Source organism: Rhyacophila brunnea, unplaced genomic scaffold (assembly GCF_057557595.1).
Source record: "Rhyacophila brunnea isolate RB1 unplaced genomic scaffold, BYU_Rbru_1.0 scaffold_9, whole genome shotgun sequence".
NCBI classification, from domain to species: Eukaryota; Metazoa; Arthropoda; class Insecta; order Trichoptera; family Rhyacophilidae; genus Rhyacophila; species Rhyacophila brunnea.
In genome coordinates, this window is record NW_028233361.1 from 29,512,611 (window position 1) to 29,584,699 (window position 72,089).

The following is a 72,089-nucleotide window of genomic DNA, read 5'->3' on the forward strand; positions in this document are numbered from 1 at the left end:
AAACAAGCGAGTTTATTATAAATATGAAACGGCGACATTTATGCATGTTGGCTATAACAATGCGGTATATCTAATGTTATGTAGGTATGCATTCAATTGTCAGATTTCTAGATGCATAGTTACTCGTCTTACCAACCATTATTTACTAATAATTGTCTACCTAAGTGATATTTCATAATGTAAATAAGCAAAAGTATGCGTAAGTAAAGCTAATTATATGACTCCCTACCATTTAATACCTTAAGCTAAGCATGACAGCTAGTCTGTGCTAAGCTTTTATCCAATCCCAACATCACCAAGTGCATTTACATTAGATGATTTACATAATGGCAGTGCTGACTGCGGACGCATCGGAGTTTGTCGAATTGTTTTACGCTCAACTTACTGCCATATTAATGCAAATAAACACTGTAGGTATTTAATTATATTGTACCTAGGTACCTGCAGTGTCCAGTTATTAAAAGTAAGTAATTATATAAGCAGTTAGTTATTCATAATGAATAAAAAATATTTTTTCTTCATTGAGCGCTGCCTTCTAAAGAAAGCTTTAATGATTATTTAATTTAGTATCTACCACGTAACTTAAATAATTATAATACTGTAGTAATAGGTAGAAATAAGAGACCACAAAACAGTGTGAAGTGCGTTTCCTTCTGGATATCATGTACCCCACACGGGAGGGTTGACAAGGGCTCGGTAGCAGCAGGTGGCGTGGCGGGTCGACCAGATAAATGATCACAACACAAATTTGCTCTAATAGTAATAATGTCTTCTGCGGTGCTATTTTACTTTAAGTATATTAACATTTTTTGATTATTGTTTGTCAAAAAATACAAAAACTTGTAAAAAAAAAACACTGAATTTATTGTAACCCTTAATTTTACCTTAAATGCTACTGTAGAGCGTCACACTGCCTTTAACTTTAGTGATGTGTAGTAGGGCCCGCTTTTATAATATGTGGGGGCCATTCTGGGTATGGTTATAAGGAAGCATAACTCTCGAGTGTGGATAAATAGGTATGGGATAAACTTAAAAATGTATGAAATAATAATATTATATTATTTTCAATAGTTTACGTTTGCATGAAGTTTGTCACATAAACGAAACACATTTTTAATATTGGAAATAGTTGAAGACATTTCGGAAGCTTTGTATTTCTTGCGTTTTATAGCTTGTCAGTCAGAAGTCATAAACCAAATTCGGCTCCAAAGTATTAGTTAATGGTAGTGATATACAACCCGCGGCCCAAAATGATAAGTGAGTACCTACTTCATCACCAAATGTTTCATTGAATATGATTTGATTGGAGTATCTGATAATATGGTACAATTAGGGGAGCAAGGGGGAATTGGAGCCTACTAAGGAAATTGTTGAAAAAAAGTAACAAAATGTTCTAATCGCTTATTATTAAGACTTGAAATGAGTCCTTTGGTTACATAGTAATAATATTACTGCAATTTCCACTCAAAAATTCTATAACTAAGGTACCAAAAAAACGTTTTCCCAAAAAACACATTTGGCTCCAATTACCCCACATGTATGGTAATGAGAGCCAAAATTTTACCAAATATGTAATGGGAGCTTCATATTTTAATATGCTTACAAACACTTATACACATTATAACAGACATAGGTACAATAAAATGTTAAATATTTACTAATGTAATTCAACAAAAATATGCTCTAGTACTAAAAATATCAAAAGAATCAACACGCCATGTTATGAAACTAAGCAAAAAACACAAATATAATCTTTCTGGTTTCGGAGAGCATTTTCCAACGAAGTCACCGTCCAACCAGCCTTGAAAGTCGTCAGCTTTCTATTTCTGGGCATCTGAAACAATTAAAATATTTTCTACTAGTAAAAGAGGTGTGAAATTTATATAGGGGTAATGGGAGCCACCTAGGCTCCAATTATCCGAATGTCAACCACTTTTAAGGTTGATAAATAACGCAACCAAACCATTTTAAACCTTGATTCTGAAACTACTAAACAAAAATACATGTATCTGGCTATACAATGGACACAAAATATGATAAAATAAGTAAAATTTTAAGTACTTACGTTGATGTTTATGTATTGTAAATTGATATAAGCACCTAGCCCAAAACACACTTCCACTCGCCACGCGCGTGCACGTGCCACTAAGCAGCCGACAGTGATCGACGGGCTTAGCCTGACGATTGACGAAGATGTTTTTGTTATTTCCGAGTCATTTTAGTGTTAGATGGTACCTGTTTGCAGTCGCTCCCATTACCCGCAAGCTCCCATTACCCCACGCTCCCCTATATTAAAAAAAATAAAATTTATTTCTACTGCCACTGGTTTATGGCGGGTGGCTTTGCTTTTCTATCTCAGTAATGTATTCTGTGGTAGAAACCATTGGTGAATAATTTTTCTTGGACGAAAGTAAACGGTGTATAGGTACCTATACAATTATCATAATCTCAGCCACTCTGTATACACTACCACATGAGGAACTCTCATTGCTCTCTCCATTCTTATAGTTTTAGTTTGAATGAAATCTTCAAAACAAATCGGTGATAAATTTATTTCGTATACTTTCTACGCCACTGGTATTTGGGCTGCTGTCCTCGCATTTAGACCTACTAAATCTTTTGATTAGTCAGTCAGTCAGAATTAGCGACACGCTGTGCACGATTTATTCGTCTGCTCAATTTAAAATCGCTTGGATCTAATCGTTTTGATTTTCTTAAAAAAAGTGCATACATAATAAGTAGTAGATAAATACTTCTTGTGATACACATGACTAATATGGATAGTGCAAATCTGAATTAACCAAACCTAATAGGTATCTATGTTTTATTTTGTTGCCAATCGGCTATACTTACCACTTTCTGTAAAACAACAATTATGTAAATACATAGGTATATCAATAAAATAAATTAGTAAGTAGGTAGGTACTTATATAAAATTACCTACCTACCTCAGTGTTAAAATATCATTAATACATATTAAAAGACGTTACAAAATTAATTTCCTGTGATTATTTTATTTATTACAATTTTTTTTTTATTAGTCACAGTAATTATTTTTTTTTAATATTTTTTATAGCTGCTCTAGCGACAGTTTTATAAAACAATATTTATTCCCAAGTCGCAAACCAATATAAAAATATCAAAGTATTTAGTGTCGCTATTGGCCGCATGGATCGTTAAATATTATTCAGACAATATCACCCTCGATCTCAGACACAAACCATACATCGGTCGCATCGTGCAACATCTTCTTCTACAGTTCGCCACCACGGGCGAAAAAAGGAAAAAACACAAAGGCGTGGTTTGAAATGGATAATATGACTTTTTAAAAGGGGGGAAGAAGGGCGTAGTCGTCGAACAGAGATGGCGATAGAGAAATTGACGTCGGCACGGGAGGGGGGCGAGTGAAATGGGGATACTCGGCGAAAGAGTGTGTGCCAAAAAAAATCCGTTGGCAAGTCGCGCTCAGTAGAAGAGTAGATGCCATCGGGGCGCGGTTACACGAGGAAAGGTGCGCGCATGAGTATAGCGCGAAACGGACAGAGCGAGATGCATAATACCAAATCGTAGCATGTTCGAATGAAACATTTTTTTATAGGGGAAACGCGTGAGGACCGCGGGGTAAAATGCACCGTACAACGTCAATCACATACAGCGATTCGCAATAGCGTCATTGTATATCTCGCGACACGCACACATGCACATCCCAGCGTCACACACATATCACACTTTCTTTCCTACTCTTCTCGCTAGCTTCCAAACGAAACGCGGCGAGTTCCGAGAAACGAAAATAATAATATAACATCGCGAAGATAAGAGAATCTTTTCCCGCGAATATGGAAAGAACGCGCGTTTGAAAAAGTACCAGTGTTACCACATGACAACGATTTGAAAAAAATAATAACAGTCACGATCTTGTGACAGCGAGTGATAATTAAATTTGATGTGTGTTTTTATCAATATTTTCTAACCACATTTTATATTTTATTTAACAAATCATAACTCTAACCACTTATTATTGAATATAAAATGTATCTGCCTTCGTATAATATATAAATAAAACATGAGACAATAATTTATTAATATTAAATACGATTGCAGTGAGAAGTGTTCTATGAAAAAAATAAGTATATTGAAAAAAAGGCGGGAACATCTTGGTGACAGAACATTATTTTTTTTCAAATTCAAGCATTCGCGCATAAAAGATCGAATGATCGCTAATAAAATGTCAAATCTTCAAGGCCGAAAAAGTATTTTTATTTCTATTAAAAATTATTTCAAATCAACTATTGCAAATAATCTTGATTTATTACTTTTTCGTACCAACAAAAAACATGCATGTCATGTGCAGTAAATCTAAAAATATTAATTGTACCTAACAATTCTAATTTATGTAAGTTTTCTACTAAGTAGAATTATTTTTCCACCCTTTTGGCATCTTTTTTCAGTTTTCTCCATTGTTATTTTTATTTAGTAAATTAAATATTATGTAGGAACCTACCTACGTGAATATACTTAATAATTAGTGCCTTTCAAATAAATAACTCAAGTTTTGCTTATATTAATCAACAAAAAAAATTGATATAAATTAGAAATTAGAAAATTGTGTTAAATTTTCAATATTCAAAGATTTTTTCCGTAAATTAATCGCGTGTGCATCGTTGAACCTAATTACAATTTGAAACCGTTCCCTTCCCAATTAAATCATTGATTATCTTTTTTGATTTTTAAAAAATCTATAATAATCGATACAATATTTAAATCTTGCAATAAACAGGAGTTTAATAATAGGTATCTAACGTATACTACAGTATGTAATTCCAATTGCAAGTGTTGCAAAGCTCGTTAGCCGTCGGGTACTAATGCATACAAAAGCCTTGCGAACAACTTCTTAAGAAGGCTTTAAAGACGACTGTAGGTATGTATTTTACCTGCATATTTTTAAAATTCCAATTTTATACATAAGTATAATATGTAATAAAAAACAGTTAACCCCGAAAATTAAAAAAAAAACATTTAGGTAGGTAGGTACCTATTCAACATTCCACCACCATTATACCTAATTTTATAATTAATATATGGATATGCTATCTACCTGCTTATGAGGAGCTAAGTATTATGATACCTACTTGACTAGCATAAAAAAAACTTAGGAAAACGAACACCTAACTAAGTATAATTAAAGCAAGTGGGTATGTAGGTGCCTACTTAGGTAGTCATATCTTTTAACCCCGATAACATAAATATTTGTTTCGTGTACGTATAATTATACCTCACACATAAAATATAGGTAAAGTGCCTACAAAAATTTATTCTAAACATATGTCTAGATAGTTAGATACCTACCTAATGTTTTTTCCACTAAAGACCAACGCAAAGATGTTTACTGTGTGCAGGAATCGTTAGTTTAATTTAAATACCTACCCAACTGAACATGTCGACATATAATAATAGTGATAGAGTTAGAACGTTATATCTCTTATATACTCAAGCGAAATCTGAGCTAATGAGTCACCTTTTGGAGTCCTAGTAAATTTGAGAACAATAATAAGTAATACTATTATAAAATAAAAATTTATAACTACAAAAAAAGTTATATTTACGACCCTACCCAAGTAAGAGGTCCAGAGATTTTACAAAATGTTTCAAGGACTTGCTTTAGGTGGCTATTAATTTGTTACTCTAGTTTCTTAAGATTCCTTTAAATCCGTAATGGATATTACGTTCAATGATAAAAATACCTACTTATCTGAATCAAATGTAAGTAGGTAGCAATATTTGAAATATAATATACTTAGTACCTAGTTACTTAGGTACATAATTAGTTAATTATCTATACTACCTGTCTTTTTTATCAATATATTTTTAATTCATTCCGAAAACTATTGAATATTTAACACGTCAGGTGCATATCTAACGTAGATAGATATAAGTATACAACTTTGATAATAGAATTTTATAAAATAAGTCGGGTCAAAAGTTTTATAATGATTTTTGCTTCGGTGAACTTAATAGATAGAGCACGATCGCCGGTTCATAAAATTCTACTTAACCCGTTTTAGATCAAAATAATATTCTCTCATCATGAAAGTCTATGGCACGATGGTTAATTACTATTAACGATATGATATTTTAATTGAAAACCCACGCTCTGGAAATTGAAGTTAAGCGATGTATTAAAAAACGTTTAAAAGAAATTGCTATAGCAGTGTGGCCATGTTCTAAAAATTCTAAAGCAACTCTTGCGATGCTTCTAGATTCAAGAATGACGGACAATCGTATAAATAAGAGTATAAGTCAATTCCATATTGAGTTTATAAGTAAAACTCACGTTAAATTTTATTATAATTGGATTTATGAATGAATATAAGTAATATTTCATCCTTTTTACTACTCGAAGGTGATTATGTGAAGAAAAATTTCTATAAGAATACTGAAAGATATTAGCAATTAACTAGATAAGTAGCTAGTTTTAAAATGATTTAATCTAAGATATTCCAAACAATTTGATTAATTCAAATGTATTTAATTGCTTTTTACCCCCATAAGTACTTACTATTTTTTTCTTAGTATTTTTAATCAGGTTTTATTTATTTCTGTCAACAATGACAACTTATAATTAATACTAATACACGATAAATTTAATCAAGAAACATGCTATTATTTTCTTGTTAAATTTGATCTGTGTACCAAATAGATACCAAATATCAAACATACCTACTTATTTCATTACATTTTACCTCGGTATGCAAATGCACTTAGTTACCCAGTTGCATAAAAGGGGTGCATTTGCATCTCCCATTGTTACTATCAGGCACCATTGACTACCCTTGCTACTCACTACCCTCAGATGGTATTTTATAATCATGGGACTATGTGAGCAAGATCCTATTCAACGCAACTAAGCACGGTTAGAATAAATTAATTTACTTCCGTTTTATGCAAGTCGATAGCCTCTTTTCTGTTTATTGGTACAGTTTTATTTCTTGCCAATTTAAACATGTTGTATTTATTGTGGGACATGTCGAGATATCTACTTATTTTCCTAAAATATTGAAAATTATCTAATACACATATATACCTAACCTATGTCTATGTCTACTTTTTTTTATGTACATAGATTGTTTGCTCGTGTAGGGATAAAACAATACCTATAATATTTTATATTTGATACAATTTAGTTCATTTAGTGTATCTAACTATCACCTAGTTAGTAAGTAGCTGATATTGATTGAATAATGACATTCGTTAGTCATGGTTACATCCCTACATAAACGATCGAATGAATTATTTAAGTCAAATCCAAAGTGACATAATATTACGTCTCCCCGTAAACAAATAAATACTGTAAAAAACTTTTTTTTGTACAAATTGTCATTTTCTTTATTCCACCAAAGATGGTAAGCATGTGAAAATTCACTTCGAAAAAAAGCTAATGTGATCACGTGACTTAAGATTTCGTCTAGTGTTGTTTTTATTGAAGCGCGCAAAATTGTACAACATTTAATTTGTTAGCAATATTTGCAGATATTGACGTGCTTTGAGTTTAAAACAAAGGTTTCTGCACATGCCTGTAATGACAAACGTTTGCAAACAATAATATTTTTTATACAATAATACAATAATATTTGATTACACTGGACTAAGCGTTAGATACCTATGTACCGTTCTTTATAAACTATAATAAAAATGCCACAGGTAATTATATTCTTAGGCTTTTTGACTTATTTTTAACTTTCCGTGGCAAACTTATATAAAATTAATAGATTGTTCTATATTATGCAGTACATAATTCGACAGTGTGCCTAATTTGACCAATATAATTTCATATCCAGCTCCAAATTGAGATTATACTTAGAATATAAGTTGAACTTTAATTGAGTAATTACGATCCACTTATTTTTGTTTTGTTTGAAAAGCCCATTTAGTAATGGGGATAAATTACACTTGGATCTTTTTTATTCCAGCTTTTAATTTTAATAAGTGACCGTAGTTAAGTTTTCATGATAGCCACATGGAGACAATAATATTCATAAACTATGTCAAAAGCCTATACATAGATACGGTACATACTTACGTATGAGCATGTTTAAAATAACTTCCCGTATATCCTCAATAATTGCGTTCTAATAATATAGTTCGATAAAAATAACTTGACCTGAGAGTGTAGCCAATTTAAAATAAAAATACTTATATGCTATCAACCAATACTTACGTATATACCTACCTACATACTCACCTTCTGAAATTAGATGCAGGTAATGTAGATAGTGGTACCTCGGCTGCTCACTAGAAACAGCGCTCAATTTTTTTGAACGTCATGCACAGCTGTTTGGAACAAAACGCTCCCCATAAAAAACAACACCATATTATCATCCATAAAAAGAGTTCAATACAAAAATTTGTTCCACACAATAAAGGCTAAGAAATTGTTCATCTTTATACCTTTTGGACGTCATTGGTAAAATAAATATTTAATCATCATGAAATTAGTCTCATATATTTAGTTAAGTAGTTTATTTATTGTACAGAACAATAAGTTGATAAGTCTCCTTATGTGTTTACCTATATTTATATTTCGAGATTAATTATTAAAAATATCGAATGTACATACCTACCTACCTCAATTTTAAATTTGTCTATAATGGAAGGTTCAAAATCGGATGTTTGATCAAATTTTAGGTTTGTAAAACGAATATCTTGTAAGCCATCATTAAATTTTATAGGATTTATGCAGATCTATATATGATTCGCAAACACAAGGTCGCGCCACTTCTCTCGTTCCATCACCACGTTTCGTGCCTCTCCCCATATGAGACCTGTAGTGTAGATCTCATTTATTTGTACTACAGACTATTTTAATGGCTTTATAAATTTATTATACACTTCCTAAAAACAAACGCCAAGAATGACGTTTAAAAATAAACTCTAATCTTTTATAAAATGTGTTGGTACTTAATTTGGATTGTTTTTGTGGTTATATTTAATATTTTCTGTACAATAAAAATAAATTATAGGTATCTAATAAATGTTCAAAGGAAAATGGTCGGTAGATAATAGATAAATAGGTACTTAGATATTTTGCAAACTTTACGGTTCTGAATAATACTCCTAACTCCGCCCAAAATAAGTGGATAATAAACCTGCCCACCACATTCTCTGGATACAAAAATTGTGCTGGATTTTTTTCTATTGTATAATACCTACTTGCCTATTTTGGGTTTTACGAGTGTCCAAGTTTAGGGCGAAGGGGGCGAACCATTGTCCTCGCCGTCCCCCCTCTCGTATTTGTTTCGTACACGCTGAACCCCATAAATCATTAAGGGGATGCTACGTAATAAAATAATCAGCTGGTGGCATAGTTGTCGCCATTGATTCTAATTTCAAACTTTGACATAGAACACTATATTACGTTTTACAGTCGGGGTCAACATTATATAAATACGTAGGTACTTCAATAGTGATGATCATTTTGTTTTGCTTTACTAAAAATTATGAATTTTCTACCTCTTGATATCTACTAATTAAAAACGCGTTTAGGTTATTATTTTCATTGTGCATATTTGAGCATATGGTAATTATTTGAAATTTCTTACAAGTCTCTGTTGCTTTTATACTCGTAATATCTAATATTCACGTTGTAATATTTTAATTTAACTCTTTTAGTGACGTTGTAATAAGAAAATATAATGATATAATATTGAAACGATTGAATAATAATTCATAAGTAACTTATTAAGTAATTATGTATTACTTAGTTTTTTCATAACCAAGTATGTAGCAGTGGCGAAGGGTGGATGTAGGCTGATATGAACCGAAAAAAATATAACACGAACTAAACATTATCAGTCAAACGTATTTGTTTTCATTGAACTAAGAATGCAATGTGTAGATAATGTGTGTTAATTTTTAAAATTCAATTAAACCCTAACTAATCCAAGCCAGAATAGATAATAGTCAAAAAATATTCGTTTATCTATAAAATATCTTAAATTGTGCCAATAGGCATTTAGACCATACAATATAATATTAGATAATTTATAGAAATAATAATTCTTTTTATCGATTATAGTTCGGCTTAGACATGGCTTAATGAATTATTAAAAACCTAACCAACGTCATATTAAATGATTACATTGAGCACATACAAATATTTAATTCAAGAAGTTCACAACATGACATTTAGAATAAAAAAGCACAGATAAATCAAATATGACTGAAAAAATGTGCACTATTTTTTAATTGAATTTAAAAAAACTGACCAGCAATATCTGCAAATTGTATTCTTAGTTCAATGAAAACAAATCAGTATGACTGACAAAGTTTAGTGTGCTATTTATGTCGAATCTTAACAGCCTACCTCCACCCCTCACCACTGATATAATATGTATGTAATTAAACATGTAAAAATAATATTTCATTATTCACATATTCTTTTTTACCTACATCGGGCATATTGTGTGGTCCCTTTGGTTATATTTTTGATTAATGATCTTTAAGGATTCGTATTAAATGAATGAAATCTACACGCGCAAAACAATAATTACATTTAATTCCATACCTTCAGAGACCACAAGGGAGAATAATTCATTACAATTTCCACATACTTAATTGTTTTTTTCCCTGCATATAGCATACGTTTTAATTGTAGGTAATTTCACAAGAACTGTCTTAAAAATGACAAATTATTGTCGACTTCTTGGGATCCAACAAGAATCTAACTACTTACCAAGGTTTAAACCTCGAGTGTGGAAAAATATGGAATAAACTTTATGTTATTTTCAATAGTTACATCTGTTATCTGTGTATTAATATGTAGTTATTAAAATTTGTCACATAAACGCATTGATTATCGGTAATATTTGAGGATGCTCTGAAGGGAATGGGACGACTGGACTCCGGACAATTGGACGCCGCACTGTCGTAGACACCTATACAGAACGTAGACGAGGTATTTTAATCAGTTTCTATATACTACTTAGTAGTTATAATTCATTTTACTCTTAACATAATGTAGGTATTCTTTATTGCGGATTGAGAACTACCATGCCTAAGGCTTTATATAAAATAAAAAACTCATTTTTCGTTAGAACTTAAACATATGTACGAATAAATCATTATTTACGTCTGCGTATTTACATTCTCACCAACTAATACATCATAATAATATAATCATTTAAATATAAATAGTAATATTAAATATATTTTTTTAAAGTTCCTATAAGTACCTAACGTCTATTTAATTTCGAATTCCGTGGCGGCCAGTTGTCCCGGTGCCAAATCGTCCTAGACCCTGCTCTGAACGCTTTTTGTTTACCGTCATAAATTAATAAACTTAATCCTGACTTTCATAATGTACCTATTCTTGTGTCCAATATACTCTAATAAGTTGCTACGGAATGCATTTAAAAAAATGACATTTTGTGGATTTAATAAAATGTATTCGCTGTCTCACACCGCGTGAATAAAACATGAATATCTCAATAATCCATAAATGACATTTTCCGACATTTAAAATAATGACAGCTGGTTAGTATTGATAGTAAAAAATAAGATTAACGGCAGTACAAAAACAGTATAATTTCCATAATATTAATATATTTTTATTCTTATTTGAGTTTTTGTGGGCGTAAGCTGCTTTATGCACATAGTGTTAAAATTAAAAATATATTTTCGATACAATAACAAAATTGTATGAAGAACTCTATCTGTTGGGTGGATACCTGAATATAATACCTACATAGTTACCGTACGAAAGATAGGCGTAGGTGATTTCTTATTATAAAGAGTAATAAAAATACATACGGTTGCGTACATCAAACTACGTATTCTGCTTCTTAAAAAATAATATTACAAAACCGACAAAAAAGTAAAGCTAACTTCACATAAAGAGAATATTTTAATTTTAGCTTAATAGTTCGACCTATCGCGTATGTACTTTAATTTTACACCTACACACCCCTAACGAAAATCGTACGATACACAAACACGTCAAAACGGCACGTAAATGATGAATATTTTACGAAATGTGAGTGCTGAATAATCTGTCAATTAAATATTATACGGAAATTATTTTTACCTCTTAAAGTTTGCAGATGGAACGTATTTTATTTTTTGAAATTTTATAAGATGTCGATTGATAAACGCGATGACGAATATTATAGAATAAAATTTACCTATTTATAAAATAGTGTATTGTGTAATTAATATTATAAGTAACGAATTTCATCTTTGACATCTAATATTGCATTGTAGTAAAGTAAATTACTTATATACCTAAATCTATGTATTGTTGAGAGAGGAGAGAGGAGAAATCGGAAAATGGAAAAACGAAACAAAAGTTAAGTCAGTGTAGCGTTCAATTAAAAAGAAACGATCTACAAAATAACACATACGTTTTTTTTTGTTGGTGTTCGTATTCGGTGGATTCGAAATTTGAAATTTGAACACATACGACAGCGAATGTAGTATGCAGGGATATGCGACGGAGTTATAAACCGTTGTGCTGTATCTTTTTCAGTCGCTTGAACATAGAGCGAGAGAGAGGATCCCCTCTCTAGTTCTGTAGTTTCCCGTTCGCGGTGCGCAAGGCAGCCCACGAAGGCCCGAAGCCGAGCGAGGCGTTCGGGCGCGATCGGCCCCCTGCCCGCTCGGCTTCCAAGACGATTCTTTTTACAAGTCCATGCGTTGAGCGCCGTTCTTTCGTCTTCGGGCCTCGTTCAAGGAGGCAGCGCAGTCGGCGTGTTTGTACTTCGAGTATCGCGGACGACTACTTGCGACTCGCACAGGGACGGCTTGAGAAATTTTCTTCCGTGCTGTTCGCCTCGGACTTCCGATGCGGTCCGACGTTGCCGACAGAGACCGCCACAAGACAATAATATCTCTCCCGATGTGAAACTTAATAACAGTGCGCGTAGTGCTTTTTTATCCTGGCTGTCGTGTCCGGACACCTGTTTTAATTTCATACTGTTTTACTTAGGTCATCCAAATAATAGACTGTGGCAACACTTAATTTTCACACAGGGTAAAAAAAATCGGTTGAAGATTATTTCTTGTGAACCCACATGTTTTCGTTTTGAACACATGTTTTCTTATGAATATTTTTGACCAAACATTTCACAATAAAGATTTATAAAAAAAATCTACAAGTGCGCTATATTGTTCGCTGCAGAGAAGAGTACTTGTCCTTTTTATGGTGAGTTAATTTCTAAATAATTAATTATTCAATACTCAAATAAAAAAATAATCAATAATAATTTATTTAATAAATCACAATGTAGGTATAAGAGCTTAGAAATATATTTTATTTGCATCTTACCATACGCGTAAATAATATTTTAATGTGCCTACCCACCTATCATCTAAATCCTTGTCTATTCCACGAGTGCGTGTAAAAAAATGATCCATGAATACTTGCGATAAATTCCGCAGTGTAAAAAAACTGAACAAAAACATTTTTGGTTTTATAAAAAAAAAATCTAAAGAATACCGCTAACCATTGATCTTTTGGCACTTGTAAAAAATCGTATAAAAACCCAAACCGAAAAGGTGTTTTCTTTATTTGTAGAATGTTGAGGTGCCATTTATATTGTAAAAAAAGAGTGTGCCCTTTTTATTCCGCAAAAAACTCTATAGCCATATTATTACTTTCAACGAACAGGTGTTTTTTTTACCTCTCTATTATTAATACTTCGAATAAACGCTATTATGTTATTACAAATGAAACTACAATAAAAAGTTTATTTATAAATCGTGACCAAGTTTATACATTCATTAGTGATTAGATCATATTGTTTACTAGTGTTTTAACAATCTTTAGTTAAAATTAACAAATAAAATTACCTAGTATTTAATCTAACTTGAAAAATAATAAAAGTGGAAGGAAATTAACTGAAAACTATAAATTCCAATAAGAAACTGTGCGTTAAAAAAATGACATAAACTTAGGCAAATTTCCTGACACGCCCTGAAGATATCGTTGGACCACGTGATTAAAACCGTTTTTTGTTTGCCAAGTTTAAACATTTTAATTGCAAGATAATGTGTAGTCTAGTTCAACTAAGTACTTGTATAAATCTATGGAAATAATTTAACCAATAAAATGGGCATTTTGTGAAATGCATTCAGATTTGGTAGGTATGTGCATGAACACCTTTATTATAATCTTAGTAAAGTATTTTTTCATACCTAATAAAAACAAGGTACACGGACTGGTGAATTTCCTACCTAAATAATTTGAGAACTATCCTTCGAACACACCTGCATCTTTCAAATACATGTAAGAAGGAATATTATTTATTTTTATCATTTGAAAATATATCATTTTATTTGGGATCGAAAAAATATCACTGAACATATTAACGGAAATATATTTTAGCAGATATCTTAAATCCTAATTACATGTGCCTATCCCAAACCAAGAACAATGTTTTCCATCCCCTGCATAGTAAAAAAAAGATGGGAGAGTTCTCAAAAAAAATAAATGTTTTCAAGTATTCAAATTTAATGTTCGTCAACAGTTTTTATGACTTTCGGACAGTTTTTATACAATCTGCGTTTGTGCAACATGTAGGTACCTATGTACCTAGCTTGGCCTGGACTTTCTAGTGTTTGCCATCCCGTGATTGATATCGAATGGTATATTTTGGTGAACTAAAGACCTATAGAACGTGACGTCTTCCAAATAAATATAATTACAATATTTAAAACTGCCACTATGGTCATTATTAAAACTTTTTTAAAATTGTTTTCATATATTTTGCTGAAATCTCTTAATTTACAGTTTTTTTTCTTAAACTATAAAATTTCTTCCCTACTTGACCGTTATATAAAAATATTTTTTGGTACAAAATACTTAAGTCCTGAAAATAGGGAAAGTTTTGTGTTTTCAACAATCTCGAATCAAGATTACTGATCTAACCCCCGGGATTGCAATCCCTATCGTCGACTGTATTGCACAAATTATGCGGTGTTTATGATGTGAACAGAATGGCGGTATTAAAATTTTACGACCTCAATACAAAGTACGGCCCTGCTTTTAAACGATTATTATTAATAATTCATTTAGGTATTGCAAAGAAATCTTTTGGCAGTGTTTATAAATGTAACAATGTATATGTAAGCCACACCCATACTCATAAAAATCAAGCGTAAGCACATTCGCATTGCTAAAGATACTAGTTCTGTCTTTCATCATTTTAAAATGAATAGGTATATTTTTGTATTTATTTTTACAATGTATGGATTTAATAATAACACCAAGTTTATAATTAGTTGCCAATCAATTGTAGTAGTGAACGTTAAACATATTGAAAAAAATCGTATGTGAATTAGGTAGGTCTAACATGGTGTTTATCCAGTAATTTGAATAATTTGCTGGTCAAGTGTTATAAGTGTCGCTGAGTTTCAAAACCCGCTATAACACTTTTTCATTATGTTGAGAAAATCAATAAAAACTTTTTGAACTAGAAAGGTTTTTGAATGTTTCAGTAGTGTTATATTGGGATTTGATAGACACATTGATTTTGTTTCATCAATGACAGTTAATCGTAGCGGATTTTGAAAGAGGCGATAAAATTTTCATGTAGACACTTTAATGACGAATCCAACGATATATATATCTTAATTATTTCAAAAAAGTGTTATAGCGGGTTTTGAAATTTAGCGACACAATTTAAGGATTTTTTCACAATTTTGTTTAGTTTTTGTCTCTTCAGAAGCCATTATTCCCATCCTGTTTTTTGAAACTGCTCAAGTAACTACCTAACCAGAATTCTATTCTGTCGTATAATATTATATTATCAACATCGCATTTATTTCGATTCAAACTCAACAATTTAGCAAATTGAACTTACAGCAAGCTAGAACTAGGGCGTTGAAGTGAGTGTATTACATTTAATTGATTAGTTAGGTACCTACCTACCCCATGGAATGTGTACAATATCATAATACCTATAATACTTAGGTAAAGTGTATGCAAAAAACCCGTGCATACCGATAATACTTCTACTTATAGAGTGATGGACAATAACAGCTGTGCAAAATGTAACGTGATAGTCAGAATTATTGTATTATTGGAATATGTCTAATTATCATGTTTTACAATCTGGGTACAATGCTTAATATCAAAGCGCACTATTTTTTTTCTATCAATAAATTCAGTAATTTGGTACAAACATAACCCATTGTCAGTTGGTAACTGAATATCATTAGAAATACTAGATTATACCTAATGTAATATAACAAAAAAACAATTCAGAAAAAGTACCTACATCTAAGCAGTATAATAATGTAAGTAATCAATAAGATACCGATTAAAGTTCTACCATACTGAATAATATTATAGTAGTAGGTAGGTACAGTTACTTACCATGGAGATTACACTTTTTATGATAAAAAAATATAATTATGTAGGTAGGTATATACTAAAATATACCAAGTATTTTATTTATAATTAATTATGTCCAATAAAGTCATAAACAATAAGAGTATTGTATATTTGTATTTTAACAAAAATTGTTACCTTAGTTCTATACTATCGTAAGTTAATGAATAATTGAAATCCTTGGTATGAATAATTGGCTAATGCATCAAAATGTAATAATGCCTACTGAGCAAACTACACACTAGGTATTAATAGGTGTGTATAGGTCATGACTTTTCGTTATGGCAAGATAGAAATAAGACTACAAATTGTTAAAAAAATCGTTTAATTTATAAAATAATTAATATAGCTAGTAAGTATATAATATACATACCTACTTACTTATCTCCGTACAATAAATGATTAAGTCAAAGGTTCATTGACATCCTTGATTTTTTTTGTTTGAAATTTCTAAATTGTTTTTTTTATTAATCTTACTTATATAAATATATTAATAATAATTATACTACATACTAGTACATACCTACTACCGGAGGTCACTATTTTTTTTTTTTAAATTTTAATTGAAGTTTTTATCTGATTTTTTTTTAATTTAAAAGTAAATCTTGGATTTTAATTCTTAATTTATTTAAACGTGGGCCCTGCAACATAGTTCTGGCATTGCATCATGAAATTCGGATAGCTAAGATTTTTTTTTTACATTATGAATGTTCATAAACATTGTCGTTTTATTGAGTTTATTCAAATTGAAAAATTATACAGAATTTATTTTTTGAAGTCTTTGTTGAATTCATTTTTTTATAATTTTGCAATTAAAAAAACCCGATAAGGCAACAATCCGCAGCCGCTGAAGTTAGATAAAAATTTATGTATTTTTGTAACGGGCGATAAATAATATAAAAGTTGATTTTAGAACAGATTTATACCTACCTATTATTTTACAACGTTACAACGTTTTTCTTAGGTCGTATTCTTATTTGTCCGGTACAAATCTTGCAATTGATTTTTAACTAACGCCCCCGACTAGCTAGACATTTGAAATTTTTAGAATATATCAGAACACGATGCCAATGCATTTTTTAAATACTTTTAGCCATTGTTAAGTAGAATTGAATTCATTTTAAGTCAATTCTGTTTTGTATGAAAAGTTATTTCAATACCATTATTGGTTGCTAGGGGGTCCTAGCAACTAAATTATTAAATAATGTATACGTGCGTTACTATGGAAATCTATATGAAATGACATTTCATATTGTTTTCCATAGTAACGCACGTACTTTAGTACCTACGTAAATAATTTAGTAAGTATATGTTTTATCAAATATACCTACCAGTTGAATCTACCTAGGTATATTTAATTTTATTTAATAATACCGTTGGATGATAGCTACCTATTCAAACGTCAATAGTTTTTATCTGTCACTTTTTTATAATAGGTATCCAGCCATTTTTTAGAATATCAATAAGTATCTATCTATCTACATGTAGGTACCTACTCGTAGCTATTTTTTTTATTAACTATTATTAATTATATTTATTAGCTGGGTAGTTTCTGAACTATTCCCAAATATTATATTTAAGTGTTATTTTATATCAGCTAATTTATAGGCCATCCATGGACTGAAACCGTATGCGGTTTAGATCCGTGTGCCATACTAAACTTATGATTTTTGTTCATGAAAATATATTTTCACTAAATTTGTAAGTGTAAGTGTATGGTATAAACGAATACGATCAGATGATTATAATATAGTTTGTGGAAATATTATTTCTATGACCAGAAAAGATAAGCTTAGTATAGCACACGGTTCGAAACCGCATACGGTTTCAGTGCATGGATGGCCTATTATTAATAAAAAAAAATGAATTAACCTACGCCCTACGGTAACAACTTTAATTAATATCATGTGTATTTTATATTTTTCTAATAATTTAATTGTTACCTCAAGCCAATAGGTATCTAGAATCTAGATAAATTGATTTATATCTACTTTTTAGAATATTATTGTTATTATGTATAAGTAGATAGGTAGGTAACTTACTTGGTAGAAACCGTCCATTATGCTAGGCACTACAGCTATATAGGTAATATTATATTTTGAGCATGTATTAAAATGATTAAATGACTAGATTAAGATCCCAATTGAGCATTTAATGCCTCCTAAAATATTATCTAATCGATATATGAATAATCGTCTTCCTAAATTCTACAAGTAGATAGGTACCTATTATCATTACTTCCAAATAAACTTAATATTTTGAGATTAAATAGGTAATAAATACCTAGTATGTTCACGGCGAAACTGAATATTGCCAGGATGAATTGATAAAATAACTAATTCAATCCAGATATGTGCACTTAACTATTTTAATAAATAAAATAAAATGTTAGTTATCTATTTTTTATAGGTATATTATATTGTCCATATCTAGATATGTAACGTTTTTCAATGTAATCGTCGAATCGAGTAACTATGTTTTTCTAATATTCCCTACTGGTATTACAAATTGCACTTACTAATAATTATCAATATTTTGCATAGCAATTTCACCTTTGACAATCGTTGCTCATAATATTATACTAATTATTAATTTAGTACCTAGATATAATATATAACATTACATTTAACACTACACCTTAGTTCTTAAAACGTAAACAGTGATTGATTATTACTTAAAAACAACCAATTCCAGCCTTAAATCTATTTTGAGATTAACTAAAATGTATGTTATGTATTCATTTTATGATGACGGTATTATCGTTATCTCGATACGTCGTAAGACTGGGGTTATAAAATGATGATTATGTCACTATACATTTTTTAATGTACGTATAGGTATCTACTTTCTCCCGCGTTATTTTTATTTTCGAATAATTCTGGTTTTATGCTGTCAATACCGTGACCTCTGACTATCAGCTATGTGATTAGTAACAACAATAAACACTGTACGCAATGATAACAAAAAACTGATACTATTCTAACTAGCTATAATGCAATGTCCATATGATATAATATATATGGCATTAGGTACATATTTATAATATGTACGTATTGCAATTTTATTAAATACTTTTCTTCTAAACTAATGTTTTTGCTAGTCCTTGGTCCCAATTAAACAAAACTTATAGGTATGTATTTATATGCAAAGTTGTACCCCGACTTACGCGAATTCGACTTACGCGATTTTCGTCGGACCCACCTTTTGCGTAACTTCGGGGTATTGCTGGACCTATTGTTAATTTGACTAAAGTATATTTTTTATGTTCCGACTGTGCGAATTTTACATGTAAATTAAATTGTAGGTAGTCATCATGAGCTGTCTTACTAGAATATGAGAACAAAAAATACACGTTGTATACATATTCAATAAAAACATTAATTTAATATTGATATATACAATTATATTTAATACTTACCGACCCTACCTAGTTTCTCCTGTCTTTCCCTTGTATTTCGGTGCTTTTATCTCGTATTTTATTTAGACATGAATTGGCCAACTTCAGACGTACAAATTTCCGGACACTCAAATTTCATCAAAGTGGTCTCCATATTCGAGATCTCTACTCCAAATATCGACGTTGTGCTCAAAACCAACTTTCTGAACCACAACGTTCGTCTTTTATATAGACTTATTTTTTATAGTACTTACTTACTTAATTTATTATAGAGTTATCCACTGTACAATGAAATGCATGCATGATTTAGTATTTTTCACCTCACGCATTGTGTGTCAAAAGCCCAATAATATTATGTATTTTCAAAATACTACTTGGATATAAAATTAATAATAAAGTACAAATCGAAATCAGTATTGTCAGAATTGATTGTTGCTCAGTTGTTTTAATTCAGTTTCATGGACTTAATATTCCTTCCGTGTGTACATCGCCTTACGTTATCACTTGGAAAGGACGTTTCATTGCGATAATTAGTTTGCAATAAGGAATAAATTTATTGATAAGTTTATTTATTTAATAATGTTTATTTTTTGCTATCAATCTCCTACAATCAGTCAAAAGACTTTCTGCGCAGTTGGTCAGAATTATCGTCCGATACTAATTAATAGCTACTTATTCTCACCAAGCTGTACTTAACCTTTCATTTTGTAACATAAATAAAACAGGTAGATACCTAGATCCTATGTTCAATTCGAAAATTCTCGTATCCCCCCAACACTTGAGGATCATTTATTTAATATTCAACTCAATTCAGAATGTCTACGAACTGCTTGAGTGTTGTTTGATGTACGGAATCGAGTCATGGCACCTTGCGAAGTCTCTGACCAACCGTATGCGAAGCTTTGAGGTGCTTTTGGTGGATAGGTACTTGGTATACTTTTGTCAGGATCTAGCAGAGAGGACGTACGATTATTGGCTTGCGACAGTTATTCTTGACACACTTAAACAGTGCAAGGTTTCCATGTTATTCCCCACCGAAGAACCATAGAAACCAACTACAATAGAAAATTAGTATCAATAAATGTTGCGAATCCCTGACGTTATAATATTTTGTATTCATCATTAATTGCCCAGCACATGGGTGGGGAGGGGGACCTGCGGCCTCTTGAGTGAATACATATTTTTTTTATTTATTAAGTACCTAATCTGCAATATTATTTGGATTTTTACAAATAATGTACATTTTTACGTGCATATAATAGTTTCTTGTCAAAATTTCGACATAACAATAATTTTATGGTAATCCCGACAAAGGTTCATTTCGAATTTATCAATCTGGTTGGTTGTTATTTTTACCACGTTTTTCTTAGCTCGTATTCTTGTTTGTCCGGTGGTTGTTTATCCAGTACAAATCTTGCAATCGATTTTTAACTAACTTCCCGACTAGCTAGACATTTGTAACTTTTATAATATATCAGAACACAATGCCAATGCATTCTTTTAATACTTTTAACCATCTTTAAGTCAAATTGAATTCATTTTCAGTTAATTCTGTTTTGTATGAAAAGTTATTTTGGAATAAATCCGTAATCCAATCCACTATTATTGGTTGCTAAGGGGGTGGTCCTTAATATATACGTGCCATACTATGGAAATCAAAATGACATTTCAGTATTCTATATTTGTTTGTTTTTTTATTTACTTATCAAGTACAAGTTTAAGCATATTGAGCATAATAATTGAACAGAAAATTTAAAAACGTTGTATATAAAAAGTTCTTTTTATCTTGTAATTATTTTTACTAAGTAGGTAGGTACCTATATAAGCGTAGCATGCTATTTGCCACGTATCATCTACAGCCTATATTGTATACCTCGTATGGTAGGTATGTGATATTACAAATTGTTAGTTTTGCTATACCACCTACATAATATGAATAGTACTTATAGATAGATCCTCTATAAAAAGTGAAGTTGAGTAAAAATCTCCATACAATAATTGTACAAAAATAAATTGTATTATATGACACTAGGACATCTATTATTTCCAGGGATGGTGCGTAGGTATCTATCAACAGTATGTGAACGGATACGGTTAGACATTAGGTACTATGACTGGTTCAAAACTCTATGCGGTGTTAGTCTATGGATGGCTCTTTGTCATTTAATTTTCGGCATTTGGAACTTATTAATTACCAGATTACGTAGGTATCCTATCTACATATTATTACGCAAATATTATGTAGTTTTGCAATTTAACGGTTATGTTGTTAAATGGCGTCGCATAATTAGTAATATGTCCCAAATCTGTCGTCTCATCGTGTTTAAAGTTTGAACTCATCAGTCGTCGTAAGTTATCTGCGCCCACATACCGCATGCTTGCTTATCAACAGCTTACTTTACTTATCATATCAGTTATCATCGTCCGACCCTGCCCACGTGGCTTTAGCAGGCAAGATATGGACGAAAACTGTGTAGGTATCTGTCGCCATGTCGGCAATTAATGCACAATTAGGTATATTGACACAAACGGAAACGAAAAAACAATACTATTATAATATCTATTACCTACAACCAAGTAAGTAAAAAGCCCATCCAATGATTTGTATGCAGAGCTCAAAATGGAAAATTTTACGAAAATTTTAACATAGTTATCTAATTTTGGTAACCGGACAAAGCAGAAAATGACAAAACAGAACAGCCAGGGTAAAAATGAAACAGTAATTTTTGTGGAATCTTTTTAGGTTAGGTTAGGTCATTATTGTGTTGTACCTAATCACCCAATCATTTTGAAGATATTATATTGATTAAGATGAGATATCCTAGGCTTGCCGGCAACACCGAGTTAAGTCCCGTTTATTTGAGGCTTTCTAGCGATTAGCAATGCAGAAATTAGGTATATAATTTGATTTATTATGGCGTAGGTATTGAAAATCTGTGTTATTAAAAATCTATCAATATTCACACAATTTCAATATTAAATTTATATTTTTCCTGAAAGGTCATAGTTATATTTATCGTTGTTCTGTTTTGTCATGGAACCCAACTTTTATGTGTTTTATAAAAATAAGTATGTTGGATCTGTATATTGAGCAATCTGTATATGGATCTGTATATTGATTCCCTTTATCCATCCCCACGTCCCTCGTTTCAAACCATATGAGACTTGCAATGAGGCTGTATTACAAGGTGCTCTTGGCATTCTGATCATATTTTCCAGTCACGTGAAACTCCTCTTTATAACATCCTTTACCAACGACTGACGTCTCAGTTCAAAGCCCAGTCGCACATATAAAATCATCTCGACTGGAATATGATCATAAATCAAAACAAGCAATGTTACAACTCCTTGCCGGTACTCACTCTCACGTAGCTAGTCGAACGATTGAAAAAGCATCTTCTGCATATGCACGGACGCTATGTGCGATTGTAGTTGAGAATGGCGACTTTCTATGTGCGAACGAGCAAAATACTTTAGTAAACCTACTCTCATATAAAAATTTAACTTTTCAATAATTCATGTGATGATAATACGATTTACACGTGCCATTAACTCGGCCGAGAAGCTCTTTTTTAAGGGGGGAATTTTAGCTCTAAGCTACCTGACTACATAAAAAACGTGTGATGAGTTATAATTACTTCGTTCGTTTTGGGGCGTTTTCACAAATGCCATTGTTCGAAGTTTTAATGTTGGTGGCGGAATACACCTGCAGCTCGCCATGACTCGTTTATAAATGGCGAATTGCTACCTTCATTGCGAGAAACACCTCGTTTAAATATCTAAAAATTCTAAAGTAGGTAACTACAGACTCGCTAATTGGCTGTGCCGATATCTGTATTATTATGCAAAAGGGCAGCTTTTGTATTCCATTCAGACACGAATACAGACACACACATCTCTTTGAAATAAGGTAATAATTATTATACAAAGTAAAAATCGGGTCTTCGATTATTGATGATAATATCAACAATTAGTAGGTACGTAAATTGAGTTTTGCGTTATTTAATTTGTATGGAGCTCGCATCGAATAATATTGCGTCATTCGCTTGCATCTAACGCATGCATCATTGAATGGTTTACTTACCTTACATATAAATAGTACGTATTAAATTTCAACGTATCACATTTAGTGAGCCTTTGAATCGAAAAGGCATGGTCGTATAGAATTTACTAAATTCATGTCTAAATAAGCCACTTAAAAAATACAAAATAAAAATAATAATGCTATACGGCCATGCCTTTTCGGTACAACGGCTCACGGTGAACTGTGATACGGCGAAATGTAATACGTACGATTTATATGTAAGTAAATAATCCAATGCATTCTTTGGATGCAAGCGAATGACACAATCTTATTCGATGCGAACTCAATTTACGTAGGTACCTAATTACCAATTTTTGATATTTTCAATAAATTGTAATTTTGATTGTACAATTATTTTGTACAAAATATACATTATTTTCTTGTTTGCCATTCGAAAATAAATTATCCATAAGGGTATAGGTAGGTATAGATGCGAAAAGTTATTTTAAATATAAGATGTCTGGTTTATCCTCAATAAACATATTTTTTGAAAATCTTTTCTGTTTTCAATTTACAGTTTAAACAAGGCAACCAACCATTTTTCAATTATTAATCCAGTCGACTAGTGTATTTTTCTAGTTGAATCATTTTGTATAAAAAATCAATTGATTCCAGGATATCCAGGTACGTAACCTTTTTTCAAAGCTAAAAAAATCACCCTTCATAGATTCGATGGGTCAACTATCTTATTTATGGTCTTCCTGATTATTATATAACATTTTTTATATTTTGTTTATGGCGTATAATTTGTTATTTTGGATGAGAATAAATTGATTTAGAAATGATTAAATTCACCCCTCCTTTCGTAGCTTTTTTTTGTTGTACTCACAGTCTAGAGTCCACTGGCCATTATAGTAATCGAATAATATGATATTTACACTCACCAGCATAATATTATTATACCTTCTTTATAATCTTCTGTACAAATCTTTAAAAATAGTAAGAATTAGTTCTCAGCATATCATTATGTGTTAGATTTGTGTACCATATTTTATTTTGTTTTTTCTTTATTTTAGAAGTAATTAATATTTCATGGATAATTCACGGACTTCGGCTAGATAGGTAGGTACTAACCTACTGCCTTACTTACCTACTTTAATTAATATATAACACAGTTATTTTAAATTACATATCAATGCTTGTTTTCGTATTTTTTTTAAGACTTAAAATCTCAATATGTGTGGATATTGTGATTACGTAGGTAAAATCACGTCACCTTTCTAATTGAATATTAATTATTTTTTGTTGGATATCTTAACATTTGTTTATGGCTTGTCAACGCAGAAAATAACAAAGTAAACCAAATAATACCAGTATTTTGCTAGTATGTAAATTAGCTTGTATGTTATCTTACGACATTATACTCGCCAATTAACTGTCACGTGTAGTTTTTGTAGCCTGCTTTTATTTCTTTCGTAACGTGCATGGAATGGAACAAATTTAAATTAAGAATTTCGTTGTGGCTTTGTTATTTTTTTTTTATTTCGTATGATACTTTATGGATACTTAATCAGGGATCGGTTGGGTAGGTAGGTAACTAAATGATAAGAACATTCCAAAGGGTTTTGGTTTCAGACTTGCCTGATAATCTTGGACCTGGAATGTAAGAAATATAACTCCACAATACGTATGAAGTGGGATACAAAATAATGTATACCATAATATAAGAACATCCATAATCACTAACATGGGATGAATTGGGTGATAAACAATTTTTGAGTTTGAGTTTTAATTTTAATGTGGCGTGCAGTGATTTAGTATACGTACCTACCTAATATTTCTATCGTCAATACCACACACTTTCAAATATTATAAAAATAATTTAAAAATATATTATTAGGCATAATTCAATTCAGGGGCTGGCAATGATCCCGAATACTTTCGTGGCTGAATGCTTTTGTCTTGATTTATATTTACGGGCTAACCCTAGTCCCATCCAGGTAAATAATTAGACGACCACGAAACCTGTAGGGTCAGTACGTAATAAAAATTCTTCAGATAACAAAATGCGTTCTCCACTATGTGTTTTTTTCAATTTTATTAAAAATGTTATTCTGTTCAATGGTCTTTAGGTACCTCATTGAAAGATTTTTTGTTGTTGTTATTTTCTCGTAAACTGGTTTTATGTTGAAACTATATTATCTAGTTTCACGTACAATTTGTTTCATAATAAACAGGGACATACTTAGTTGGCGCTAAAGAATTAAAGACTATCGAGGTCTATCCTGAGCGTCCTGTTCCCAGCATTACACTGTCCCGTGGTGCAAACCATCAGCCTTATACCTACTTGCGTGAATGGTGCTGAGTTCCTTGTGGAGTTCCCCTGTTTGTGGAATTCTCCCACTTTACAACATGGTCTACCCACCTGCTTCGAGATGACATTTTAACTTACTTATTAGGCTTGAAAACGTCAATAACAATATTTGATTGCCTTTTCGAACTCATCAGTAATGATCCATGTTTTGTATCTACAAAAAAAAGGGTTTTACAATCACACTGTAGAATGTAGATCTTAAATTTTATTTTCTAAATTTAAAACTGATTTGTTTGTCGTCTATCACAATCAGCCAGGGATTATCGTCTGCTAATCTTCATACAGCTGCAGGTCTTATCATCCATTCATCTATATTCTATGTCGTTGACTTAACCACCAATATTATATGTTTCTTTAACCCAGCGATTTTTACAGTGGACACTAAATATAATTTTCTGAAGTTAAAAAAATCTAATTACGCAGGTATACCTATATGTATTTTAAGACGCGTAATAAATTTGGTACATTTATCATTATAAGATAACTTCTATGATATTTTATGTAATATATGAGGTTAAATCACACCTTATAAATAAAAATAATATGTAATATAAATATTTCGCTTATTATCAACAACCTTATAATTAATTGAGATAAATTTACCTCCACATTGGAAATTAATATAAAATATTTAACCAACATTACAGATAATAATGTATTCTTACGCATTTCGCTAGGAACTTTTACTTCAATTTCAAATAACTAATGACGAGCATAAATGGTTTTAAAAAAATGCACGATAGAACAAATCTAATTTATACATACGTAAGGGTTAGCACTGACACCCCCGCAGGCTGTTTAGTGTATATTATTATACACACAAGTTGACAATTTTACTCACTTTCTCGAAAAACCCTAAATAAAATGAAGCTGTTGTAGTTGTAAACATAAACTCCCATTAAAACTGCATAATCATAGTAAAGAAAATACTAGTTCTGATGCATGTTACAAAACAATTATTATATTGTGAATAGTAATTATTAATATCTAATGACGTTAGATATGTAACTATGTTTTATTTTTTTACACGACGTCACGCAGTTTTGTAACAATAATTAATAAACATAAATTCTTATATTTAATATTACAATACGATGTTGTCAATTAAAGTGTGATTACTATTTGTTACATTGTCATGTTTTAAAAACGTTTTTGGTTAGGTATTTTTTTTTGCTTTGCCAATAAAATATATTATGAAAAGATTTTTTGCTCGACTTCGGCAGAACATTCAACCATCAAAATGCACCAGACAGGTTGTCTGGCATACAATGTTTTTTTTTTTTTATCAAATACAGTTGATTTTTTTTTACCGTGTTCCACATTTGAAATTTCTCCGAAGTCACAGTCATCGCTGTTATTAATTTTAGTGATGTTTTCATTGCTACTATCCCAGGTTGTTGCACCTTAGTTATCACAGTTACGCTTGCAAGCGACTTGACGCGATAGTAACAATGCTACCACTCGAGGCAAACGATTAGTCAGTCCAATTTCGAGATGATTATATAGGGGGATACTTGGGGACGGTAAAATTTTAGATCCCACCGTTACGATTCACTGACTATTGCTTTTTGGATAAATTGCAGGAAGGGGGGGGGGGGGGGTTAGGATTTAAAAAAGCTACTCACCACTTTTTTTTATTTAATAAGTACTACACCAAAGTTATATTATAGTGCTGTTGAAAAAAATATGTAAAAAGGCTAGTGAATTACTAAAATACATCGGGAATTGATTTAAATAGAATAGTAGATTAGGGCTGCTAGAAATAGACCAGGTAAGTATTTATTCGTTTTTATCATTGTAATTAATGACTATCGGTGTGCGTTGTTGCTTCAATGCTTTGATATGAACCCTTTGATGTTAATGCGAAGTCGGCATTTTGAAAGCTTACCTGTGAACAGAACCGAATAAGGGATCATTTCGCCTTTTTAATGGCACCAAATTCAGTTAGTTTTAATAAAATCATAACTATATATTATATCTAATATTGACTAACAAAGTAATTTCACTATTTCTATACATAGTTGTAAAAAAATACAAAAACCATTAAAGTTCATTTACGGTGTCTTGTATGGATAGCATAAAGTTTACGTCATTATAAACTCCACTAAGCGACAGTAACAGAATGGACACATCACTGTATGGGATTTTGATTTTTTTTTCTTTGACATATCTAATAATTAATACATAAATATGTACTTATTTTTATTCATACTATACTCCATTACAGTAGCGAAGAGTGGAAGTAAGCTGTGGAAATGCGACCTAAAAAGTATCCACTACATATTGTCAGTCATACTTAATTGTTTTCACTGAACTAAGAATACAAATTGCAGATGATGTTAGAAACCGTATCTAAAGTAAATCATGATAAATATTAAGTAAAAAAAAATATGGTTTGGTTTTAGGACATTTATTTTTATAGTTATAGGACAGGTATTGGGACAGTATGAAAATTTTAAAATAGTGAAATTTGTATTCTTAGTTCAATGAAAACAAACAAGTAGGTATGACTGACAAAGTGTGTTTTATGTTTTTCGGATCTCCACACTCTACCTCTCTAAATACCTAGTCTATAATTGAATTTTAAAAACTAACCAACACATTCTGCAATTTGTATTCTTTGGTTCAATAAAAACAATAAATATGACAGACAAAGCTTACTGTGCTCTGTTTATGTCAGATCTCCACAACCTACCTCCACCGAGTTCTTAGCCAAAAAAAACAGCTGGAAAACATTAAAATAAAAAATACCAATTTGGCTTTTACTCTAACACATATACTTATAATTTATAATAGTGCAGTAATGCCAGTGATTTTGTCTGAAGGGGGTTGTTATTTTAACACTTGGACCTGACTTTCTTGTTCGACAGTATGGATACGTATTCAAATCATGCATTTAGTAAAAAATAACACTATCCAGAGCAGACACCCATTGATTGATCTTGGAAACTGGTCAATCATTCCTCGTGAAAGGTCTAAACATACTTGACTCGAACTCTACCTTTTTTTTATTAGAAATGTATTTTTACAATTCCACCACTGCCTTCGGCAACCCTTTAGTGATCAAAATTTGTAAAGAAAAACACGGAAATAAAATTACCGTGAAACATAATACGTTAAATATGTGATTTATATACAGTCGTGCAATATATGTATTCACCCACACAATTGCACTAAAAATATCATAAATAAGTAAAATGTCACGTGTTTTGTTTGTGGCATGCACTTACGTCATTATTGCCTAACATTTAGGCGCAACAAATCATTATGTCACACGTGTCAAAATAAATGAACCCTTAGTTATAAGTCCTAGAATTAAGTTATATTACTCGGTAGTTTCGATTTATAATGTTATTGGGATTATTATACAACGTATCAAAAAACTTGCAAGAACCCTCTTTGTGCCAAAAATGGATTTTTCATGTTTGAATGACAAATTATAATATATTTTGTATCATTTTGTTCCTTCAGAACTAATGCAATTATTAACGTTTGCCATTTTCAATGACAGATATAACTAAGTAAGTAATTAAGAACTCGTATAGGTACACCTCGGCTATCATTTTTTTAAATCTTATCTTCTCGTAGGTACTATTATTGGTAAGTAGTTAGTACATAATAATATATGTAATCAATTATTGTATTTAGTGCATAGCCAGACTATATACCGTCCGGGGTATCGAATAACGCATTCCGATTGCAGTGCCGATTTTCGCAGGATTATTTAACTTCGAATGCAACCACGGTATACAATAGAATAGACGCATACGAAATTTTTTATTTTGCATTCAAATTTAGAAACCTAAAATCCTGCAAAATAGATGACACTGCCATATGAATGCGCTATTCTGCACCCCTGGTATGGTTCAGATCAATGGCGGCTAGAAGACTTTCTAAGTGGTGGGATTTAGCCATTTTAATTATACCAACTTATAATAATATGATTTTATTAATGAATAAATGGGTGACTTTTCGGAATATATAATATGATTATCTGAGTCGTTATATTCTTATTATTATAGACTTTATCCATTGTCATACAGCGAACGTTTTTACTCACCTAGGGTTAATTGATTCGCTCCCCAGTATGCGCATACTAACGCTATTACATGCACATCCTTTGTAGAACGAGATTTGAACCGCGGCGACGGCATGGGACTGATTGACTCCTGGTCAACGAAAAATAGACGCCATAGCTTTCTTACATTAATTTGTACATAGACGTCACCATGAGGGCGTATTTAATTGAATTAATTATTTTAATATCTCTATAAAATCGTAGCAGATTTAGATGGATAAAATAAATTAAATAGTTCATTTAATCATTTAATTAAGTAGGTATATTATGACAATGATAAAAATATTGGACGTGTATTTTTTTTACATGATAGCGATGTGGGCATGATCCCTACGAACCCTTAAGGTAGAACTGCCCCTGGTTCTGATTTTAAAGTACAATTTCGTATAATACTGCATTTTCTTAACATATATATTTTTTTTATTTTTTCAGAATACAAGAGAGGAGGATTATCAGCACGTCATATCAAAATCTGACGTTGGAATTATGCTGTCCACCATTTTGCTATATCAAACATTCTTAAATTGTAAGTTACCTTACCTTATTATTTGAATTATTTATATAATATACGTGCTATGTACTTAGTAGTTATGTATTATTAATATTATTAGAAAGTTATTATTTGGATATGTTAATAAGGGTAGATTGAGATCATTTAAATCCTGTTTAGCGCAGAAAGATTATTCTAGCTAAAAAGTTCAGTTTTTGAAAATTGGAAATTATTAATTTGTTATCAAAATTTAAAGAAACGGTGTGAAATTAGCAACAGGTGATTCGGAGAATGCCGAATGAATAAAATAGTTTTACCTACAGATTTCAAGGCTAGATTTTGACGTAGCAAAGTAATGTTATGCACACACGAGTTTAACGCTACCGTTTTACATTAAAAAATCATATAAAATGTAATTCTAATCAAAGCTTTCTCGTTCTAAAAAAACTAATAAATTAGTTTTCTACAAAATTCTTTACTAATTATTACAATGAAATTAACCATTACACAAATTAAAAGTAATGTCGTAGTGTGTGTGATATTTATAATATGTTTTTTATAATATAATATATTGCTTGGTATTGTTGGTTTTGTAATTAGGTAATTACCATGAATAATTAATTCTTTATCCATTAATCTTGTACGCGGGCCAAGTATTTACATTTCCTGATTTGCAACTTGTTATTGTTGGCGATAATAATTCTCGAAGACATTGTGCAAGCCTCCAATGTCATTGGCATTTTATTATCGTAAAAATTAACGTTCAATTTGTTATTTCAGTAAGAAAAATAGCCTCTGTTTTTAAAATGGCTTTGCGATTTCTATCGCACATAATAAAAAAAATACAAAGTGCGTGTTTGTTTGCGCAATCTGGCAACAAAATGTTCAATACTTAATCAAAAGTTAGGTTCTTTATTTTATTATTATTAGATATTTATTGATTCAGTAATTGCTTGGCATCATAATATTATACAATGTAATGTGAACTTAGTACAGATTGGTTGAGAATTAACATATAATAGAAAATATCAAAATCTGTGTAGGTACTTGGTACAAAAATATTTTATTGGTTGAGAATTAACATAAAATATCAAAATCTGTGACCATTCTAAAGTTTTTATACAATATATTCATATCACAGTTTCATGTTAAATATCTCGAAAAAAACAAATATATTTACTAAAATTATGGTTAACCGCACGATGTATAGCGTCATACGATATCGATCTTGATAAAACAATACCTCGTATACTACACATGACACTAATTATACAAGAGATGAAAAAAATCTATATAATCTATGATTCCATCAAATCACATATTTTTCGTATTCTACTATTAATCTTAATGAAATAAGTACAAAAAAATAAGAATTTTTATGGATTAATGGTGACTATAGAGTTTTTATCTATTATTTTGTGGTATGCGAGGTGTCGAGGTACCTATTGTTTTCTCATGAGCGATGTCATGGTGTTATAAGGAAGATTGTCAGTTTATTTATTATACATACCATTTATTATTTGGGTAGGTACCTATATGTATATCAATTTCAAACGGTGTAAGGCATAAAGCCCATTGACGCAGCGAGTGCGGCGCTCGCGCAAAATTTCTACAAGTGGCGCGTAAATCATCAAAAATACAACGTAATCAAATACGCCAGCGCCCACTGGACTTCACGATGCCTTGCGCCCCGCGTGCCGCATGAGTCACCGTTTTTCGCTTCTCGGCGATACGATTTAATGAAAATACAAAGAAGTCCATTCATTGAACACGGCTACCAAAATTACGCTGCTTGAGGCCTCGTCGATCGACGGGCGAAAAGCAATTATTTAATTACAGAGAAGTCATTGTTTAATTTTATTGCGTGTTCAGTTTATCGCTGGTTGAATAATGTCGTCGTAAATATTAATGACAAGCCCCGAAATAATATAATATTTTTATTGCTTTGTTATGAGAGACACTGTAAAAATAATTATTTTGCGCTGCTTGGGCCGCTTATTACATAGGTGAAGGGTAATGCGCGGGAAGAGACGTGTGATTATGGATATGAATAAACACTGCATTCGCCGACTTCGCCCGCTCGACGCGTTCTATGAGCGCTATCGCTAAGGCATAAAGTCCACTAAAGCGGGCTTGCGGGGCGCTCGCGCATATTCTATGTGAATCATCGAAAATACAACGTAATCAAATACGCCAGCGCACACTGGATTTGACGACGCATTGTGCCCGCCCGCCCCATGAGTCACCGTTGTGTGGCTTCTCAGCGGCACGAATTAACAAAAATACAACGTAGTCCATTCATTAAACACGGCAAACAAAATCACGCTTCTGGAAGCGTCGTCGATAGACGGGCGAGAAGGCATTATTTAATAACAGTGAACTCTTTGTTTAGTCATTGCGTGTCCGATATTTCGCTGGTAGAATGATGTAATCGTGAATATTAATTACAAGCCCCAAGAAATTTAATAATATTTTTATTGCTTTGTTATGAGAGACGCTGATAATAATAATTATTTTGTGCTCCTCGAGGCCCTTATTACATAGGTGAAGGGTAATGCGCGGGTGGGAGGGGGCCTACTTCGTAGAGAGCGCACCGAGCGCCGCTTTGGTGGGCTTTATGCCTAACATATAATTTAAGATACCTAGGTAATGTAGTAGTATTTATTGACAACCATGTGTCTCACTAAGTAGATATACTTAATAATATTATTGTTATAATTGTTTATATTGTAATTAGTTGTATGTACCCGCTTACTTATCTAAAGTCTATCTGTCGCGCCGACATAACTACAATACGTTGCGTATTTCCCGTAAATCAATAATTAATTAGTAAAAAAGTATCGATAGATATTATCGTAGGTACCGAAATAATTTCCTTGACCCCTTTTTATGTCCAACCATGAAACAGAAGGCCTTCTCTGTAGGTCGACTCAAACAAGAAAAATGCTTTGCAAAATCTAAGCCTGATAGCTGTTTATTTTATGTCCTCTCAAAACAGAAGTATCGGTAGGTTCTACTTGGTATTTGTATTTTGATAAATGAACATTATTTGTTGTTGGAACTATACCAATATTATATTACATACTTCGGGAGTACTTGTGTGTCTTATTTCTTTGTTTTGTCCGTTTTTGCGAGCCAAATCGTCCCACTGTGACTTTTAGTTTTATTAGCATTTTTATTCGATTTTGAATGTCATTCGCTTTACGATCGCAGCCGACCGAAGTTAAAGTCAATAAAATGCAAAGATTTCTTTTATGTTGTTTATATTTTTTACTCCCGAACTATTTTATACTGCAGGCAAAGCAAGCAGCTGATCCCGAAATAAAACCGCCCGTAAAAACCAATATAATTATTTTAGAATTGATATTATTAAACGAGAAGGAATAATGCATATAAATATTTTATTAACTATCGGAAACTCACTGCGATTTTTTGTGTCATTTATTGTAGTACATAATATTATCATTGAACTATTGGATATTATAATTTTCTTCAACATCTAAAAATTGTTTTAAACACCAGCGATTGCCACCTATTTAGCTAGGACTTGCATATCGTCACTGTTCTGGCAGAAGACACTAATTCGAAAAAATGACATATTGAGTTAGTTATACCAAAATGTTCCTTATTTGAAACTTTACCGTCTGGAAACCTTAATAAATAAACAGTCTTTATTTTAAAGTCATCCTTTTTAAGATTACTTAATAAACTCACATGATAGACCATTTCAAACATTTTAACAACTTCAAAGTCAAATTACTCAAAACTAGTATTCTCCAGTTAGTGTGTTCTGCCAGAACAGAGACGATATTATGTTAATGTGCTTAATTACATTTTGGCTTTTCTTAATAATTATAATTATATGTAGGTACATGGGCAGAGCAATTATAGCGCTATATCTTGAAAAAAAACAAGAATTTTATACTTTGTATTATGATTTTAAACATATGTAATATACTACCTATAATTTTACCACATGAATGTTGGTTAAGCCAATTAAGATGTTAAGTTTTTTATACCTGACTCATTTGTATATTATGTTACTTGATCTGGAATTGTTTAATGACATATATTGACAAATGACACCTGTGTATCGCAAATATTGTTCGATTGCTATTATTTCTGAAAAACTTTTTTTTAAATCAGGTAGGTACTTAGTTAAATTGTCGATAATTAACAGGTTGAGAACACTTTACTAATCCGTATATTAGGTGTGCAATGTCAATTGAAAATGAATATGAAGTCGTAAACTAATATTAGTGCTGAATTCATCAAAATCTCATGTAAATACTAGTTGTAGTTGTATTTGTATGTGTGAAGATGTCCCACGAAAGATTTTGTCCATTATGGGTTAATATAATCATCAAGGGTACAGCCATACTTGAGCAATGAAGATACTGTTTGGCAAAGCTAAAGTTAACTCCGAACTGCTTTTCTTACTAAATCCACTTTTTTCCCTCGTTGTTTTATATCAAATATACCTAGTTATAACACAATAGTAGCGCATAATACAGTATCTACCTGTCGCTGTTTTCTGATCTTAATTATGCTGTGTACCTACCTACACACACTGAGTCAAAATCCGAATTCTTGCACGAACGCGGTGGTATCAAGAAAACTGTTTCTGTATTTCAGTGTGCATACGATTTTACATTTTAAATCAGATTAACTGAACAAAAGCATATATTGTGAGCAATGCACTGCTATGAATAATAACAACAACATGAGAGAAAATACGCATGTCTTACACGTAAAAAAAATAACTCCACGTAAGTAGACCTGCCTACTGCACGTCTCTGTATCAGCTTAACTGTACAGTTGAGAACAATGAAGAGCCGAATGCGATTGACCCACGTTACGTTTTTTGCCAGTGGTCGGATTGCAGTAGGTAGTACTCTGTTTCCAATTGTCTGCATTGACAATAAACGTTTTAGTTATGTTTAAAACTGTAAATTCAATCATCTACTGCCCCGAACTATTCAGTATGATCCGTTTTCGTGTCTATATTTTTTGTTGCTCTTGCTTTTTCGTACAAGGTGTTCGTGATATTGAACAATCACAAACACCCAGGCGTTGAAAAAAATACATAAATACATATATTGTGTCCTCACCGGATTGAACCCAGAGCTCACGGGTGGTAGACCAGCGCCTTACGCGCTACACCACGAGATCCACCTTCGTATCAACATTAGGCATAAGTAGGTACGAAAGCCTGTAACCCAGTTCACGTTGATTTTTATAAATCAAATTTCTCAATATATATTGTTAATACCAAAGATGAATAGTCTTTCGAACAGTTCGTCTATTGACATGTTTCATACCTCAGTGTTTACCCACGTTACGTTTTTGTCAAGGGCCTTTAAAGTTTAAAGCCTGCAAAATGAGTCATTTTGCAACGTCGCCAATAACTTGTCATTGCATTGTTGACCTTTTGGTTAAGTATGTTTAAAACTGTATACCTACCTACCTATTCAATTTTTCGACTGTCTCGGAAGACCCACTTTAGAATTGTAAGCGTCATTTGTGTCAAAGAAAATCTCCGCTGTACGTACAAAGTTATCCGAAACTTATCATATCATTTAAAATCAATCACATGACAAGTTTTCTTTTGCTATTGCTTTCGCTATTCACTTTTTTTAGTGTGAACTGAATTATATTATACGTAAAGCAATACTAAAACAAATTCTTATTATATTATGTAGTATTGTACATAGTTAGTTGTACATATTATATACGTTCCGTTGGGTAGATAATGATGAGACTATTTACCGCTCGCCGTTATTCAATGATGATGCGCTTGTATTTCGCGCGCTTCCTGCCTTTATTATAACTAAATAAACAAACGATATCAGAGCTGGGTTATCAAAATCACGAACCAGCTTTTCGAGTTTCGCTTGTATACAACCCCAATATAAAACGAGTATACAAAATACGACAACTTACCTCTACCATTATAATACAGTGACGGCTATAAATTATAACTTATAACAGCGCATCCGTTTAACGTTACTGCTGATATATTTAATATAACATTATGATTGTTGTTTCAAGTATCAGGGATATAATTCAAACAAATTAATATAATTTTTAATTACAAGGAACATGGCGTAGGTTCTTATATTATATTTTTCACATTTTCCAAAACATATCCGAAAAAGCACACTGTGTTAACTTATATACTTAATAATATATTTTTAAATGTCATTAGGATAGGATATAATATGTAGGTGATTTCAATTTCATGCTTCTTTACTTGAGACCACAGATTTATATCGTTTTTTTAAAACATAATAAGTGCCCGAGTTATGACCCATCTAGCGATATAAATAATCTTCTCCGTTTTCATTGTTATAGATCCACAAGTTTAAGTTGTCTGCTGCTACATGCTTAACATAATTTGATATATTATCATTCAATACTTTTTATATTGTGATGAGCTTAGTTCTAAATACGTACACCTGACGATTTATGGTAGTATATATATCTATCTATACAATACTCAGTTATTTCTTATTAATATTCTATGTTTTACCGAATTGGGTACATTAGTTTCCAATGCACTTAGCGTCGCATTAATTCAACGATTGTAAAATGCATTATTTGGTAGGTAGCGTTAATTGAATTGATGAAAACTGAACGCCGTTATTCTGATGTTGTTAATTGCATAAAGAAACATAGATGTTTTAGACATAGGTATCTTCTTTTCTTACACAGATGGAGATTTTTCTTTGTGTTATACCTTGATCTGGTAATGCATTACGTCGTCCTAAATAATCCACCCACTCAGTCACATATAAGGACAACGGCAACATTTTTATCTTATAAACTCATGAGGGAATAATTTTATGGTTTCCGTTTGTCAGGTCTCGAATATACGGCGAATTCATTTCTACTGAGTTAATGCGTCTATTAGTCACTTTATTAGGGATATCTCTCAATATGATACAATGACCCTGGGCAATACTGTCGGCCTCCATAGCCCATTGGACGTTAATGTCATTCAATTACCTGCAGCCATAAAAATCCCTCTCGAGCCGTCGTTTTTATTACCCACACTTATGTTCTGGTTCTTGCGTTAATAAAAATCTGCACATACGCCTCCTGCATCATTTAGAAAATTCGCGTCAGAAATAATAAAACTGGAATAGAATTATAAAGAAGACTATAATTTTAATTTAAATGACACAAAGAAACACCTACATATTAGTTTCCTCATATACGTTAGAAAGAAACATCTACATGTTTCGCATATTTGACGATGCATACATAATAGAAATAAACATTACAAAATAGGAACCTACATATTATAATATCGTCTCTGTTCTGGCAGAACACACTAACTGGAGAATACTAGTATTGAGTAATTTGACTTTAAAGTTGTTAAAATGTTTGAAATGGTCTATCATGTTTGTTTATTAAGTAATCGTTAAAAGGATGACCTTAAAAAAAAGACTGTTTATTTATTAAGAAGGTTTCCAGACGGTAAAGTTTGAAATAAGGAACATTTTGGTATAACTAACTCAATATGTCATTTTTTCGAATTAGTGTCTTCTGCCAGAACAGTGACGATATATTCCACACTTATTTATATTCTAATCCTGTTTTACGGAGTTTATTAAATTAATTTTGTTAGGCACATATAACGTGCTCAGCGTTACATGTATCCTACCCAATAGGCTATGACGTGAGCGACAGTTTTGATTGCAGTTTTGTGAATAATAATTGTAATTAAAAAATGTATTTAAAGAGTTAATATAGTTTTTTGTTGTATATATTGTGCAATCATATATTTGTTAAAAGTTTATTTTCTATAAGTATTTAAAAAAAACATGTTGTTACTCAAAAAAGCATACACGTTAATAAATTGCAGTTTCTTCATAAATTGATGCACATAGACTTAATTTTAATATTTGATTTGACAGCATATTTTTTATCAATATAGGAGCTACTATTACTAGGAGTTATCGTGAATATATTTCTCGTAACTAATAAATATTTGTTTAACTGTTGAAAGTATTTCAAGAGTTATGAATGCAAATTTCTTTTCCAAGTTAATTTCTCACATGGCCAGCCATAGGTACGTTTACCCTTTAACCCTTTTTATACCATTTGAATTTCTATCGCGAACAAATGGTTACGCTCGTAATAAATCTTCGAATTATGCAAAACTCAAGGTAAACCGAAGTAAATTCGAGCCGAAGATTTTTTTTCGAATCCGTTCGCTGAGATCCAAACACCACCTGCTCTCGCTGAGAATAAATTATTTAAATTTTCACTCACGCGTATATGAGAGCAATTTGTGACGTGCACCGTCATGATATTTTGCAGAGATGGAATCCACGATTTTTTTTTATAGATACAAAACGTCTTTCTCGCATATACTTAGTGGCAATATCATTCGCGATTGGCGTTTACGTGTGACTAAGTAGGGTAGACGCGCAGTGAATGGACCCTCTGACGACTGTTTAAATAAAATTATTTACATTATTTTTATCACAAAAAAATCTGAGTCATATTTCATCATTTTATTATAATTTTATTTTTATTATATATTTCCGGCGGTAGATAAGACACTCATATTACAGATTATTTGCATGTACACACAAGTTGTGTTCAATGATAAAATGGATCCAATTATCATTGAATAGTTTTAAAACAACATGTTTTTAATTTAAATTTTAAAATACTGTGTATTTTAATGCGTGTATAAATCAAGCGACATGGCAAAACCTGCCTTTATCAGAATAATTACAATAGCTAGAATATTTATCGTGGGTACTAACTCCGCAGAATTGTTTTTCATCGTCTTGGTGGGTATACAATAATACAATCAATCCTACATTGAGCGAATACTTTTGGTTTTGCCGATAATGTCGCGAAATGGATACTGCCGGATCAATACAAGCAAATAATTAAAACCAAACAACCGACCTTCAAGTTATAGTTGTTGCTGTCTATAACTTCAAACTTTTCAGTGATGTGGAAAATGTTTATTTATATCTTGTTTTTTTTTTATTGTATGTCATCGTTATTTCTTTTACTACAATTTTTTCGTATAGCTTCAGGAAATAAGCAATAACAAAATCGTTATCTAAGTACCAAATTATTAATAATTGTTGATGTTTAGTTATGAAAAAATAGTTTCCAAAAAAGGATCATTCTCTGGTGCATCTACCCTACCTTCTTTCTTTGAAATATCTTTGCCGACAGATTGTATCGATTTTATGTGAAATCGTGACGATTATTTTTCCTCTGCATGTCTACCCTACAAAACACCCATTCCACAATTTTAATCTTGCAATACGTACAAGTACGTATCTACATACTTCTTGGATATCATTACGAATGACTTCTTATTACAGGTTTCTTGTTTTTTAATGAAATTAAGTGAAAATGCAATCCATTTCACTTGCTAGGTACCTACTGTCGCAGATAGGAATCCAGTGACAGTTAAATGATTTCTAACTGAGAATTCCAAACAACTGTTTATTAAAAAACATCAGGAATTTTATTGTGTACAGTTTATTTATTGTACCAACGTTATTTATAATACTTATTATTTATACATTAAAACTATACCATACCAGCCGTATTATACCTACATCTACATACCTACGGTCTTCCATACAATAAAGCACATTTTACGATTAGTGTCAGCCCTGGTAAATTATACATTGTATTAAAATTATAATATTATTCAAATTATTATTCTTTGGTCATAGCATCACATACAAGATACGTGATGATATGTAAACTGCTAAAATATATGATATTATTTTCAAATGCCTTTTCGCAGATGTTATCAACCGATAACGGTTGGTTATGTTATTAGACAGTTGGTTGATAATTTACACAATTATCATTAAAACTGTATAATTAAAACAATATATTTTGACTAGTAATCGCCACTTATGCTATTTTTAAGTAATTCTTTTAGGAATTAGCTCTACAGCTGGGCCGATAACAATTATTATAAAGATCATTATACAACTCTTAATTGCGGATAATCAAAAAATCTTATATGTTATGGTAATGTGATATTCAAAAATTATGCTCCTTACGTTTATTCGTATTAATGTAGAAATAATTACAAGATAAAAAGAACTTTTTATATGCCACGTTTTTAAATTTTCTGTTGAATCATATAAACTTGACAATTCTATGTATTAATAAATACTTTTTTTTTGTACTTTATAGAAATACTGAATAAATATAGAATACTGAAATGCCATTTTGACATTTCATATTTATTTCCATAGTAACGCACGTATATATTAATAAATTAGTTGCCAGGACCCCTTAGCAACCAACAATAATAACTTTCCATACAAAACAGAATTAACTGAAAATGAATTCAATTCTGCTTAAAAATGGCCTAAAAGTATTAAAAGAATGCATTGTCGTCGTGTTCTGATATATTCTAAAAGTTTAAAATGTCTAGCTAGTCGGGAAGTTAGTTAAAAATCTTCAATCGTCCAATACAAATCTTGGGCAAACAAAAAAAAATGTACTGGACACACAAGAATACGAGCTAATAAAAACGTGGTAAAAGTATTAATATTTTTGTACGTACATATTTCTACTGTTTAATAACATACTATGTATTTATTTTTTTATGTAACACTTACTGTTTTAAGTATACTTCTTTGTTTCTATATGTCATGTTGCGAACGTCTTAAACTTATAATTTGTAATGTCCACAATATGATAAAAATAAATTGAAATTGAAATGTTATTGTCTACTTCGGCCTAGGTACGTACCTAGATTAAATATTATGTTTATTGTAAATTTATAAAAACGTATCTATACCTGTTGTGATTTATTAATATATAACTAAGCATTCACACGATATCACGTAATGGGAATAAATACAGCCATATTTGTAAAAATATCAGTACAAACAAAAGGCTTTTTTCCAATATAACACGTAGGTAGACATACATATAAATAAGCTTACCTACACATGCAAAGTAAATTAATGATCACTGTAACATTACATAATATTGTGGATTGACCAATTTTCTACCCGCTTTATATTCCATAACAAATTAATAATGTTTGATAATACGGTTTGGAGAATCTTCTTTAGAATTTTGAATACCTACATCGAGTTTAGTATTGCCATTCATTTAAGTAAATGAATTACACAAAGAAAACTCGAAATATTTAAATATCAACGAGTATATAATAAATACCCCATTTAACACTAACAATGTTTTTACCTAATAACCCAATGCTTACGGGCCGCACAAAATTGTGTTTTTGCTAATTGCTTTTCAAATGCAAATTAACACGTTAATTAAAAAAATAATTAAAAGAGCCCGTAAACATTGTGTTACCTACAGACTACACAGTGCTAAAACTGCTACACATAATTAATTATACATCAAGATGTCATTTCTAAATATTATTCAAATAATCTGATTTAATATAAATGAATGATTAATTACTTACATTGCTAATCTTTCCACGCTATCGTAATAATGTCGTCACCCTAATAAAAATAATTTAAATGCCGTTGTAAAAATACTATTAAATGCATTTTATTTTGGCCTGGTTTTATAATTTTTGTGTATAGTTAGTGCACAGTAAAGTTAGTTATATGCCCGATTTATATTGATCACTCATTTTAAAATTTATATCCCTAGCATAAATATATTTTTTAATATCAAACATAAAATGCTTACAACTCCATTAAAAATATATTAACATACGTATTAGATACCTATATAGGTAACATAACCGTCGTTAAAATCATAATTATTTATATAAAATATTAGCTATTTTAGATATTATACTTAGGTATATAAGTATGTCTATCTCAGTCCCAACATAGAATATTTATTTTCTATTGTATTATTAATACCTACATACTTAATTATATAATCTGTTATTTCTTAAATTCAGTCGACATGTAGGTATTTCATCCTTTCTTCTGAATGTATTGCTACGAACAGTACGAAGTCACCATTTAATAATATATTAAGATGATATTGCTATCAAAATATAATACCGTGATAAAGAGAGGAGGAAGGTAGGTAGCTGATATTTTATCATGTTTAAAAATCATGTGTAAATATACCTATGATATAATATACGTAGGTACCCACCTATTCATAGATCTAATACAAATAAAAACCTTTCTCCCTTCTTCTTCACTAAATTATGTAACTGAATAAAATTACGATTCCATGGTTATGATAGTAAATAATATATGCTAATTTTAACTTTGTTTATATGTAGATTCGTTTATAAGTGCACAATTATTTTTTTGTAAATTATTTTTAAACGTCAAATTAATACGGCGTATAAACTTAAGTTGATTCAAATTACTGTGCAAAAAATTCTTGGCTTTTTTATTAAGAAAAAAACTTGATTGAGATATTCAAATGAAATGAGTTCATAACAAAATTGAACTAATTAATCTTTTACCGTGCACATGAGCAAAGTTCTCACTAGTTAATAAATAACCGCATCTACCCACTACCGCACTGCATTACTGTGACCATGCTTTGAATTTCATTGAATTACGTCAATAAACATTTCATGAATTATTTATTTTTGTAGACATCTATTAAAGACCGATATTAATTTGTTATATTATTAAATAAGTAAATCGATCATCTCTAGGGCTCAAGGATAAGATTAGAAAGAACACAATAATACAACCTGACAGGAACATATCTTAATTAATTTAAATATTTTTCTTTAAAAACTTTACATTATTCACTTTCAAACTCTTATTTAGCTGTTAGTAGATAATAATTAACGCTTTACAGTAACAGTCAAAAATTGATGTAATTTCAAAATAAAACCCAAAATATACAAGGCTCGGGAGTGTCCACAAGTATGTATTAGGTACCAATATTGAATGCGCATTTTGTTTACGTGACAAAGTGTAATGGATAGTATGAGACATATTACATAATATGTAATTATTGAATATAACGTGTTTTATTTGTCACATATTTATCCACACTCGAAACTCGAAAATTAAACCTTTGTACAGCTTCTCCCAGAGAGTAACCAACTTGCCATTAATTCCGTGCTCGCTGGTAACATCGTATTTGGCTATCCACAATAATATAATATTATGTTTATTATGAACCATTCCTTTACCTTTACAGGGTGGTTTTTTGAATGTACCTACTTATTTTCTTTCTCATTTTTAATTATCATATTACTTTTGAAAGGTTAGTAATAAGTACCTTCATAAATAGAGAGAGATAATAATGTTAGATAGTGAAATTTATGTAGGTACTTTCGATTCAATAGTAAATTAATTTACCTTTGATACGTTTGTTGTCCATCTTAAATGTTGGTCACCCTCTTCCAAAATAGAAAAGTATGGCGTTAGTGCACCGGCCTCGAGCCCAATAATTTCGAGTTTCTTAATTACGGGAGAGATGTGCCCTATAATTTTATTGTCAGACCAGATCTCGTTTCGATACACTGAATAATAAAGATTATAAGGTACCCAGAAGACTTTATTAAATTACCTGCAACTTTACGTCGCCGTCCGATCTCTTGTCCTTCTTAGGTATAGGAAGAAAGCCGTGGCGTGAATATTTTTTTTATTGTATTTGGAAAATAATTGGTATAAAAATACGAATGTCTTGTTTTGGCATAATTCGGTGTTTACCCCCCTTCCTTTTTGGACAATCAAATTCCAAATAGTGTATAAATTTTCAATAAGTAACTATTTTTAGTTTGAATCGCAAAGTATACCTACGACCCAGTTGCGAAGGGTGGAGATAGGCTATTTTAAGATCCGACGTAAATAGTGCACACTAAAGTCAAACGTACTTGTTTTGTTTGAACTAAAACTGCAATGTGTAGATAGTGCTTGTTAGTTTTTAAAATTCAATTAACCCCTGCCTAATCCAAGTCATAGTAGATAATAGTCAAAAAATATTCGTTTATCTATAAAAATATCCAAAATCATGGTTTTGGTTTGGTAGAATATTATGGTTTGTTTTAGGCAGGGCTTAATGAACTTCAAAAAACTAACCAACGCCATTTGTATTAATATGTTTTCTTAATTCAACGAAAAATAATGAGTATCATACCAAAATTATTATGATTTGGTTTGGGCCAGTGATGCCAACCGTACTATAATTAATAATTATAGTACAATACTATAATTTTGATTTCGCGAAAAATGTAAAATACTATAATTTTACGCCAAATATACCAAAATACTATAATTTTAAAGGATTCAAGACGAAAAATGTTCCTGTACTATATATTTTTCTGAAATACTATAATTTGTATGCCTTTGTACTATAATCAGCATAGAAAAATATGGCAACACTGGTTTGGGCATGGTTTGATTGAATTAAGCTAACCGGCACCGTCTGCAAATTGTATTATTAGTTCAATGAAAACAAAATAAGTATATCTGACAAACTTAGTGTGCATTATTTATGTCAAACATTAACAGCCTACCTCCACCCCTCGCCACTGCTACGACCAATTTCACTTTGAACTTGCGAAATGTGTGGCGTTAGGTATGTTTCTCAAATATTGTCAAATTTTGTTTTATCATTGAAAAAATGCGAAACGCTATGTGAAAATTTGAGGCTCTGTCTCACCCACCCTTCATCCAGTAATAGTTCAGTCTGGCGGGGTGATATCAATCGAAACGGCTACATCAATGTTTACATCTGTCACTTCTCGATGGAAAATCACAATAAAAACTTGTTGGGAGTTTTCGTCTGGTTAATAATTAATACCCAACCTTTTTCGGATTAACTAATCGTTAAAATATATTGTGTATTTAAGGCATATTAGGTATATTATTTTGTAATAATTTTGTGTTCATATAAGATTTTTTTTCAATAATAAACCAGCACATAAATCTAACCAAGCTAAACTTTCATAATCATACATTATTGTATTAATAGTCCAATACATTTAGAAGACGTATGTTAACTTTCTGGCAATGTAGGTATGTATTATTATAAACTGAGCCGGCCCTGATCGTATATGCATTATATGCATTAAGTATCGACATAATAATGAAACAATTTTATTTAAAAAATGTCATTTTAATTGGTACCGGCTTGTTATAATTATTTAACAAAAAACTTGATACATACATATTAACATTCTGATGCATAAAAACCTACGTTCTCTTTTACGAACAAAAGCACTTCCCTTCCCATAGTTGTTCGGGGGATTATCACTCCAATTTTGCGTGTCCGTTCTAATTTAAAAAATAGTGTTTTAAAAAACGTTAAAATGCGATACGCCATTGTGTAGTTAGTTGGCTGGCGTTTAGTACAGTTTAAAACTTAATTTATTTTTGATCGCGGTGTTTTTTTTGCATTCCGTCGTCGGGTAGATTGCATTTACAATTATTTACACCAGGCAGGGGGTTTTAACCTATTGACATTTTTTTATAATCAAAATATTGATTTTTAATTATTTTCGATAACTCAGTAGGTACCTAATTGACTAATGTAATATTGGAATTAATAATTGATAATACCAATATTTTGGCTATAGGTACATAAGCACGCCGAAAAGTAGTAACCTAAACAGCTTATCGTTAACGTCCCTATTCTGGTAGGTACCATAACAATAATAGGTACTTATATTATATATTCCAATTGGATTAAAAATACCGAAAAAAATAAATAATGACTGGAAGGGAGGGGGATTTAATATTGAACATATTTTTTTAATTAAATATAAAAAAAAACATTACTTATTTTATTAGATTATTTGAAAATTTTAACACTTAAGTAAATTTCTATGACACAAATAACCGTTATAAAGTTGTACGTAATCACTAAATGACAAATCAAAAACCGTTTAACTAACCAATTAAGTCAAATTTAGTTTGTCTTTGAATATTATAGTAAACGGATTTTATTTTATTTTCATTTTTAAGCAATTAAAACACTTGAAAGGTAAATAATTGTCAGTACGATATTTTCCCTAAATCCGTCACTAATAATAGATTATCCCTAGAGTAGCAGTGAAATATTATTTAAACTCACTTCATTACATATTGCATGCATTAATGAATCAAGTGACAGTTCATAAAAGAGCTATGCATGCCATCTGCCAGTAAATCCTTAAAGCTAAATAATATTATGTATGTATACGTACATAAATGAACCGACTAATCACTGAAGTAAATTGATGGCTTTGAATTTACGTTTTGTACCTATATTGTATATTATTATTTTCTTGGTCATTTCGGTTTCGCGAAAAAGTCGCTTGTCTATCAATACGTAAAACCGTTCCAACATCCAATGCGTTGAAGGGTGGGTAATTAAATAATTACTTTTACGGCCGGGACCGAAGTCAGTCCGCGGGCCGCTGTTGTCGAGGCCTTAATACCCACACCCAGCTTATCCGCAGAAATTATGCAAATTCCATCCATTTTGAAGTTAAATACATGCATTATCATCGTCCGGGCTTTATCGTGACCGGCCGGCCACTTAGGGGAATAAATTATTGCTTTTGGCTACCGTTTTCGCAAAAACCTTACCTATTTATGATGCATTGGTACATTCGCAAATTATACCGGATAATGATTCTTCGCGAGAAGTAATATTAAATAACTTTAACTCATGCGATATTGTATTGTATTTACTAGGAAAAAACACCTTTTAACATGACCATTATGGACTATTATCCTGTTAGTGATCCCCAACCAGGTTGCCTTATGGGTGAGGTTGCAATTTTAAATCTTGAGTTTTCACAAATAATATGGAATAGACTTAGGCATGTGTTAAAATAATATGTTTATATGTTAAATTGTCACGTCTTTTATCATATTATCAATATTATGCATTACAATTTGTCACGCAAACGAAACGCACATTCAATTTTCGTAATATTATAATAGGTATACATATACCTACAGCGTTATAATATGTTATATTATTGTTCATTATCATTTATACCCATTGTCCCATAGTACCATTGATATCTACAGGATTCAGAATTCCGTACATTAAGTATCTAACAGTAAAATGGACATTTTTCCGGAAAAAGTCCTTAGAATCGTCTTATTGCAATGTATGTAGAGTTAAAATTTTAAATACATACAGTATATGTCGTTAGAATACAGATGAATTGGCGAGAGGAAAACGATAACGACAAATATAAATTAACGCAATTTAGAAATAATTGACCCTTACCACAATGCAGATAGAGTTAATTTTATTATTCCTTCATTTTCATCTGTATTTATCTGTTTATTACGAAACAATATAAAAATGAACGTACCTGCCTAATGATATTATGTTTCTGGCAGGCTGAAATTTAGGTTTCATATTATTTTTCACACGTGGCCATATTGGTTAGTAATGTTAGTAGGTATATCTACCATATTTTTATGGTTTCTGGTTAGTTATTGTTTGTGTTGAAATTTCACTATTTTTATGAATTCTATAATATTTGTTTGGCAACATTTATATGTATTTGAGTTACGTATTTTAGTTGATTGAACGCCGTGTTCACTGTTGTACCAACGTTTTTAAATCAATAGTGGAGTACCTATGTAGTTATCTATTTTTTTTATTTACAAATACGACAAATATACGACATAATTAAATAAGCACCCTTATGACGATCAAAATGTTTAATCGAAACTACCTAAATATTACATAATATTCCTTTTGTTACATGTAAAATATAATTATGTATATATTATTATATAGGTATTACAATGTTCTAATAATATTTTTTATTTGTTTCAGATCTTGTGAAAATAGTTTTATACAAGATGAAAAGAAGAAGAAGAAGACATCGGAAATATAATAAAATAGGTAAACATTTTTATTAAACTTTTCGGTTTGCGTCTGCACTAGTTTAAGTTGTTATTTTTGTCGTTCGCTCTGACTGCGCTCGTGGTCGAATGGCATAGCAGGAGGACTGCCGGGATTACAAGTTTTCCGCCGGCACTGTATCGAACCACGGCGAGTAACACGTTAAAAATTATTTGGCCTGTCGAAGATGCACTCGAGCCTACTGCTCGTATGCATTCATATCATGGCCTAGAAAATATACCATTTCTTACGTGACACATCCTTTGTACATAATACAAATGGATATATGACAGTATGAGAATATTTTTTTCCGTGTTTATTAAAAATACATATCGGAAAACCCTACATTATTTTCAAATGCTTAGATTTTCCGGGCATAGCTATTTTATTATTACCACGTTTTACGTTTAACGTCTTGTTTGTCCGGTGGTTGTTTATCCAGTACAAATCTTGCAATCGATTTTTAACTAACTTCCCGACTAGCTAGGCGTTTGAAACTTTTAGAATATATCGGACCACGATGCCAATGCATTCTTTTGATACTTTTGGCCATCTTTAAGTAGAATTGAATTAATTTTCAGTTAATGCTGTTTTGTATGAAAAGTTATTTCGGAAGAAATCCGTAATCCAATCCACTATTATTGGTTGCTAAGGGGGTGATCCTAGCAACTAAATTATTAATATATACGTGCGTTACTATGGAAATCAAAATGACATTTCAGTATTCTATTTTTGTTTGTTACAACAATTGCCTTATTTGTCCTAAATTATTAATACATAGAATTGTCAAGTTTATATGATTCAACAGAAAATTTAAAAACGTGGTATATAAAAAGTTTTTTTTTATCTTGTAATTATTTTATAAATACCCCATTCGATATTATGTTTGTACTTATCGCTAAGATATTTAAATTTCTTTATTTTTTCTCTCTGGCAATTAATACGTACACATCTATAAGCATCTCGCATGTGTGCAGCAGGTATAAATTCTAAAAAAAGGAAATGAATCCAAGTCAGTTCCCGACCCTTTAACAGTTTAACCCTACCTCAAGGGCACTTTTTTATAGCTCCTATTCACCAGTCAATTTGAAACGCGATCTCATTTTTTTCTGTTTTTAATGTAGTTTTCTCCAATTTTAATATCTGTTACCTCACCCCTATCTTCCGGTTCAATGTCATCTTACGTCGTCCATCTGTTTTTTTTAATGGCCTATTCATTATTTAACATAGTGGGTAGGTAAGGAGGTACATACTTTACTAAAATATTGGGTATCATGTTCTGTCAATTTTAATTAACGGCTAGTTACTATTTAAAAAAAAACTTATGTATATAACCTACTCATTTAATATTGAAGATAATGTTCATATATGCATGTTAACTGTACGTATGTAGTTTGCCATACCACAGTTCACCGTGATCTGTTGTTGTATAGGAAACAAGTGGGCATATAGCAATGAGATTTTTAAAAAATGACGTTGTTCATAGAGCATTTCACGAGCACCTACTTCGTTATCCTAGAAATGGCGTATTTCAAAAAAACACTACCTTATTCTTAGGTCAATAATTATTATAAAGCAATCATTATTCGTAGGATGTTTATCAGTTTATCACACTTGAATGCTCAAAGATATAGCTTATAATGAGTATCTTTAGAATTATCTTCAAATGTGTTAATCTTGCCCATTTTTTGAATAATAAAATGCCTAATTCTTGTCAAATTTGGGATCACTGAGATTATCAATATAATTTTTTATCGTAAATATTTTTCTAAAATTATCTCGTCATAAATTATACTAATGGTTTAATAAATGCGTTTAAAAATTAATAAATGTAAAAAATCTTAACACCACTGCACAGTTATGTACTGAAATATGACTATATTCTAAAACATTAGAGCGAGAGGTTTAAAAGAATACTATTTTATACTATCTATAGTCTATTTTATTTTTTCTATTTCTGTATTAAAAATACTTCATGCAGTCATTAAATGTTTAAAATAAATATAAAGGATAATACGGCTTCAAAATTATATAAATAGATTATCTACAACGTTTAAGGTATGTCCAGGATCATGCTTTGAAAATAGAAAAAAAGATCCATTTTGACCCACGCTGAGCACGTTCGCCCTTAATAGGAGACACATTCACATCAGTCAAACATCATTTTCATCATTCCTTAGCTTTGATTGAATTTGTCAATTTGATATCAATATATTGCAATAATTATTTTAATACATACCAAAATACACATAAAAAACTACATCTTTGATATAGGTAGGTACCTAATGTGTAGTTTATTTTCTCACATAAGTTAGTTGGCTGTTAGCTAATATTATTATAATATGTTTTTTTATATTAAGTATTCTAAAAGTCATAAATTTATACTCTTCTTTCCTGTAATATTATTCCTCTCAAATGTCATAATAATTTATGGTTTAGTTTAGGACTTAGATAAGTACCAGGAATAATAAGCAAAAGAAAAAATAAAATTATTATGAGAATATGTACCTACCTATTATTATTTATTATTAACCCTTTATTCGCTGACTATATCTATCTACTTACGCATTCATTTTTTTATCTTTTAAATACCAACATACCGACCAAGCATTATTTATTTTCGGTTTGTTTGCTTCTTATAGTAAAAAGGTAGCATAATTTTATTATGTATATTTATTCTGAAGAAAGTATTCCCTTTTTTTTGAATGCACAATGAGATGTGCGCTGCAGTAGGGTCAACAATAAATAGGATGGGAAAGGTAAAGTCAATTTAATACGGCATATCGATAATAATAGTAATACATTGCGGGTAATTTGATGCATCCGTAGGATATGACATGTGCAACTAAAAAAATAAAATAGAAAGTCGTAATTTTTTTCATATTCAGGGCATGTAAACATAAAATATTCTACATACAGGTAGCGAGGTCCTTTCACACGCTAAAGCTCTCGGTTAGTTACATATTATTTAAATATTTAATCTTCACCAAATGGGCCGACATACGAGAAACGTGGAGGATGATTTTGAGTAGGCATCTTTTTATGGGGGCTTAGATATATTTCGACGATCGTAAGCTGAGTTTTTTTTATATGATATCTATAGAATATACCATGCCGTCGACCCACAGTAAAAAAAAAAACTCGCCCCGCAAACCAGTCCTATCAAAATAATTATCGGCCTGGAATTATTGTTATTGCTTTTATAAAAATATACAGGTTTCTGTCGAAATGGTCGACACACTTCTCTAATCTTTAAGAGTGTAGGGCATAGTGGATTGTGTCCAGAATTAAAATACCAGTTAGTTATATAATAATGTAGCATCATTGCGGGTAATTAATTGTCTACTAAATGAAGGCCTCGTCTAATTATTAAATTTTATCTTGACCACATCACGCTGTAAAATTTGTCTTTTTTTATTGTTTTTCCCGATAACCAGTTGTACGTCATTGCACTTAGGTGTTATGTTTCTTTTGTTGAACACAAGTTCGTATCTGAAAATTCCAAATTAAATATTGTATTGTTTTAACACTCATTCTACGTGGATGTATATATATTCATAATAAAATTAATTGATTATGAAGAATGAATATATAGATTCATTCTTTTATACAATTTCACTCAAAGAATTCTTGCATGTTCCGCGGCTTGATGAATAACAGCACAAAAGGGTTCGCGATTCGATTCTTACATTGTGAATAACATAATATTATAATACATTGTGTATAATGCAAGTAAAAGGGTTTTAACTATTGAGTCTTTCATACATTGTGCATTGTCGCTTCTCACTTGGCAACAAAGGGATGAATATATTATCCAGTAGCAATATTTAATCACAATACAGCATTGTGTTTATTTTTATCTCAAGATATTATTAAAATACATGTCACCTCGCAGTGTCGTGTAAACTAACCAGTAATGGGTTAATGTTTTCAACTAAAATATATCGTTAACCATAGGTATGTATTTAAAACTTTTAATGCACTTATTCAACGATAATTGATATCTACCATAATTGTAACTTTTTTATACAGGGTACCGTCTAGCTAGGCATTGGATTACCGTATTGGGTATGGTAAAACAGGGTACAGATGTCAAGTGTGGAAATGTTTGTTATACTTACTTAATAAGAATACCTATGTTGTTTTCAATTTTTACGTCGTAATATGCAGTTTTTCACGGAACTATAACGCCCGTTCAATATATGCGGACAGTCAGCTCGCTTTGTGTCCTTTGTTTGTATGGTCTAACTAAAATAATAAAGCGCGCCCTGCTATAAAACTGTTACCAAGCTCCGTATGGTGACTCAGTTCCCATTAAATGTGTACTCCCTGGTTATATTGAGAACGTCCCTCAATAAGCTCCCCTGCTTCTCACTCTTCACAAACAACATTTTTCTCCATTGCAAGACTAGTAGGTCCTAAAAATTCAGTATGCTTTTTAAACATGTTAGCCACAATAATTGATTGTAAGTGATTGTTTTAGAATTTATGTTCACGCAGGATACGATTACATTTCGAAGTGATCATGGTTCTTGAACGAAATGAGAAGACAACATTCTTAATCGATTGCTTGATAACTATTTATTAACATTTTTTTTTTAAATCAGTAAATAAGCAAACGGAAGATATGGTGTCACAGACATGTATATTAGATACTAAATAACATCTCCTAGAGCTAATTAAGGACTAGCGATTTATTCATATTGTATTGTCTGTGATTATTGACTGTCAATTTGAAATTGTCGATAATACTAGTATTGTTTGCAATTGATTTTTTTTTATAATCGCACGTCACTGTATCCACATGTTGCACAAGATTCAGGTACGGGCCATTGTACCCTAGTTTATCTTACCAAGTGACTCGGTTTTCGGGTCTAATACGATTATTTATAGATGGATTATATTTGCATTAAGTAGCTAAATGCATATTGATTATGAGAATCTTTCGAAATCCTTTTATGACTGGATGAATATTTATGACAGCTAAACTTACTGGCATGTTTAAACGTAAACAGATAAATCATTACAAATCCTTGTCGTTGCGATCCGTTGGTTATTGAATCTATTAAAAAACGCAGGTAGAAATATTTCCACTTACGACGATAATAATATTGTGTCGATGAAAGCACTCACTAGCCTCTTTGACGGTATTAATTTATTGTCTCTTATCTTATTATTTCATGTCGCACAATCTGATTCATAATTATCACGACCATTTTGAAGTTACCAACTTTTGCGTATATAACGAAAGGAGAAAACTATTTGTCATATAAATAATATGTAAAGTTATCGTTTTGATAATTTAATTTAATAAATTCTTATAGTTTGTGTTGCACAGACGATACGATATTAGTCTTAAGTAACCATACTTTAGACGGAGATTTAATTGTTCAGAACAGATTAAGAATTTACGGATATCATTCTGAGTATTCGGACAAATACAATTTACTTTAATTTAATACAAAGATTTAATAATAAATTTTAATTTAGGTTGTACACGGTACATTAATTTTATTTTCGTCGTAAAAATATTAAACTTTTTTTTTATTCAACGAATAATTGAACAATTTGAGTACTTACGTAACATTCTTTATTGAATATAAATAATTTGAATGAAATTATTAGCAAGTGCAAGTACGTCATTATAACTGTAATTTGGAGAGATCCTGACGTCGACTAGTAACTCTACATATTATTGGTACTTTGATTAAAACCACAAAAGCCGGTTGACTTCATTTTGTTAAACGCGTCAAGATGTACTTAAATATACTGCTAGTCGATTTGGTCGTAATTAAATACGACACACGTGGTTCAATTGGTAGACATAACATTGGCGCGAATCCAGTCCACGCAGATTCAAATCCCGCTGGGGGTCGTATTTAAAAAAAAAAAAAGATTTCTCTAGTAAGTAAATGGGAGGTGTTTTCTGTTTTCAAATGTTGTTGAAAAATATTGCTTAAAACACATGGTAAAAAAAATGACAAAACCACATAAACTAGTTGAAAATGCAGCTTTAAACTAAGCACGTGTTTCACCTGTCGTGTACGCGAAGTTTTCCACAGTAAATCATTTTTTCCACTTTTATAACGCCCATTCGTAGCGCTAGAACTACACTATTTTAAAGCCATTAATTTCCTATACGACTTATCTCTCCTTACAATCTAGATAAGCGACCGAAAACGTTATTATTAGAACCATCTTAGGTAATGCTTGTAATTCTTATATTATTTTCGTTCCCTATCCCGCCTTATCTTGTCGTGTTATCGGGTTATCCTTATCGTATCTCTCGGGTATAGTTTTCGTAATACGTCTTGAATTTGGTATCACATAATACGCCCATACACTACTGTCTGTATTTAGACCTGAATTTAACAACAGGTGGGAAATAATTCATTTTTATTTATTTTTAATTTAATGCCCCCAGGTGACGCCTTTTCCGCAGTTTTATTGCTTCATGGAATCTACTGCTTTGAATATTTTTACTATCAACGCAATTATAGAAAAAAATACTATTGTATGATTAGGTAGGGATTTTACTAAAAAATAAAATTATATGACAATAAAAAAGTCAATGTCGTATACCGCTGATAATAATATCGTACGTAGGGATTGCAAACCCGGTTTTAAAAATCAGACAATATCAAAATATTCGGTTATAAAAGTGGAAACAAAATGTATTAATTAACATAAAAGACTTGACAGGACTTTATTTTTTGTCGGGTTACGCGATATCTGGTTTACTTCCGTGACCCTTCGTCGTCCTTGGTGACCAGCAATGATACATGCTATAAAATATTAATATTTGAAAGAGTTTTTTTACATTAATATTATATTTATTAGTAGATTTCTGTTTTTTCAATTATTTTACGAATACCGGTATTTAATAGCAAAAACCGAAATACCGGTATTGTATTTTCATTTGGTATTTGCAAATTGCAATCCCTAATAATAATTGTACATCATGTGATTGTAAAGAAGCGTCATGTGACTCCTGAAGCCCTTTTTCTCTTAAAAACATACGTTTTCAACGCAAACTACTATAAAATCCACACATTTTAGAGGAGTCAACTTAGAAGCAAAATAATAATAGGTATTATTTATTGGTATAAACCAGTGGTAGGTACCTACCTATTCGAATTTATGACACCTGTAAACCTCAATAAATATTAATTTTAAATTTGCAATTCTGGAAGAGATTAATAAGTGTAAACATGTGAAAGTCAGTTTTTGTATTTATTGACGGCCAGGCCATAAAATGCGCGATTCGTGTACGTCACAAACTTAAGTGCACATTATACGGACGTAACCATGGAACAGATTAGTCCACCTGCCATGGACCAAGGGGTCGCTTTATTAGTTTATGACGGTCAGACCATAAAATTCAAAAAACACAAAGCGCGCCGACTGTCCTCAAATATTAAATGCGCGTTTCGTTTACATGGCAAATTTTTATGCATATTATGAAACAACATACCGTCACTATAGGATTGGTTTGTCGAATATCCGCTGTTGTTAAAATCAACATTTTAATGCAGTATGATTTTTTTGTTTCCAAATGGACCAGAATCATCCTTTTCTTTAAATTGCTTTGTAATGAATACAGCATTCGTATGCTGTAAAAACAACAATTTAAATACCTCCATGTATTTAAATATAGGCTAATAAAAATTTGTTTTTCGTTTCCTGGACATTTCACATTTGGTCTATTCGACAAACCAATCCTACAGCGACGGTACGTACCTAGTATAACAAAATTTATTCAAAATACGTAGGTATTTATCACAATCTATTTACCTATGTACCTATGAGCTAATATTTTATAGAATAAACTGTACACTGTACAAAGCTTCCCGTATAAATCAGTTAATAAGTAGATATAAAAAAATATTAAGCATAATATTTTTTTTCAATAATTGACGTTGTACCTATAAGCTAAGGCCCCCTACATTGTGTGCATAGCTTAAGGGGGGACATGCTCGTCGAAGGTCAAAATTGAGTTTTTATTGTATTTTCAAACCATGATCCTGGACACTCCTTAAACGTTGTAGATAATCTATTTATATAATATTGAAGCCTTATTATCCTTTATAGTTATTTTAAACATTTGATGACTGCATAAAGTATTTTTGTTACATAAAATAGTATTCTTTTTAACCTCTCGCTCTAATGTTTTGGAATATAGTCATATTTCGGTACATAACTGTACAGTGGTGTTAAGATTTTTTACATTTATTAATTTTTAGACGCATTTATAAAACCATTGGTATAATTTATTACGAGATAATTTTTGTAAAATATTCACGATAAATAATTATATTGATAATCTCTGTGATCCCAAATTTGACAAGAATTAGGCATTTTATTATTCAAAAAATCGGCAAGATCAACACATTTGAAGATGATTCTAAAGATACTTATTATAAGCTATGTCTTCGACCATTCAAGTGTGATAAACATCTTATGAATAATGATTGCTTTATAATAATTATTGACCTAAGAATAAGGTAGTGTTTTTTTGAAATACGCCATTTCTTTTGGCATTCCCCAGTGGTTAAGCTACAACATACGGCCGTAGCCATAAATTGACAAACTATAATTAAACTAGAGAGTAAAATTATGTTAACACGCGTATTTGAACATGTACCTAACCGATTTTTTTTTTATTTTTTTTTAAACGGTACATGTTCAAACACGTGCGTCAATATCATTTTACTCCCTACTTCAATTATAGTTTGTCAATTTATGGCTACGGCCGTATGTTGTAGCATAAACACTGGGGAATGCCAAAAGAAATGGCGTATTTCAAAAAAACACTACCTTATTCTTAGGTCAATAATTGAGCCGTTGCCCGGAATAATGTTGTATCCAACAAAACTGTCAATGTTGAGTTATTGATGGAATAATGTTGGGTATGTTATTATGCATCTTTTAAGGTAAGTATTATGGTCGGGAAACAATATTTAAGCTTGTGGCAGCATTTTAAAGTTATTGGTTTATGGAAGAACGTTGTCTATGCAGTTGTCAAAATAGCGTCGCCGTCCGTCAATATTACGGAGCGAGGCTTAATTCATGTAAATAAAGGAAGAAAACGGACATCCAATGTTTTAAACTGGAGAGATAATAAAGCCAAGAAGTTGAAGGATGCAGGAAAAGAATATTTATCCAGAAAAAATATTATTAAACCTGCAATTGAGCCACCGAAACAGGTTTGTGGAATAATGTTGTATACGATTTGACAGTTCTATTGATGTCACGAATAAAATTACTATGTTCGACATATTATTCCTCGTCGAACGTTAATCGATTGTATTCAAATGATTTATCCATATTGTTATTTGATAATAATGCTTGCATTATATTACTCTTTATATTGTTACTTAATATAATACCTTTTCAAATTTTTTAATCGTTTCTTTCTATTTTTCGCAGGGTCGCGTTTGTGCCGAAAAATGTTTGAATCGCGGATGTGTTCTCGATTTTAACATTAAGACAGAAATACAATCAGCATTCAGGTTGCTAAATCATAATGGACAGAGTCATTATCTCGTCTCATGTATCGAGAAATTGAATGTCGGACGCCGTATTCAGAGAGCAGACGAAGATAGTGCTAATTATGATAATCACTCACCGATTGACTTATGCTTTGTGACCGTGAATTTGCTTTAATAGAGCAAAGGAAACGGGTTTCGAAGGTAATGGTGCCGGATCAGTGGAATCAGGTTATTAAAGAAAGCCGTCCAAACAACCCATTTCATATACAGAATATGGATCGCATTGACTTTAAAAATTTCACAGATGTTGAAAATGCAATGCAGAGACCAACAAAAATGAAGATCACTGGTGCCATTTGGCTTCAGCTCTCTGCTGATGATCCCACGACAATCAGAGCTCGAACCTCCCACAATGAACTGGAATCATGGACATCATACAGTCTTCTACCATCTCTTCGTGGAGGACGGGGAAGATTGGCTAACGTACGGAGAAATTTCATGCAGTTAGGGAGCTTGGAACTCACTCCAATGTACTCCAATCCGCTGCCAATCAAGGCTGCTAAGCTCAAAGACCTCAATGATATGTGTGAATTCATGCTAGATGAGCACGCTGCTTTCTATAAGGCACTATTGAGTGAAGTAGAATAAATAAAAAGCATTTTGTGGAATAATGTTGTATGTGAAATTTTCATATACAACATTATTCCATTAATTCACTATATTTTTTTGTAATAAATTCAAATTTAATTGTCTTTCTTCACACTTTATATTTTAAAACTCTTAATAATTGTTTGTTTATTGTATTTCAAATATAAAATGTAAAAAAACATAACTGATTTAGTTTTTTCCATTTTTCTCAAAACAAGAATATTGTTGGATACAACGTTATTCCGGGCAACGGCTCAATTATTATAAAGCAATCATAATTCGTATGATGTTTATCACACTTGAATGGTCAAAGACATAGCTTATAATAAGTATCTTTAGAATCATCTTCAAATGTGTTAATCTTGCCGATTTTTTGAATAATAAAATGCCTAATTCTTGTCAAATTTGGGATCACATAGATTATCAATATAATTTTTTATCGTGAATATTTTACAAAAATTATCTCGTAATAAATTATACTAATGGTTTTATAAATGCGTCTAAAAATTAATAAATGTAAAAAATCGTAACACCACTGCACAGTTATGTACCGAAATATGACTATATTCCAAAACATTAGAGCGAGAGGTTTAAAAGAATACTATTTTATGTAACAAAAATACTTTATGCAGTCATCAAATGTTTAAAATAACTATAAAGGATAATAAGGCTTCAAAATTATATAAATAGATTATCTACAACGTTTAAGGAGTGTCCAGGATCGTGGTTTGAAAATACAATAAAAACTCAATTTTGACCTTCGACGAGCATGTCCCCCCTTAAATATACCGCATTATAAAAACGATCCTATCTCTTTTTAATATCCATATCGCCATATAAAACGTAATGGATGTTATTTTTTCTCATCGTAAAATGTTTGCCGACCGTCATCTTGTCATATCGCTTAGGCTTTGTAAAGGAATAAGGGGGCCGTCGTGTGTTTTACTATACAGAAAATAATATAAAAGTTAGAATGAATATTATCGCAGTCGTACATCAAAAGTGGGTAACAATCCATAGTTAAATGCATTTTTATAACGTAATAATATGCACTATTTAACTGTCGTGTCTTCCACAATACTATAATAGAATTATCATGATTAAAACATTGAATTCTTTGGTTTCCCGACGAAACTAAAACTAGAAACTCATTATATACTATTACGTCACGTGAGCTCACGTGCTAGAACCACCAGATCATTCAAATCACAATACCGTGAGTGTCAAACCAAGGCATCTGCAAATTTTTCAATTTCGAGATTAAATGCAAAACAACTGCAAAAGTCGTGAACTTGATAATGTAAAAGTGAAGTAACTGAAAGAACATGCAATATAATGTAGATATAAACCAAATATTATGTTTTTTTAAAGAAACTATATTTCTCCTAACAAAACAAAGACTTCAAACCCTAATATATACAAAATATGTCTTTTGCAGATACCTTGGTTTTACACTCATGGTTTCGGTTTGTGGTGTGGCGTAATACGCGTGAGGTGATCGTAGTGTGGCTCTGGTACATTTTGACAGATTTTGCTGACACTATTTGTTTTCGGTTCAAAATGTGTTACTAAACTGTAGCATCTGACTGATAACATTTTAAGTACCACATATAACAACATTACATTCTTCTTTTCCATGGCGTGAGCTCACGTAACGTGATGGTAATGTATTTCTAGTATATTCAAAAATGTTTCGAGAATGAAAAATAATGAAGAGAAACGCACGCCTAGAAATCGAACTGTGTATTTATTAATTTTGTATCCACTTACATCAACATTTCTCTACTTTTTCTTTCCTTATTTCACGCGGATGAAGTTGCATGAATACCTACCTACTATATTGCGACTGCCGGATTCACACGTGAAGCAAAAATAAACGTGTTCAAGTCGATGGGCCAAGTCCATTATTATTTAGTTAATTCGTTGTAGAAGTTAGTTCGCCCAAAGTGGCGTTGGCAAATTACATTATTATTGGATGTCTATATAATTGAAAACGTCACGAGAGCGGTAGCAAACGCTCACAGGCCCTGTTTCTCGTTGATTAAAAGTATTAAAACAGTGGCCAAAAACCGTTTCCTACAGGCGCGACGCCGACTTCTCGTGTGGGCTATCTAGATTGTATTGGAAATTAAATAAATTAGCCCTGGCCTCGTGAAAATTACTAAATAAAGTTATTATTTCCACTATCTTAAAGATCGCACTAATTTTTCGTTATTTGTCCAAACACACAATGTCTCGTCTTTTTAAAATCGCATTTCAAAGTAGCCAATTATAAGTATTATTATTAGATACTTATATGTAATATTTACATTTACCTGTTTTTTCTTTTTAATTATGTACTTACCTACTTACATTGTTTTTTTTTCATCACAGCTATATGTACATAATATACAATAATACTGAGGTTGTTAAATCTAAGGCCCGTTTCAGACGGGACACCGGTCTCGCGCTCGATACAATATAGGAGGCCTTTGTATTCGAATAAAGGGGCCTTTGTATTATGTTTATGAACGCCTCAGAGCTAATGAGTCAACGCGTGTCCGGTACACTTTTCCGTCGGCCGCTACATTCTCAAGCCGCCTAAACACTTGTTTTTATTTCCGCAGCCAGTTTATGTTTTAATTTATAACGCGAAATTATGCGTTGACTCATTAGCTCTGGGGCGTTCATAAACATAATACAAAGGCCCTTTTATTCGAATACAAAGGCCTCCTATATCATATCGAGCGCGACACCGGTGTCCCGTCTGAAACGGGCTTAAGGGACATTTTGGCGTAAAACAGAGGGAGCTTTAGGGCTAATTTAATAAACACGATAACACGTTTCCGTTATTTTTCTTGATTCACTCGGGTAGTTCCGTATATAAGGCAGTTATCTAAAATAATTTGTAACTGTGATAAATGGGCGAAAAACTTATATGACACTTCCAATTAATGCATCCGATTAGGTTTTTTTTTTATCTAATTGGATATTTTAATTTGATGCAATTGGAATCATGTACGACGTTTTTAAAAAAAATATGTTGCGGTACCTACTTTTCAACGGCATTTGACAGCTCACGGTAAATTTTCAAAATCGCTGCATCTCATTTCTCAATATGTAATTGTACTCTTATCTCGATCTAAAACAGTTGACACAGTCATGAACAAAACGTCACGCCTGACAGTTCACATCCCGGAATAATTAACTGTCAAATACGATACAGCATATTATTAAATATCATTTGTTTTAATTGAATTTGGATTTAAATGATATGATAGAATAGCCCTAAATGTAGACATTGTATGGGATTTTGCGTAGTTAACTTACAGTGATTTTTTAAATGTGGTTTGAATACCGTGTTATGTTTTATTAAACCATTTAGTATTAATGAATCGATACACATATTATAAAACATCAGAATTCATGCGTTGATTTATGCACTTACCTTGGTATATATCTAACTACATACTATGCTACCTAAGTAGGTACTATTACCTAATATTTTTGTACACATAGTAAAATAATTTGATATAATGTAATATATACGATGACTTGTGAACGTTCAATAGAATTCCTTTATACAGTAAATTTTCGAATCGAACATGTTTAAATTAGGTGTCTACAGGTTGTAACATAACCTGTACACACATTATAGCAATGAAAATTTTTTTGTACACATTATACAAATAAAGCTATCAATCGAAATTTCCATTCAACCATTTACATGCCGTGCAATACAATGCCAGACTTCATATGGAAAACGCCAGTAGCTACGGTCGTGCATTATCAGATGCCCGAAAGATAAGATGTATTGAATAATAAAATAACGCTCATGTTTGTCCACTTTGAATAGAAACAGGAAAATTAAGATGTCATGATCACCATTTTATTTAGATATGTGTTCATTTATACGACATCTGATGAATTTGAGATATATTCTGAATCAAATCTGACACGGTAACACAACTTAACACGCCTTGCGTTATCTCATTTGTTTCTTTACGGTAGAAATTTAAAAACGTAGTAAGTGACTTATCACGCTGTTGCGTCATTTGACATTTTGATTGAGAGAAAAAAACAGCGATTATGCATTTAGATGATAATTATTATTATGCAAATCGTATTATCAAAGCGTCTCATGTCACGTTGATCGACTGATAAAGGTCAACCAACCGTTTTCGCGGAGATTGAAGGACAATGAAGTTAACATGACTCGCATATTTTTTCATAGCCGGCACACGAATAAAAAAATCGTACGGTCATTTACATATAAAGAATGGCATATTATGACAGAGAGCTGGTATGGAATCCAATATTATCTTAATATGACCAAATCAAATTGTAATTTAAAATAGTTACATTTAGTTTTGGCATAAGTAGGTATAACGTTTTATTCAAAATTCAACCTAATTTATGGACAAAAGCTTTATATCGATTAATTCTTTTATTTTTATTTAACTCTGTCAGTTACACTAATAGTCGGTGTTTAATGGCACGTAGCAACATCAGTTCAATAAATAAATTTCTCTTCTACACGACATAATGAAAAGCAACAATGTTAAAAATTCTTCATAAAATAACTATACGTCATACAAAAGACATAATATACTAATTACTAATACATCGTTACAATATTGAATTTTATTTGGGGGTAAATTAGATGTTGTCCAATAAATTATACTACATTATAGTTTATCCAGAAACTAAAACGGTATATGAAGCGCCTAGTTTCAAAAGCCCCTAAAACGATTTTAGGTAGTTCTGAGAAAAATGAGAAAAACGACTTTAGGTAGTTTTGAGAGAAATGAGAAAAAATCATATGTATTAAATCTGTGAACTTTATGTATTTATTTTTTAATTTGTTACATTCTAAAGAGTATTTTGGCTTTCCATTTTAGCGGTATTTGAAAATCACACCTAACCATTTAGCGGGTTTTGAAATTTACCCTAATTTTTGATTGATACGTATTGACGAATTTTGGCGTTTTTTGAAGTTCAATCTTTGGCCATCATATAGGTCACAAGAATATCCATCTATTTACATATTATCTAACTCAAAATTTTTCAAAAACCGTTTTAGGGGATTTTGAAACTAAGCGCTTCATATTAACTCAATATTATGGACTTGCATTTTGTTTCCACGTCTAAATAGCTTTATCTCTAAATAATCTAATCAAGTCTTTTTTTTTAATAAATACCTACGTACCTACGTACCTACTTACTATACAAACTTTCCATATGAAATATTTATAATCTAATCGTACATTAGTTTTTTTTACAGGTATGTACTTAGGTATAATTAATGTTTTATTACCTATAGTAATTTCTTAAAGAAAATGATTTCGATTTTTTATCTTAGCTAACAACTTGTAGTTATCTAGTTTGTATTTGATTTTTTATTTAAGTAGTATCTACTTAATATGATTTACCACATCAACTTTTTGTGTAATAATAAATTGACTTTTACAGTAGGTAATTGCCGGGTACTCTAGTTTAAAACACACAAAAACTCATCATTACCAACTAAGCGTACCCCTCTGTATTCATTTCATTTGGTTCGTATTAAAAGTCATTTAGACACAGCGTTTTTTCAGTTTTTTTGTCCGCACTCTCTCATGTGTTCCCCACATGTTTATGCCAGATAAATAAATTCGTCTGCAACTGTGCCATTACGATGATTAACATGCTTTGAGCGTCATTTCGGATCCACGACGTATAAAATCGTAAAATTAAAGAGGAGTAGTTGACGAATAAACGGCGGGAATAATAAAAGGCTGCGAAGTCAATGCCCTCCGACGACCAACGCCCGAACGTTTTCGAGTTTTCGACGACGCCGAATTTGTGGGACGTACCTATATATGAGTTGACACGGAGTTAGTACTGCACCTTCAAAAAATATATGTGAAGGTACATACTAATTACATACATCCATACACAACGGAGTCTGTGTGTATTTTTTGTTCCCATGATGCTCTTCAGTAACTATGGTAACCAAACAACACAGATACAACAAACTAAACCTTGATTGTATTTCACTGTTTTGTGTTACAATTTTATTTATATTTCAGGCTACGTATTTATATTTTACTATCTAATAGTTGTCTAAAATATTGTATTATTTATTTAGTAGATTTTTATACGTTCAAACTTGCCTACCCATCACGATGATTATCTTAATTTCGCGCCCACATTCAATTAGCGCTCTATTCATATATTTTCTCTACAGTGCCCATTGCATTACTACGGTTCTGGTTATATACGTGGCTACTTATTACCTTATTTGGTATACTATAAATAACCCACTATTTTGTTAATATGTAGGTATCTACCACCTATTTAGATTATTAAACAATAAGACAACTACCAATCCAAATAATTAAATAACCACTAGAGCCTGATTCGTCGCTTCAATATGACATTATCAACTGAATACTTGCGAATGTCTTGCCCAAACATACGAACAAGATGACATATAAAAGAACACCTAATTTTCATACAAATTTCTCAAGATTACGTTATTTTCATTCTTTATTTCGTGTAAAATATCACTTACGTCAAACTAAAAGTTATTATTAAACCAAAGGTTACATGCATCTGTATGAAGATTCCACAACATTGCTGACAGATCATAAACCAAATACAACAACATCGATAAATCCCCGAAAGTCTTAGTAAATATGCACTAGCCTTTCATCCAGGGGCTCCGGGTTCGATTCCTGCTAAGATCACAATATTTATATTAAATTTATGTGATTTTTTCAAAGTTTGGGTGTTTATGATTGTTTCACTTATACATACATATTACTAAATAGTAAAAACACTAGTGTTTCACTCATGGGCCCTACATCCTGAAGCGGGCCCCCAGGCTAGGATCTTTTGCGGCCCCCCTACCCATTGCTAAGAATAAAGGCAGTGTGACGCTCTACAGTAGTGTTTTTCTAATGGTGTACGCGGTAAAATTAATGTGTACCTATATTCAATGTTTTTTTGTATATTTTACTAGATCCATTTGAATTATGGAGTTGTCGAGCATCGATATTCAATTAAAATTGTATCGTACAACCACATAACTTTAAATAATAACATTATCGAAGGAGAATAGCACCGCAGGCGATTTTTTTTGCTATTAAAGCAAATTTGTGATGTGTGTTTATTTCACTTATCTGGTCGACTCGCCACGCCGGGCACGTCCTGAGCCCGGGCCCCCAGGCTAGAGCCCTGGCAGCCCCCCCCCCCTTGTGGGGACCATGGTTTCACTACACTCTCTCACTGAACCTCATGGCCTATTGTAGTGTTATAATATATTTAAAAAAAAAGAATATAATTATATCATTAATAATTATTATAGATCTACTTATATTTTTTTAAATGTGAAAAAAATATTCTTGGTTGTTCGTTTTAGGTTTGGTTTTAATGTACCTAGTCGAATTAACACATCATTTTCTTGATATGCAACAAAAAAATAATGTATTAATTTATCCAAACAAAATTATAATTTAATTATTGGTTGTGAACAGAAACCATTATTTCGTATTTTTCCTGTATAATTTAGTAACATTGATTAAGATATCCCCTCCTAACATATTATTATTTGTTTTATTCCCAATGAGTAATTATTATAATGACCCTGAGTTTAGCGTTCCGCGATCCTGTAATTTCTATAAACCTCTTAACTTCGATCGGTGGTCGAGATTCAGGAGGCTGATTTCGTATAGCGATAAGGCCGGGTTCGACGTCGCGCGTACCGAATTACGAAATCTACTACCTTGTAAACATGGCTGTATGGCTTTATTAATTTCGAGATTTTCCTGATTGGACATGTTTATTACGGACCGGGGTCGTTTTTCTTATAATTGTGTCGCTTTCGGCGTATTTCTTTTTATATTATTACCATACAAGCATAACTAAAATAATGTTTATTTGTTTTATTTTGGATAATTTGTTTGGTATGTAAAATCAGCTAATAAGTACACACTGCATGGGTACCAGAATAAAACAAAGGTTTAACCTTTCACCGCATTAGCTAGGCTTACGATAATACGACTGTGTTTCGTCTCAATTGTCTGGATTAGGTAACCTTGTCCGGATTCGTACACTGCATGAGCAATATTGGTTTAAATTAAAATAATAACGTTATTTGGTCAAATTTCAACATTTTAAAGAACAAAGCTTGTGAATTCAAAAAATAGTCAAGAAACCCTTTTGCTTTTTGTACCATATTAGTGCACAGAACAGATTAATCAATTGGATTCAGATAGGCTATAACCCAAGCATACACTACATTTTTAAGTAGGGTTTTGAATATGTGAGTGCCATACGAAAATTAAACACATTATAGCGTGTGTTGCAACCTTCAAATACACCGATATTGAATGAACATCAGTGCATAAACCGAGAGCAAGAACAAGCGTAGATTGACGTATTCTTCTGTTATACTCCACACCCGTTAAGTATTTCAGTTCCCAGTAATTCTGTGTTCCCTGGCACAATGTACCTACCTATCTAGTTAAGCATTAGAATATTTTTATTCACTAATACACATTATGCAATATACCTACGAGATATGAGCCTACAGTTCTGCGTTTGATTGGCCTAAAATTTCATGACAATTATTTTGAACACATAAGAAATATAATAATATGTACCTAAATACCCACCCAATCACTTTATTATCGTCTTTGTGAGTGTATCTATAATAATAAGTTATAGACAATACACCCACTATTGTCTGTAGTCATGTTCATGTATTACGTAAGTACGTATAGGTTTTAAAAATAGGATAATAAAATGTTCTACTAATGACTAATTATTCCCATTAGCTACGACGTTAATCGTTGGTTGTCATTTAAACTGTTACACAGCAGTAAAATTGCAATATTAATCGCCATTATCGTCATACATGTTCGGAAATAACAATATTATGCAATTTATGTCATTCAAACTATAATATTATTATGTGCTTACTTGTTTTATGATAATACCAGCAGATAATGGCGTGTTTTAACTCAAACAGTAATTTACGACCGTTTGTTGCCACGGCCTACTCGTTTTGTTGAATTATTATTTTAAAATAAATATTGTTATATTATGTTGACTGTACCATAATAATAATATCTTTCAGACGTATGTAATATCCAATACCTAACAACTAAGACAGTGATTCCCAAGTATTTTTTTTATTTGGCGAAAACCTTGGAGATTTTATAAAATATTTGGGAACCCCGTCCAGACATTAACCCCATTAAAGGTGATGAAACCACACTAAAAAATATTAGGAAGCATAATATCGAGATGATTATGTTCATTTATAATAATATTATGATGTTCTCTTTTCATATATCTACATAACGCAGTCATATAGGTATATACACATTTTACTTTTCACGTATCAATTCCTATGAATGGGTTGACCAAAATCTATATGCCTGATGGCTAAAATAAGTATTATAGTATCAAATATTCTCAAAAACTATAAAGTAGTATCTAGTAGCAATTTAATGAAGATATACCTACATATAGGTATTTAAAGAAACATAAACTAAACCTACTTCGGTTCCTAATACATTTTACTCGCGTCTCGTTTATTTGCTACATGTAATCTTGTAATCAAAAGTATTTGTGTAGATTATTTATTGTGTTCTTGCCATTTGCATAATACTTGGTAGGTAATTTCTAATCGAGTGACTCATGTGCAGCTGACCTGAAAATGCTGGCTGAGTTCTTCGTATACTTACAGCAACCCGATTATTAAGGTTCGGTGGAACCGGGTTTGGGACCTGCCTAACATGTTGAGGAATTTCTCCCAAATCATAAATATGCGCTATCCACCGAATTATTACGGGAGGGCCACTTTTTAATGGCGGACAGGCAATGCAGGATGCACGCATTCCTTGCCCAATCAAACGTAGCGGAGGAGGCTGTGGTGTAGTCATGTCATTTTTTAAACATCAAAAATATTAAATTGCGCGCGATATTCAACTCCTAGTATGTATACTTATAAAAAGTCGTAAGTACCTAACTATTGAGGGAATTTTATACTTACAGTTATTAGTTATTACCACAGAACAAATTATTAAATTTGATTCAAACAGGCTCTACCCCAATACACTACATTTTGAAGCAGGGTTTTGAATGTGTGTGTGTCCTACGAAAATACACACATTATAGACGTGCAATATTGTGTGCTTTCAAATACCTTCAATTATACCAATATTAATTGACCGTCAGTGCATAAACCGAGAGCAGTTGTCTTCTTGACACGTGTCTAAATCTCATATTCTTCCACATTCGAGATCGGTTGCCTGTTACTCCACACCCGCTAGGTATTTCAGTTCTCATTAATTCTGTGTTAATGCTTATTATGCATTTCAAATAATATCGATTGTACATACCTACTATAATTATAGTTAATTTAATAATAGATACATGTAAATAATAATATTATCAGACAATTTTTCCTTAGTCATTAATCATTATTTTAACTTATAGTTAATTTACTCAGTAGTTTATAATTGAACAAATTGAACTCTTAACCACTAAATAAGGTTACCTTTTTTTCTTTGTAAAGATGTGGGCACTATCGTACTGTCTCCATTAATTCATATTAAAATCCCACGACGACACGATGGTATAGTATTATAATAGCCATCTATCTACTTACTCACTTTTTTATTTATGCTTACACAATAATATGTAATTTCGTTCATATAAAAATCCACTATTATATTATATTATTTTATATTGCTGCATTTATACTGCTTTTTTCCCTGGCTTTTTACTATGTACCTACTTCATTTTTATAAGCAGATGAATAGCACTAGAAAAAATATACTCAATTTTTATTTCATTCATTCTTCATATAAATCTAATATATTTTTTGGTTAAATAATATTATTAACAACCACCACCTGACTGCTAATTTTCTCACTACATAAAAATAACTAAACGTACCCAGTTAACTCACTCGTACCCCATTATAATCCGATAAAAATACGATAAATTGACTAATTTTAATTTTAATTTGATTTATAATCTTATTTTACGAATACGACTCAATGTTTTCGGTATTAGTGCACATTAAAGAAAGTCATTTATTATTATTTCACTTGACGTATTTTATTTATATGTATGTAATATATTTTAACTACCGGACTTATGAAATAAACGTGAAAAATTACAACGGCATTCGGGCAATTCGCCCCAAAGGTTAATTCGGTTGATTTATTGAATGATTTATTCTTATCGCGATATCACGATAATTAGGTCGAAATATTCATGGGGAAATTGCCACAGTTTCCCCGATCGACCCTAGCTTTTTTGAACTAATACAATATCACAGGGCGATTTGTTTTTTTTAAACTAGCCTAAACTGACAAACCAGTTGATATACGCCTATTATAATTTTGATAAAATAAAAATATTCAGTATGAACTCTACTCTAGGTAAAAATTATCAGTAAACACGTTGAGATATTGATTAAAATAAAGTTACCTACTTATAAAATACGTATTCCATATAATTTAACAGCGATCAGGTCCGGTTTCTCCACTGTAATATGATATTCTCAATTTATGAAAATTATGTCCTATTATTGAAGAGGGTGATAAAACGATCCTTGTTAAAATATGTAGAATAAGTGGGTATGTATTTATACGTTGTGTTTTATTTGAATCAATTCAATGTTTTCACCAAGAACTGAATAATAACACCAATAAAGTTATTAAATTTTAAGCTTTATGCGATCGATCAGAAATGTTGGATGATATGTCAAATATAACTCAGTTAACGTTAAGAATAATTTTTCAAAAATTGTTTTACACATTCCAATTTACAAAATAATCGGTTAAAACCTTAGACTATAGATACATCGTTAAAACTAGCGTTTTATGATGGTATGAATTTATGTTATATTGTGTATATACCTACAAATTGTCTCTAACATTGAAAATGGCTCACATGTTGATATTTTGTAGATACTTTGGTACCTAAGTAGTTTTACCCGAAGACTATAGGTAGTTAATACATACTTAGCCTTAAAATTCTATGTCATAAAGTCAAACAAAAATAACATAATTTAATTGATTATGTACCTGGCTATTTACATTTACACACACATTTTTGTTTAAAAATATAATAGAAATCACATCATCCATTTAATACTGGGTGCATATAACTTTTTTTATATCTTTTTTGTTATTTTTAATTAATTAATTTAGTTTTTTTCTTGGTCAGGTAGTAGGTAAAGACGTTAAGTTTAATACATATTCACCGTAATTCCAAATAGCTGCCCGTAATATTATTTCAATCATATCAGTCATTAATCTCAAATTGTTGTGAATTGTTTCCCATTATTCAAGAAACTGTTTGATTTATGATCGTATTTGAATGAAATAAAATAATATTTATAGTTTGTTGGCAATCAATTTTATCAATAATTAATTTGATCTCTATCGCGATAAGATTAAAAAAATGCAATGAATCAGAGGTAAAAAATGAAGTTAATTTTTGACTAGATTTTTTAAAAATTATACTGTAAAATACTGTGTGATCTGTGGTGGTTATACATATGAGAAGACCCGAGACGCCGAGAGTCTTGGAGGCCTTCTTGTGAAAATTTCTTATGCTTTGATTTGTTTTACCCTCATACCTACTGTCCGACAACAACAAATCTTTGAGAACAGAAAGTCGCTGTAGTCAGTCCCACGTAAAAGACTTCTCTGTGTCATGGCGGCAACGCATGTTGAGGCGTGTTTAAATATTGTATAGGTTTTCCTTTAAATGCGATTTCTTCTCTTTTTCGGAATAAACCAAAGGCTTACTAATAATAATTCTAACACCACTCCTAATCGTTTTAGACATATTTTAATTATAAAAAGCTTTAACATACGTAAATTAATTGATATGTACACCTCGGAAGCGTAAAATGAAATGATAAATTTGGGGACGTTTCTCATTTTAAAATGGAAGTGCAATTAGCTGCACTGGAGGGGATTGATTCACAGTTTCAACACGTGGACAAGAAGTTGCTGTTTGAAAATATAGTACAAAGCGATCACCTCATAGAAAACAGATTTAGTATAATATAATTATTTAACTTTACATAATTCATGGTAGTTTAAACTAAAATATTAATTATTATATGTGATTGAATATTGATACCTACTTATCTATAGGTCTTTGACATCTGAATAAGTGAATAGGCATATTTCCATATACCAAAATGACGTCGTTAAATGTTTGTAATCGAATTTACAATTATTATTATTATAGTATATATGCATACAGCTTGAAGTTCAAGTTATCGTATACAATGGTTGGGTGGAATAAAAAAAATACGTCATTGTTCTATTTTCAAATGTCAACGACAGGGGAAAGCGCGGTCTTGTTTTTCTCGCGAATATTGGAAAACATTCTGTAATACATTTTTTTACA

The 72,089-nt window shown here is 31.3% G+C and overlaps 1 long non-coding RNA gene across 1 annotated transcript; it reads left to right on the plus strand.

Moving 5' to 3' along the window:
• Positions 1-3,643: 3,643 nt before the first annotated feature.
• On the plus strand, positions 3,644-48,545 carry LOC147063495 (uncharacterized). The gene is made up of 3 exons (XR_015072096.1): positions 3,644-4,918; positions 30,690-30,783; positions 48,469-48,545. It is a non-coding gene; the product is annotated as an uncharacterized LOC147063495 (long non-coding RNA).
• Positions 48,546-72,089: the final 23,544 nt, after the last annotated feature.